Below are 70,981 nucleotides of genomic sequence, written 5' to 3' on the forward strand. Positions count from 1 at the left end.
GCAATCAGCTGTAATACTGATCCTTCTCCATTGATGCAGACATAGACATGACTCTTCCATCTCTCCATGGCCTTGCTACACTGAGGTAGAAACATAAAGAACCTTGACAATGTAAAAGCTGTAAATTAAATTTGGCAGGCCTTAAACACCTCTTTTGCCACCTTCACTATGCTGCAGTCATAAGGTAGCCTTGTCAATGAGGGTTGGTTACTATGCAACTTCTGTGCTTGTGGGTAAGATATAAATAATGAGAGTTGATAAAATTTGTCCACAGAGACAAGCCAATTTCCAGAACACAAGGCTAATCATGCCGTTTTGTTGAAATGTATTATAAATATGAACATTATTAGATCAAGAGTTACTGCAGGAACTTAAATCTATGTGGAAAAAGAACAGTACAAAATCTCCCAGAGAATCTGGGGCATTGTGCTGGCACTGCCATGTATATAATTTCATTATTTTTTCTGAGTTTCTATGCAGACCTATGACCCACTTCTGTTCCCACTGAAATCCATGGCAGATTTAATAGGTGCTCTATTTTTTTCATTTTAATAGGCACTCTATTTATAGAAAAATGTGTAACTTAAAACTATGTGAATTTTAGTCTTGCCTCATCTCCTGCTCCTCGAGGGACACTTCTTACTGAAGAATTAAATGCTACTCCATAATAGTAATTGCAAAAGTGGCCATACAAGGTGCCTGATGTGCCTGTCATAGTATGTTTAGCAGATGATCCCACATAGAAGAATAGTCTTTTTTTAACCTAGCTACAAATATACAATAACCACATTTCATCACTAAGGCGTTTCCTGGTTTTGACAAACCATCCCTCATAAATAAAATAAATAATTTTATACTTCCTCATCTTTGACTTCTTATCATGCAGTATTTGTTGAAGTTTAAAGTTATCAGAAAAGACACCAATGAGGCATGAAAGATGGAAAATATGGAGTTACTTCCCGTTGGTCAGTCTTCCATCCTCTTCTACAATGTCATATGTCAAAGACAGATTCTTTGATACACTCCACTGTTTTATTTTCTCATAGCAAGGTGAGTGAAAACTCTTCCTGTTAACATGTCTAGGAAATATCAAGGTCTTTTCCATTTGAAAGATTTCATTCTGATATCACAATACTGAAGATGTAGTTTTGACCATGGAAAAGTAAAATGAAGCAACATACATATACCTCTAGTTCACAAAAGTAAGTTATAAAATATATATATATATTAAGAAAAAAGGAAAAAAAATATTTTGTCAAGACAAATTGTTGTGATACTTCAGGTTAGATTTAAGAAACTCTTATTTGTTGCAGACCAGTGCCTGAACCAGATGGGGACTCAAAAGCAGTGAGGTGAAGCACAACACCCAAGTTGTGATGTCCCTCAGGGAAGGCTTGGTGATTTCCTGCTGAGCCACAAAGATGTGCAGAGATGGTGGTAGAGGCAGCTCTGTGAGGATTGAGTGGTAAAACTGTCCTCCAGGTCAGGTGTGCCTGACTGCCCTACACTTTACATGGACATTTTAGCAGTAACTTAAGTATGCATTAACAAGCTTTTATGTATTTATAAGCCTTCAATCTTCATAACATTTAAAATTATTTCAATGACCCAGACCGCAAGTAATTTACAAGCTTACTCAACTAAAGCAATTCTGTTTAAAAGAACTTTAGAGTACCTGTACACTATTGCCAAGCAGCAGCTTACATGGTTGTCTATCCAGTCCTGGCATGCTGTTAATCTATGGTAGCAAGCTACAACTAGCAGATATGAGCTCCCTTTGCCAGCACACCAATCTAATGGGCCCCCAGCCAGCTCCAAACTGAAAACCCTTGTGACCTTGTTAGGGTGACACTGTGCCTGAGCTAATATGCTGTGCTGAGAGGCAGAGTGATCTGGGCTGGGCTTCACAAACATGCTTTTGAACTAGAGGTGGCTTGTGTCCAGGCAGCTGAGAGCACAAGCAAAGGGAATTTGTGTGCAACCAACAATGTAGACAGAGACACAGTAATCAAGCTGAAGGATACAGCTTCTCTCCACAAGACTTCCAATTCTACATTATAACATACATGCTCTGAATTTCACTTGAATTTCCCTTTTGAGACAAAGGAAACAATATCCTGACTGTAAAGTCATCTTCTGGCATTGTTTATTCCTAATAAATCTTAGGATCCATTTGAGTCTCTTGTTGCAGAAACCACACATTTCCATATGGTTTAAGGAATGTTCCTATAATTACCTTGGATTGTAAGGCATATGAAACACCATTATGTTTCTTCCATTTTAGTAACTGACGTCTCACAGACCGAAAGTTTGGCCGTGTTCCTTGTTCAAACTTGATATGAATATCAGTGCACTATGGCAGTCCTGCTCAGCAAAGTTTGTCTTTTTAAGACATTGGTAAATATGCATTTCAGATGTGTTGCTGCAATTATTTACCACAACATTGTTGACATGAAAGCAAGAATTTTTATTACTTGCACTATTGCATATATGCAATTGGAACTTTCCTCTTGCCCTCTCTTTCTCTCCCCTGTGTAAGATTATTGTCAAAGATGAATGCCTTGAAGCTCCATATCTCTTAAGACATTGAAGTTATTCAAATGGAAAGTAAAATAAGTGTAGAAAAACAAACGGAAAAGCAAAACCAAACTCAGTACAGAAGGAGTAAGACACTACACAAAATGCAGTGCAAAAATGACCACTGTTAGATGTTAGTGAGTAATTGGAGCAGGAAGGAGAAATCTAAAAATCAATGCAGAAGAAGAATTAGGCCCATTATTAAGTAAGCTGGGCAGAAAATTGAAACAGTGTTTCAAATGGGGTATATACACACCATGTACCTTAGGCAGGTATTCTGACAACTCACATCTGGCTGGCAAACCTCTGCGTGTCAGATTAATGTTGGATTTTCCTACAGGATTGAATGTATGCACCTAACACATCTAAAATCTCAACAACAAACTCAATGGCTTCTAACTAAGTTATGAAATAATTAAGTACCTTTACTGTGTAACATCTACCTAGAGCTAAGAGTGGCCTATTTATTTGGTCATGAGCAGCAGTTTTTTTGTTTGTTTGTTTGTTTGTTTTTGGAACCGTTGGTATTATTTGCCGTTATGTAACTTGTAACCATCTCTGTATTCTTAACAGCTTATTTAAAATTGAATTAGGAATTGTGACACTGGGCTTTGTGAAAGAAAAGCTCTTTTAAAAGGTATCATTATTTATGTGTCTTCAAACAGCTGGGAAAAAATTTTGCTTGCATACAAAAATAAATAAATAAATAAATGAATTTAAGCATATCAATCGGCATAATGAAATTAGAAACTTTCAAATGATTTAATTAAGCAACTGAACTTAATGGGTGAATGTGGTTTGCCTGCGGTAAGGAGACAGCTCAGCTACCCAGAATCCAATAACAGAAAAGAAACAATCAATATTTTCCCCTTCTGGGAATGGGAGTAAGTACCAGCTGCCATACTGCATACATAACAGAGATCTGTCTGAAAGACCAGCATCCAGATTTTCATTAGAATGGGCAGGGAGTGTTTTTAAACTGTCAATCTGACTTAGGAACCTATGTTGCTCATAGTGAGAGTTAAACATGCAACCTGAACTTGGTCTTTTATTTCCCATGCCCCCAGGTACCTTTACCCTAACTCACTAAGTACCTTAGTAAGTATGCCCACAGGAAATGTCTTCAGTGGGAATGGAGAGTAGTCTGTGAGAACAAAGAGCCACGATACAAATGGAGTGATCCACACCACCTCCAAGTAGGGTAAGAGCAGGACCTAAAGGGACACATAAGCTTCCTTTATGCAAGGAATACCTCATGGTCCTGTTTTTAACATGCAGTACAGATAATCTAGTCCAAATGGGAAAGTACACCAATTTTGTATGGGATTTTAATATGACTCAGAGACAGAGTATCTTAGCTTCAGCTACTCAAACTCTCTGCTCTGTCATAGAAGTCCTGCCATGACATGGGGAAAGTCGTTTAAGCTGTGCCTTGAGATCCCTCAGCCTGTAAAACAGAGGTAACAGAGCATCCCACCTCCCATTGCTGCCATGACAGGAAATACGTTAGAGACTATGAGCTGTTCAGCTTCTGATATAGCCTATAACTGATCACTGCAGTTACAATATTACCCTTAATCTAGGCCATTAGGAGTAAATTAAGACTATTCTAAGTCTGCAGTGCTTCAAGAAACAAGAGTGAGGAAGTATTCTTTAATTAAAAAGTTTTTTTTAACATTGTGTGCTTTTTAATCATGCTAACCTTAAACAAGAACAGCAATACAAAATCAAAATAAAGCAGAGCTTGTTTAGGCAGTACAAGTCAGAAACATTTATTCAACCAAAATATTGAAGTAATCAGAAATAGCAATTATAATAATACTGAAACAAAAATTCCTTCAAAAACTGTCACAGGTTCCTGTTTACCTATTATAAAAAATGCATTCAGCTATCCTACTCTACTGGATGTTAACATATAGGTCTTTTTTTTAAACTCAAATTAGATTACAATGTTAGTAGGTCATAATAGAACTATTGTTCTTCTGCCATGTACATTCTTGTGCAATTCTGCTGCTGATAACAATTTAACTCTAGGAATTTGGGCTGTAGGAGAATGCAGAATCTTTATGTCCAGTCATCTAATGTATGCAAGTATAAAGAAACAATATACACTAAAACAACGGGTGTTCAAGTAAGTATTTCTTTCCTACATTAACATTGAAGACAACGATCTCAAGCATCTTTCTGGTGAGGCAAACTCTATCAAACACTACCCAGCCTGGTCTTTCAAATTGAAGGTGTGAGGCTCACCACTGGAAGAGAGAATAGGAGAGATATTTTTGTGCAGATTTGAATTTGTCTGTGAATGTAGTGGTACCACACTGCACCTGCACACACCGCATGTGATGCTCAAGTTTCCATGAGGAAAGTCTTCCCACATGAACTTGCAGGAGCTGCCACCTGCAAAAGGTGGGAGTGAGAAGAGAGATGTCCATATACTCCGCAGAACAAAGATGTCTTGTAACCTGGTGTGGAGAGGACCTGCAGCACAGGATTGTATCTGTTACTAGATGAATTGGCCACTTGAAAATAATCATAGGGAGCCTGCAGAGGTCCCTAGTAAAGGAGTATTTGCTAATTGACCTTGTTATTTTTCTGCAACCTGTAAGTGCAAAAGTATGATTTCATGGAAAACTGCCTTGGAAGCAGATACAGGAGATGGGCAGAAGCCTGGGCAGGATCTGGCCCCTTCCCCTGAAGCAGGGCTGGAGTGACGACGGGCCCCACCGCCTAAGCACACAGGAAGGGAGAGAGCTGCTGGCTGCGATCCTGCCCTCTGGCTAGCAGAGAGTAGATTTCATCACCCAGCCACTCCGTGACTTGTACGTGCATGGAGCCCGGTCAGCACCTCATAGGCTTGAGCACTGCATTTACAGGGCTCAGATCCTTTGACTTTGGGTGTGATTTTTTTTTTGCCAAGTCACATTCAGATCAATTCACAAGGTGAATTTACTTGTAATCCCAGGGCTGCTCCTGCCCCACAGAGCAGCTGTAGCTGAAGTTGCCAGCTCTCTGTTAAGTGTCCTTGAAAATCACCGCATACATTAAGATAAGCATGCTTTAAGCAACATCTGGCTTGTTTAACCAAGAATAAAACTATGTAATTTAAAATTTGCATAAATGCACCCAAAGCCTCTCATTCTTGTCCACATATAATCAGCCAAATGTAGCATCCTCAGCATACAGTTAACTTTCTCCCAGTAAAGCTTAATGCATCTTAAATATGGGGAGGAAATCTGTGGGTAAACTGAAGTGTCAGCAATGTCTTGCTCTTGCAGAGAAAGGCCTTGAGTTTCCATTTTTGGAGGGCTTTAAAAACACATTAGACAAACATCTGTCAAAAGTGACATGGGAATATCTCAGCCCTCCCTAGAGAAAGGAAGAGGATCAGATGACTCTGGAGGGATCACCTAACCCAGTTTTTCATTAAGTCTGCCTTAAACTACTTACCTCCAGCTGTACTTAGCCAGATGCCAATTTATACAGGCAAAAGCTAGCACCAGTCTTTGTTCACCCCCAAGTCTGATAAGAGTCTCACTGGATCCGTTCAAAAAAATAGGTGAAGATTTAAGATTTTACTTACTACTATCATCAATATTAATTATCTTTTAAAATGGGTATAAAATAATAACAAATACTAAGAGCTAATTATGCCATAGGCATAAGACAGTTCTACACCCATTTACACCATTGTACTTTAGGTTTCTGACAGCAACTGCACTGTACCTTTACAAACATATATTTTGGAAGCAGTTCTTTTGATTGTGCTGACCCATCTCCATATTACAGAATACACAGTGTTACATATTTTCCCTATTTATGTTTCTACACAGATACTTACCAACACCTAGAGAGTGATTCCATGCATGGATATTAAACATTTTCTGTTAAAGTTGTAGGGTGAAATACCAGTAAACTCTTCAAAAATCAGAGCAAAACCATTAGCAAAGTGTCCATGTAAGTATCTCCCCAGCTGCTAAATCATATCTAAATAATATAATATCCTTGGACAAAACTGAAGCCTGGGAAGAAAGTCTGTTGCTTGAATTATATCCAAGAAAGCAGAACCACAGCAGCTAGCTATACACAGACAGCTGCCAGGCATGCCTTTGGCAAGCTGCTACTCAGCAATCAATTAGGAATTGTTACTCTCACAGTTACACCAGGACAGAAGAGCAAAAAAATCCCAGACACTTTTACTGAACCAGAGGCCTGGAGTTAGACACATAGAATTCCTTAATTTTCAAAGGGAGCAGCAAAATGTTTCTAATTTTAGGCCCAAATATAGAACTTAGACCCTAACATTAAGCATAGGTGTATAAATACTTTGACTTTATTAAATAACTGGTATTCAAATTGATCTCGTTCATAGAATCATAGAACAATATAGGTTGGAAGTGACCTTAAAGATCGTCTAGTTCCAACCCCCCTGCCATGGGCAGGGATGCTACCCACTACATCAAGTTGCACACAGCCTTTTCCAACCTGGTCTTGAACATCTCCAGAGACGGGTCATCATTTTCTCTGGGCAAACTGATCCAGTGTCTCACCACTTTCTGAATAGAGAATTCTCCTGATGTCTAACCTAAATCTCCCCTCTTTTAGGTTAAAACCATTCCCCATTACCCTACTGCTATCTGCCCATGTAAAAAGTCACTCTCCATCTCTTCTATAAGCCCCTTTTATGTATTGAAAAGCTGCAATGAGGTCTCCCCAGAACCTTCCCTTCTTTAAGCTGAACAGCCCCAGCTCTCTCAGCTTTTCTATGTAAGAGAGGTGCTCCAGCCCCTCGATAATCTTTGTGGCCCTCCTCTGGACCCACTCAAACAGCCCACATCCTTCTTGTGCTGGGGGCCCCAGACCTGGATGCAGCACTCCAGGTGGGGCCTCACAAGGGCAGAGCAGAGGGGCACAATCCCCTCCCTCTGCCTGCTGGCCAACCCTCTGCTCATGCAGCCCAGGATGCAGTTGGCCTTCTGCGCTGCAAGCACACACTGCTGGCTCGTGTCAAGCTTTTTGTCCACTAGAATCCCCAAGTCCCTCTCCGCAGGGTTGCTCTCAGTGAGTTTTTCACCCAGTCTGTACTCATGTTTGGGATTGCCCCAACCCATGTTCAGCACCTTGCACTTGGACTTGTTGAACCTTACGTCATCCCTTCCTTCTGGTGTGTCCACTAAACCACTCATCTTGGTGTTTTTCTGCAAACTTGCTGAGGGTGCACTCGATCCCACTGTGTATGTCATTGATAAAGATAATAAACAGTACCAGTCCCAAGATGGATCCCTGAGGGACACCACTCATCATTGACCTCCAACTGGACATAGAGCCATTGACCACAACTCTCAGACTATGGCCATCCAGCCAATTCCTTATTCATCAAATAGCCCACCCTTGAAATCCATCTCTCCAATTTTGAGATCAGGATGTCATGGGGCTCATGTCAAAAGCCCTATGGAAGTCCAGGTAGATGACATCAGTCGGTCTTCCCTTGTCAACTGAGGCTGTCACTCCATCATAGGAAGGCACCAGGTTAATCAAGCATGATTTGCCTTTGGTGAAGCTGTGATGGCTATCTCAAATCACCTTCCAGCTCAAAGGTACCTTCCAACTCAAAGCACTATAATTCCATAAAGATCTGGGTGCTTACACCAAAGCCTTTTTTTTAATTATTATTATTTTTTAGCCACCAAGATCCTCTTTGAGGTGCACAGTTCCTGTGGATGACTCGTCCAGAACAATCTCCGAGACAAAAAATGCATTCAGAAGTCAAAACAAATAAAACAGCACTGGGACTCCATCAAGAAGCGAGGCAGCAAGAAGTGAGTAAACAACCAGGACAGCTTACCATGGCAATTGCCTTCCTGCTGAACCAGTCCTGTGGGCCATCCCTGAGGCTAATCTGCACAAGCTCTTCCCCTGAACTGTCACAAAGCTTAAATTATTAATATTTGTGGATCACAGCATGTCAGCGAGTACCAAAGAGCTCTTTCCCTGTAATATAAATAAGAAACAGAGCAGATCTCACTGCCATTAAGAGTCTGCTGATAAAGGCCTGGATCTTGCGCTGACCTTAACCCATGCAGGTTGGCCTGTCAGCTCCCAGTGAGGAGCAGCATGCAGCACCAAAGCTGGTCACTTTGCTGTTGTTACACAGCCACATTCCCATATCATAGCTTCTCACTGGGGCCATTTTTTTGGAACTTTCCACCACCCCTGAATCAACTCTTGGGTTAATGGCAGGAAATTCCACTGCTGGTTAGTCATTCACAGCAGCACAATAACCACAAAGAACTACCTTGGTGACAGCCACAGATAACGTGGAGACCAATGCACAACATGTGAGAGCCTGGAACTCACAAATATCAAAACATACATCCCTTGGCTTTTACCCATCACAGGAATGACTACTTACCAAAAACACCACAGATAAAATAGGGGTAGTTATTCTCAGTTATTTACACTAATGAGTACCTATAAAGGGTGTTATGCTTTTCTAATTCTTAACATAAGAGGATAAAAGATAAAAGAATTTTCCCATAATTTGTGTGTGTACTTTTTTTTCTGGAACGTTATGACACCACAAAGGCTTCTGCCATATCCAAGCCAAAAGCAAGTGGACATTACATTTTTTCTCTACATAATGCAACTAAAGCCTAAAAAAAAAAAAAAAAAGAAAAGAAAAAAAAAAAAAGAGAGAGAGAGAGATTTTGTCACTACCAGCAAAAAACAGAGCAACACACATAAAAAGTGGAAACAGGATAGGATCACAGCTGACCTTTTTGGCATGCTAGCTTCAACCATCACCCACAGCTGAAATATCAGAACGAGACATACCTTATACTTCATGTCTTTCTTAACTAATGGGGGTTCCTTGGCAACTTGTCAAAGACATCAGTAATACTTACACATAAACAGTACACTTGAACTTGACAATAAGGATGATAATGAAAACCTGCTCACAATGGGCTGAGTAAACAGCAGCCAGAGAGAGTCAGGGCATGCTTGGAAAACCAAAGCAGAAAGCACAATTTCAATGGAAGATGTAACGGGTGTGTCCCTTTCCTCATTGAAGTCTCTGGGACTCATGATCCTGCCTGCAGGATGAATTCCAGCATGACATCCCATTGGAAGAACATGACTGGCAGCTGTAGAAGGATGTGGGATTTAATACAGATGATACAGAGAAACATACAGAGAAACATAACTTCTTTACTGAAAGGGTTGTTAGGCACTGGAACAGGCTGCCCAGGGAGGTGGTGGAGTCACCATCCCTGGAAGTCTTCAAAAGATGTTTAGATGTAGACCTTAGGGATATGGTTTAGTGGGGACTGTTAGCGTTAGGTTAGAGGTTGGACTCGATGATCTTGAGGTCTCTTCCAACCTAGAAATTCTGTGACTCTGTGGTAGTAGTTTTTGCAAATTTAAAATGACTATGGAAGCTGGAAAGTCTCATCTCTGTCACATAATCTGTCCAGCTCCACCTTGTAGAAATGCCCAAGTAGCCCATCTGCACTGAAACTGCACTACACACTGCTTCACCATCCAATTCCTCTCATTGTAAGAGACACTATCTTAATGACTTGAGATTTTCCTGTTTCAGCTTCAAGCCATTGCACCTTGTTCTTCCTTCTTCTGAGAATGTGGATAATTCCCTTTTTTCATCTATACTCTTATCTCTGCAATTATTTATAGTCAGTTATTGTAAATCTCTTGAGTCCTCCATTTATTACAGCTCTTTCAATGTCTTTTTCTACAGTATATCTTACTTTTCTATCATCTTCTGCTACTGGATTTGTAATTTCTCCCTTTTTAAAGCAATTTTCACAGTATGGGGATTAGATTACATTTACTATTCTAAATGTAGCAAGATTGCAACTATATGAACCTGGGAAAATGTGGGTGTGTCTAACAAGACAGTGAAAGACATATTCAAAAGACCCTGACAACCCTGTTTTCAAATAGCAAGTAACACAGCCTAAACTTGGAAGTTTATAGAGCAAAGCTCAATGTGTTCTCAGCATCTCCCAAATACTGTTTTCCTCTTCAGTCTTGTGCCATGAAACATGAGAGCAAGCCATCATTGCTGAAATTAATGAAAGGCAATAAAAATTTCAGCATTAAAACAGGATCTCATAACAGAAACTACTAACAGAAGCCTTATTCTATGTAGGTGAGAGTGATTCCCTTTTACATGGATCAAGATGAATTTAAAAATTTAAATCATGGACCATATTTCCCTAAGAAAGGCCAAAAACATCAACAATAATATATACATGTATGTATATATGTAAATATGTACATATGTACATATATATATGCATATGTGCATATATGTGTATATGTAATACATGTGTGGCTTTACTAAGCAAAAGCATCAGTAACAGCACTGTTAGAATTGGCTAAATAATGTACAAAGACTTTTGCATTTATCTTTGGGAACAATCTTACTGTATTTTCTCACTTTTTATTTGTGAAATCAGGTTATTTTTTAATGCTTGCTGGCTTAATGATAAAATTGTTGGTGTATTTCAAGTTTTCCTAAATTTTCGTTAAGAAAAAAAAAAATCTGTCAAGTTACTCCTTACTAAAAATCTCTTAACTACTGTCCTCCGTATTCAGCCATATATACAGTAAGGATATATTGCAGGCTGTAGACTGCCTCTTTTATGCCCCTAGTATTTACCAAACTACCTGAGCACATGCTAATAATTAATAAGTATATTTCCTGGAAATGCATTCTGACACAAGGAAGCACTTTTATCTCCATTTTACTGGGCAGAGGCACAGCAAAACCGAGCAGTCCAAGAACACCTGGATTTTTTTTTTTTTTTACAGAGGCAACCAATACATTTAACCTGATGTTTGGCACCCTCACAGGTATATTAAGAAACACACACACACCAAACACAAAACAAAACAAAACAAACAAACAAAACACAAATAGACAATGCAGCTGCAAAAACCTAAGGAATGATTCATTATATGCCAATAAGATTTATAATCTTGTATCAGGAGAGAGCATACTTAATTGGTGCTGTAATGAGTAATACTAACTACAGAGATCATAATAAACTGGGGAAAAAAAAAAAAAAAAGGAAAACAGAGACATGGTGGAATAGCAATCATGACAAAAGCACAGCTTTGAAAGGGTACATGTCTACATTTCAAAGACCGATACCTACAGATAAAGAGAAGTATTTGCTATGACAGTGTATGTTAATAACCTGCTAGACTTCAGTAAAAGAGATGGAAAAAACAAACAAACAAACAAACAAATACACTTTGAGTCAAAATCAGCCTGGAAAAGGAGGGCTCTGCTGGAGCTGCATTGGAGTCTGCCAGGCCACTCCAGTTTATGGCAATGATTAGACAGGTCTATGGTATTACTAGGGAGAAATGTGTTAGGACAGGGTGTTAGTAGAAAAGACTTAAATTTCCACATAATGGACAAATACTATTGATAGCCATCAGTCCTGAATACTTCTGGATATAATTGATTGTAAAGGTCATTGCCTAGTAGCCAATAAACCCATATTGTGGTTCACTTTTGTGTCTGCTTTTCATCAATTTTCCACCAGATCTGAGGATAACATTTGACCTGAATGACCATGGCTGACTAACTTTATCTCAAATAAAATGATATATAGAATTATTTTTTCCATTAAAAAAAAAAAAAAAAAAAAAAAAGCTAACAGAACTGAATGGTTTTTGAGAGTTTGGAATTCCTTCAAAGGCTCATCAAATGCAGTAATAAATAAAAAAACAAAGTGCATTATGTATGTGCTGCATAAGATATAACGATTAAATATCTTCTAAGTGTAACTCTGTAACTGCATTAATACTTGATTCACTTTTGAACAGAAATAATGATGATACAGTGAAGGGTAGGACAGCTAATGTAAATGAGGATGTGGAACAAGAATCACCAAAATGAAATGGAACTGAAACTCCAGAGATCTTGCAGTGGAGTAGACAGTCCTTCTCCTAGGACACATGCTTTAAGAGAACAGAAGGGACATTGTTTATATTTAAGGAAGAAAAGGGAAGCTTGAACTGCTTGGTCAATCAGACCTCCAGTCTTACCTCAATAGTATACAAGGTTTTAAGGCAAATATGGAAGACATGTTAAATTTGAATGTGCTTGGAAAACAGGAGAAAGCACAATGTGGACTTACCAGAATTAGATAGTGCCCATCTAACTTGAGTCCATTTCTTCATAAGTCATCTGAATTTTGAACAAAATATCTAGATCTAGTCTACATGCGACTCAGCAAAGCATCTGACAGTACTATACAGGAAAATATTGGTTAACCAGAAAATCCTGGCTGCTTTTGTACAAGAGTTGCCAGATGGGTAACAGATGCCTTGAAGAGAACATGATGAGTAATATTGGAAAGAAAACATCAGGTTAAAAGAGGTTACTAACAGAGTTCATCTGTGCTCAGCCATGGGACCAATTTATTTAAAATCACCACCAACAATCTAGCCACAGAAATTTGGAAGTGGATAATAAAATTAAGGACAAAAATTTGGACAGCACATTTAATAGACAACTGACATATTAAACTGAACAGCAGAAATTGCCTAAATGTCTGTTAATTGTCATACAGAAGTGCTTATCTCTCCCCTTTGATTACAGAGGTAATGGGTATGTTCCCATTTCTTGAACTTCAAGTTAAATACTTAGGGTAGGTGGTTACCAACAACAGAGACCATGGAGCTATCTGATGTAGCTGGAAAAAAGGGCACAGAGTTAAGGTATTTCTAGCAAAGAGAGTATTAATGGCAGCATAGGGGGGCTGGGATGAGACTCACTCCAGAATTCTGTACATCCTGGAGGACCACCCATCTTTCTATAAGCTTGGGAAAGGTGTATTTAAGCTGGGGCTGATGATTCAAGAGGGGATGATGGTCTGAGCTGAATTGTTAGAGGCACTGTCTATCACCAGTAGAGTGCCTGATAGAATTTTCCTAGTTCAGCTTAGAAAATAGAGGGCTGAGAGAGGGCATGGTAGAATGGCACAGACACTGAAGGCGAAGATCAAACCCAAAAGAATTAGAAACAAAATGAACAGAAACAAATTTTATGTGGAAAGCAAAAGATTGTCCCAGGAATGAGATATCAGTGTACTCTTGACAAGGTTTACAGTAAACATCATTGGGGAAAGAAGCAGAAAAAAAGTTCAGGAGCCCCCATCACCAAACAACCCTCAAAAGGATTGCAACATGATGCATAATCAATTTATTGTTTCCTTATGACTTAAATTTACACAGCATGACACTAGAGTAGACTTAACCTTCCCTTCAGCCCTTCTGTTTATTATTATAAACATATATTTCTCCTTTTGAAAACATTTGCAACAAGGAAATAATTGACCTTACAAAATAAAACGTATTTATATCTATCCTGCCTAGGCATGTCCTAAAATAGCCCAGGCCAAAGAAATCTGATTTTTAATCAGCAGAATGAAAGTCAGAGTCTTGTATTCCTATAAATGGACTCATTTATATCACATTATTTAAAAAGATAGAGAAACTGAATTTCATAGCATCATTTCATTCCACGGAAGCAATTCCCTTGTAAGCATGATCTAACAATATTTCAGCATGCAGAAAAATGTTATCTTGCATATAAAGACATCAGTAATAATCTACTTCAGTGTAATTCAAAATTTAAAAGAAGTGTCATTATTGCACATTGCTTCAGTTTGTAAGTCTGTCTACCACTTCTTGTAAAACACCACCTGCATCAGAGAACTTGACCATTTACCTGTCAAAACTTTTACTACTACTCAGATGATGGTAACCAAACATAAATAAATAAATAAATAATGTTAAACTCAAACATATGGAGAGTAGAAAGGCTAGTTGATGAAAATAGTAAAAGTTTGCAACACCCTGAGGGACGAAAAATTAAATTTGCATTTAAAATATAAGTAGGCAACACAGTGTGTCAACAGATCAGTTTTGCAACAAATATGGGACAGGGAAAACCCAATCCACTGTCACTTTGAAGAACTAATGAGCCCAGTGTAGCTCACTAGCCATGTCCTTAGTTTACTCTTTTTCTGCTGCCAAGTGCCACAGTCTCTCCACCCAATTCACAAGAAAACTCCCCCGGTACATTTCTCCACTGCATACCCTTCTACAGAGAAACATATTTCTTCTGCATTTGTTGACCTTTTATGCAGATCAAGAACCCATTCAGAATTTTCCATATTTAGCCTAATAAACTGTAATCTGTTTCCATATTATCATCAAATCTGAACATCTCCAAAACATTACAGATGATCTGGCCACAAGTTACTGTTAAGGGAGAGTAATATTTATTTTCATGTCTGCAATTACACCCTCATCATTTCATTATCCAATTTAAAACCTCCCCACTAGCATGAAAGAACACTATGGCCCATTGAAAACTTTTCAGTAACATTTCTTTCTATATCCCTTCTAATTTGCTACACTATATAGGCACAACACAATCTGAAGTTTTAACCTGTTTAATTAATCAATTAATCATATTTGTTATTTTTAACATACACCACCATTTTCCATCCTTTGGAAAGAACAAAAATGTTAATATCATGCCACACCAAATATACAGTCTTGGAACACATATATTAGATGCTTCTGAACTTCCACAAAGTCACTATTACTCATGAGTATACAATAAGAAAATGCAAACAAACTTCAAATTCATCTTTTTTTCCACTGGAAGTTTATAGACATACTTTTGGAGGAATTTGGATGAATCTTTTTATTAACAGGACTAGATCTCACAGGAAAAAAATAGTATATAAAATATATAATAAAACAAAATATATCAAAATATAGTTCAGCCTAACTATACTGAAAATAAATCTTGAGGTATTAGCAATTTATATTTAGTTTACTACTAAGCATATGGAATTCCCGTTACATATATGTCACACGAGGGAATGATGCTTTTAAAGAATATCTAATTTGCAAAGATAAACATAAGAAAGCAGAGGTACCCACACAGCTGCAAAATTGACACAGGTATTTTGAGACCCATATTCTCCCTACAAAGTATGTGCAGCACAGTACTGCCAATGAAACATGGATATTAGTCTAGAAAACAAAGTAAGTACTTCCAGGTTCTGATCCTACCATGTCTTTAACTGCTGTGAGGTCCTCCAATACTGTGTCCTTGCTCATATCACACATGCTAGAGCCTCACAGACAGGGGAAACCCATTAGTGACTATAAAGAGAAAAATGATAATTTACATCGCAGTGTGCTGTGCTCTTGTCCTCAGAGAAATCAGCAGCAAAATCCAATCCATGTTGGCTGGCCAAGAATTTATCCAATGTGTTTTCCATTGCAAAGAATACAACCAAAAGAGACGTTTTCTAATATCTTTCAGAGATGAACTAGCCATGTGTCTTGTACCATTAATGATAAAAAAAAATAAAAATCATAAAAAGTTGTATTAAAGTAAAGAGCAACACATCAGTTCATTCTGCCTCATTTTTATAACTCAGATGGTGATAATTGGAAGGGCAGGGGGAAATGTTCGTGAATCTTAAATTTGCCCCCTTTAAATATAGCCATGAAATGATGTGGATCAGAGGGATTCATGCACATACCTATTTTAAATTATGCCCAAAGGATGCTCTCTTATGCTGTGTACATCTCCACTGAAGTCAGTTATGCAGATCCTGGCTCTGCACTTCCAAAATACAGCCACAAACACAGCTCCTTCGATTACTGCCAGGTCAGGTATGCAGCCATCTTACAAAAAAAAGAAAAAATGTCTTTGATAGCAGCACACATTGAAGAAAATATTTTTGCTAGTGATCCTAAGGCAGGATGCTATCCCATGATATGCAGCTGTTGCTTGTTCTACCCTTGTGCCTTTCCTTTTCTTTGTTAGATTAAGTTGCTGCTGTGGACATATTCTCACTTCACATCCTTCACCAAAGGAACCGGAGGCAAAAGTTTCATTGATTTAAGACCTGAGGGTGAGTTAGTAGTCCCAGTGCTTCAGAAACGCATTTGGAAATGGAAGTTATAGGGTCTTTAAGACAAAAAGAGAAAGAAACACCAAACACGCTTAGTTCACGTATTTTACGTGTACTCCAGAAGGTCCTTTCTGTTCTTTATTTTCTTTTTCAACTTGACTTTACACTTCATAACCAAAGGGTAAATTATCCCAAAGAATCCAGGTCTGTTATAAGTCCAAGGGCATTATCAGGTGAATTGATGTTGCAAAGTCTCTTGGGCCCAATATCCACCACAATTCTCAAAAGGACAGGTAATGTGATGCCATCTCTTGTTACTTGGGTCACTTTTCAAGGCAAAGACAATACCTGACTGGTTCATTGAGCTTCATGGCAATCTTTTCCAGCTTTTTTCAAGGGGATATCACAAGATATTCAAGAATACTTACCAGTTACAGGGCTGAAAACAAAACACAGATTTGGAGGCTTCTCTATAGCAAGCAATAAGAAGCAATAATAAAACCACTACGCATAATATTTAATATCAATTTTCGCTTGACTTTTTACAGTTCCAAGTGCCACAAAGATGGGGCATCCTCTTATCACAGATGAGAAGTCTATGACAAAACTTCACAACTGGTGAAACTCCATTGAATCTCTCTGCTCAGTACAGTAGAAGCCACTGTTAGAAACATGTTTTAGGAATACTTTTCTTTGATCTCTCATCATTTTGATCTTAGAAACTAGCTTTGGATAATGCCTAACTATTTTTGGAAATATTAGCCTATTACTCTGAACACCATGTGTATTTATAGCGCACATTTAATAACATTATTGCAAATATGTATTAATGCAAGCTCCAGATGATGGATCTATACCATTTCTGACAGCAAGCAGAGCACTTGAGGTTGTTGTTGACTACAGGAACTTGCTTAACTGCAGTGACAATGCCAGCTTTCCCTTCAGACATCGTCTCTGCACTCCCTGAGGTAGCCCACTTTCTCACCCACCTTCCGTTTGCAGCTTCCTGACATACTGACAGCTGAAGATGTACAACACGAGCAGACATAGCAAAAACTGAAAGAGGCTCAGGGTCACACACGGAAACAGAGCAATGGTAATGCACTTCCCAGACTGATGATGAAATGACTTACAGTTGCAAAAGCCATCTTTTGTTCTCTACAAACTTCGTCACTCTCCCTAAATCTTAGGGTCTCCTGGTTGCTTTGCCCCTGTTTTATAACTAGCAAGGCTGGACTGGTGTTCTCCCAGATGTGCGTATTCTCAACAGAAATCCAGTTGTACTCTGCTGTTCTTGTATACATCTATTCTGACTTGAGTCATTGTGTGTATGAAAAGAGACATGACACATTGCACATACTGCAGGTCCCCCCAGACACCTTCCCGTTCCCACATGAGATTTTCACAAGACTACAGCTGTGCAAAGGCACAAAACCTCAACACAGACAGCTCCCAGCTCCAAGAGATCTCACAGACCTCTGCGTAAGGCAGGCTATGTGTCCTTTTCTTACACAGGCAGAGCTCCTGTAAAGACTGAAAAAGGGAAGAGATCCTTTCCATCTGAGGTCCTCTTCTGGAGATTCCACGACAGCTGGGGGTGATCGGACTCATGCACTTACCGCTGCATCTGAACTTAGTTGAAACATAAAAAAATATTTTCAACAAGTTCTGCTTTGGAGTCCAAACCTACAGGTGTGCAAAGGTCTAGGTACATGCAAGATAGTAAGTGGCTTCCCCATCACACAGCCAGGTGAAGGCACTAATGTAGCACGGGTAATGCAGGGGACACAGACCACTTTTCTCCCCTCCAGTAAATCTGTACCTCCCATAGACAAACCAACTCCCATCAGCTACTAGCATATACTAAGCTATGTCCAGCCATGTACTTCTGCATGACTGGGGTCTTGCCGCGTGCTGCTGAAAATGAAATATTTCTGTAATGATAACAGGGCATTTGTGAAAATGATGTTCAGTCCAAAGCACAGCAGACCATGCAACAGTGAGCACCCGACCGAAGGCAATGTGTCAGGTGGAAGATTTGCAAGAACCACATTTTCAGTGTACTGCTTACACAAAGGCATGTTCCTGAGGACCCCAGCCAACCCCTTTGTACACAACAGATTTTTCTTGTTTGAAGCAGCGTATGTTTGCAAGGTCATGGCTGTAATAGCCAATGCTACATCCAAGGCAGAACAGGAAAGCAGAGCCTTTTTTGCCCTGCTCATGACGCCATGAGGAAAGAGGGCTGCAGGGAGACAAGCGCAAGGAGTTGCTCTCTTCACATTTATACACATATCAGAAATACCAATCCCAGATGTACTTCATTTACATGAAATTAAATCCTGCCTTTTTTAGCAAGTCTCTGCTACATCAACCATTTGCCCACTTGGACGATCATTCATTATGTGACTGCAAGAAATAATCCACTCCGACGTTATTCATGCAGTGGTGTGATTTGGCTTTAGTGGAATCATGATACAACTGGACGTGATTCAAGAAGGGCTTCACTCTGCAGATAACACATACAGAAATATGTTAAGACATACAGGAAATATGCAGTCTCAAAGAGGCTTGCTACATTAGAGGAATCATCCTCATAACTGAAAATGACTTAAAATACCAAGCTAATATTGATTTAATTCAAGACTTCACTTTCAAGGAAATAAATTGGAACCAGATCTTTAATCAATTACAGACAGGGAAGAAAGCTTTCTGAGGTTTATGTCACCGCCAAAATATTAATAGCACAGAACACAGTAATAACAATAAATAAATAAAGAACAGAGGGCCACTAAACCTCAGTTGTAAACTTTGAGAGTGCCGTGAACAAAACCACATTTGCTTTTTAAGGATCTGCCTTTTCTTTCTGCATTTCACCAAGACATAATTGGATGCTTGAAAGGCTACAGATGCAGAATAAAACTACCAATTCTCCACCTTAAAATAAAAGGTTAAGCTTGTAATTACACGACTTTGGCATATCATTTTGTGCAATTACTAATTAACTACAATCCCCCATCGCAGAATGCAGAAGTAGTGATTTTCATCCCCAACAGCAGCGCCTGCTTCGTTTAAGTCAACTTCTGCTCCAGAGGCGGGGGGAGCTGGGGGGGGTGGGGGGGGGAAGAGCAGAAGCACGCAACCATGGGGGGGTGTCCAAATGGAAGAAACGCTTTTTTGGGCGAAAACCATCCCTCGGCGCGATGCCGGCACGCCTCGCAGCGCTGCCCGGACCGTGGGGCCCCGGCGACACCCCCTCCCCGTGGCGGGGCGCGGCATCGGCGCTGCGGGGGAGCAAAGGAGGAAAACAAAGCCGCCAACACCCGCACCTCCCGGCAAACCCCCGCAACCCCCGGTACCCCCGGGCAAAACCCCGGTATCCCCGGACAGAGCCCCCCCACCTCGCTCCCACCGGGGGCAGGGTCCGGCAGCGGGGAAGCCCGGGGGAGGGGAGGGGTGGTGACCACTCACCTTGGGGCCACTCGCCGTGCCGAGCCGAGCCGTGCCGGTGTCTGCAGGTGCCGCGGAGGAGGAAGCCGGGGGCGGGCGGCGCTGGCGAGCCAACCGGGGCCCGGCGCGGCGCCGTGAGTCACCAGCGGCCGCGCAGGGCGGCCGGGCGGCTGCTATAAGAGCGCCGCGGGGACACCCTCCCCCCCGTGCGTGTCTTGGGCTCCCTCCGCTCCTCCTCGCCTCTCCGACCGCGGCGGCGGCTGCTGCCTGCCCACCCACCCCCCCAGCCTCCCTCCCCGCCTCTCCTCCCGCCCTCTCCCCCCGTCCTGTCCCCCCGGCGCGGCGCGGCGATGCGGTCGGGCCGGCAGCGCGAGGAGCGGGGCGCCGCGGCGCCCGGTGGCGGCCGTGCCGGAGGAGGCGACGGCGGCGGCGGCCCCGGTGGCCCCGGTGACGGTGCGGGGCGGCGGCGGGCGCTGCCGCGCTGCGGGGCGCTCTGCCTGCTGCTCGCCCTCGCCTGCCTGTGCTCTGCTGCCGACGGTGAGTGAGGGGCCTGGGGTTTGTTTTTTTTTTTTTTTTTTGGGGGGGGGTGGGAGGGGGGAAGGGAGGGCTGGGGCGCGCACCCCCGGGCTGCTCCCACCTCCCGCGATGCCCCTTTCCCCTGCACCCGCTTCTTTATTATTATTTTTTGTTCTGCTCATGGGCTGTGCTCGAGGGGATTCGCGGGGGAGGGGGTGATAGAGATGAGGGGGGAGCTGCTGGGGTCTGCCCCGCCGCCCCCATCCGCCGCGGGGGGTGCCGCCGCTCCCCCGGGGCCGCGCAGGGATGGCGCGGGTGGGCCCGATCCCGCGGCCGGCCGTGCCCGCCCCGCCCCGAGCAACTCTCCCGGGGGAGCCCCCCGGGGGCTTGCTGCCGCGGCGGGGAGTGGGGGGGGTTCTAGCGCGATGCCTCTGGGTGAGGGAGGGTACGCCGGCCCGGAGCTGTCAGGGTGGCTGGGGAGGGAGAGGACCCCTCGGAAAGCCGGCGGTGTTGGAGGTGTTGTCAAAGTACTCTGCGAGCAACTTTGGCTTTGTGGCATCCAGCAGCATTGGCATGGCTTTAGTTCAGGGCCAGTTGCAACCACCGTACGATCCCTTAGGATCTCCACCTGGTGGCAAGGTTGAGTCTTGCCAGCGCCGAAGCCCTTCTTGCAAACCTAGTAGCCCTTAGTCGTGGTCGTCTCCAGCATAGTCGCAATCGTCCCGAAGGCGGTGTAACTTGTGCGTTAAGCAAAATGCATGGTCAACTAAAAATATTTCCCTCTTGGTAGTAATCAACTGGCCGGCTCCTTTCTTCCTCCAGAAACTGAGGTCCAGATTCCCGGTCTAGCTGGGAGCTGGGCAATTAGTGCCTGTGTTGTATCTTGTTTGAGTTGAGGGTTTGGGGACAGTGTGCTGTTAATCTCCTGACTAGCACCCAAAAGTATACTTAAGTGCTTTATCTTGGTTGTATTGGCTTAATTCTACCCTGTAGTATTGAATATAGAGTTAAGTATGCTCAATTCTACCCTGTAGTCCCGACAGTGCACTGTGTTCCTACACTGGGCTTGCAGGGTAGAATCCAGCAAGGAGAAGATTGCATCGGGTCCTCACTGAAGAAGGAAAAGGAGAAATCACCCTTAAGTTTCTAATCACGTAGACTGCTCCTTGCCTAGTCTACAACAGACATGGACCCCCTTGTTTAAACAGCTGTAAAATGAAGGCTGAAACTGGCTGATTCTGAAGCTGCTGGTTCACTGTAGTTAGAAATCATACTCAGATATAAAATGGGGGCAGCTTTAGTCTTCCAAATTGGTCCAGTTCATCCTTCAATGTGAGGTAGTGGCCCACCAGCTCTTATACTAATAGTTGTAATTGCCAGGGTCTGGAGGCAGTCTACTTCATTAGTTCCTGTGTGAGGGTTTCCCAATCACTACTGCAAGCTTTTCTGGGACTTGGTGTCAGATGACAGCACACAAGTGTCACATGTCTGAGGCTGCCTAGACAAGTAATCTGATGACTTGCTTAAGGGCCTGAGACAAACAGTGACTGCAGAGTTAAGAAGGTAAAGCAATTGTCAGGTTAACTTACGTAGTGATTGTAACTGCTTCTTCACCCTGCACACATCACTGCTTACAAGCCACTTTCTAGTGAGTGGATAACCTGGGAAACAGTGGAGTAATTCTTGTTAGCAATCAGAGGCTGTGCAGCTACAGGTCCTCAACATCTTTTGCCCAAGACTTATGTCAAAGAAGAGAAGGTGTGAAGGTACTTGACTAGCACATGCAGAGAAGCTTTTGAATTAGTAATGAACTGATACTGATCTAAAAATTAAATGTCTAGTGACTGCAACTGGCTGTATCAAAAAGCAGTGGATCAGATGGGTAGCATTTACCTAATATTGCAGAACTGTGCTTACTGTAAGGAGTACATAGTAACATAGTTACGGACTGGAGCTATCCTTCACCTTAACTGGAGCTCACTCCATGTAACCTTTAGAGTTTGACAGCCGTCTTCAGGAGCATCAACAGATGATGACCTTTACCTTCATGCGCCTGGGTGAGTGTTAGGTGCTGTCAGTTCTCTACTTGTTCATGGGCTAATAGAAGTAGTTGCTTTGACACTTCGTTTGGTATCAACTGCAGAAGAGATGACACCTTCTTGGAATGGCTCACAATTGTGAAGCTATAGTTGTAATTCCAAGTTCCTGTTTCGTTTAGCCTGGTTTGTAGCTTCCCTGTTGTAACATCACTTTGACCAAATGCATTTGTAAGTCACAATGTGATGTGTAATCTTAGCAAGCCTTTTCTGAGTTATTCTAGCTTGAAATAGAGTAACTGTAGACTGTGGGAGTTATTTTGAGATCTCCTGAGTGGCAGGCTTAGTCTAATATCTCTAGCATGCTATTTTTGGAAAGGTAGTCTGTTCCCACTCTGAAAGCCTGGATGAGAATGTCTCAAAACTAGCAGCAGTCATTTAATGTTTTAGTTAGTTGTACAGTAATAATTGCAATAATGTGTGATCAAGCTTTGCAAGCAGAAGTCTATTTCTGCTAGAAGTTACTAGATAACAGGGTGATGCTAGGCTAAGAGCAAGCTGGTACTTGTGGCTTCTGTACCATGTATTCTGCCTGAGGCCTGCCTTCTGGCACTGCTAGGCAAGCTGCTTTTTTGACCACTCCTGACCAAGTAGTGGTAGCTTTGCAAAGCCATTCTATTGGGAAGTGCTTGCTGATATAACACTCCCTCTGAAAAGTAGAGGAGGCATGGAAGTAGAGAGCATATGTGCTGATGTTCAATTGCTTTGGCAACTTTTAAACAATTCACAGGAAACAAGTTGTTATGGCTTGACTCTGATACGTGAGTTAGTGTTTTACTTGACCGGTAAGACTGCTGAAACATCAGCACAGCTCAATAACCTGCTGTTTCAAATACTTTATTTCAAGTGTGAATTTACATAAGACACTCAGCAGGTAAAACTGTCCTTGTTTTCCTTGCTTATAGTCTGTCCAGGGTTTGCCATTACATTACTAGCTCTCAGGTATGGGGTAATGTGAAATGCATCAGTTTCAGAAGGCTGAATATCTTCCTTCCTCTTGGAAACTGTTGCATTTTGCATGTCATACACAGAAGATATAAAATAACAAGTAATGTTTCTCTAAAATTAGATGCCCTTCCAGACCCTTGGAATGCCAACACAAAGTACCTCCATTAAATGATGCAATAAATCAAGAAGGAGCAGGAGTTCTGCATCATGCCATGGGCATGTGCAGCCAAAACTAATGCATAAAATCATACACTTGCCTGTAAGCATTATATGGAACAGCTCTGCCTTAGCTGCTGAAGAAGCAGGCTGCTGCTTTTAGCAGCAGTTATAGCAGGGCTTCAAGACAAATAACATTCCCTTGAGGGACAGGGCCATACAGTTTCAGAACTGAAGGTATTCTGGAAAAAGGCACTTTAAGCATCATGCACCTAACTTGAGTGTACTAAGAGCTAAGACTTACCAGTCTGGAGAAAACAGACTTGATTCCAGAAGGAAATGATAATTTATCTTGCTCTCTTAGTATTACACTTGACCTACCTTTAATGAGCAAGATCTAGATATGTCATCACACTTCCTTTGGGGTATACTAAGGAATATCTCTGCCCTCATTTGTGGGGACAACCAGATGGTAGCAGCTAACTTTGTCCATTGTTATAACTGTCCAAGCTTCAGGAGTACTACTGCTGGAGTAACTTATCATGAAAAAATGGTGTATATTAAAAAAATAAATAGAACAGCTATCTTTAGAGACATCTTAGGATTGTAATGTATGAGCAGGGGAGTACTGAATTCAGGTCAACATTAGTCAAGTTTAAACTGTTTGCCAAAAGTCTAAGGATTTTTTAGAATGCAATGTCAGGTTGTTGACAGCAGGAGCCTGTGCACAAGCATCCTTTTCCCTTGCAAACTAGACCCTACCTTAAAAAGAAAAGCTCAGTAATAGGAACACTGAGGCTGGTTTACTACTGTCTGACGAGTATACTGTCATACTGCTTAATCTTGGCACTTGTACTGTAATGGAAAGCTTCTGGTTCTGCTGTCATGGTTGAATAAGGTAACTACAAACAAAAGATTCAGAGCTCAGATATAGTTTCCTGCTGATGATATGCTGTCCATTAAGCTGGGTATCTCCTTGATCAGCAGTGGGTGAAAGTGAAGGAAAATACTGCTGAACAGGACTGAGACTCAGATTCTTTTTTTCATTGAAGGTGCTAGAGCAAAATGTGAAGAATCCCAGTTCCCATGTAGTAATGGACGCTGTATTCCTTTACTCTGGAAATGTGATGGTGATGAAGACTGCTCAGATGGCAGTGATGAGAGTGCTTGTGGTGAGTATTCAGCCAAAAGAAGTAATCCCTCTGTAGCTATACTCCCTAGTTGGCAGTAGGGGGTTAATGGTGGAAAGTAGATTGCTGGAGAGATACTTACACTGTCCATCACTTCTTGCATTTGGAATACAGAATAGAGGACAAATTCCCTAGAAATGCTAGGGGACTACCTAGATACCCTGTATCAAGCTGATACAGTTGATTTTTTTCTTAGGTTTCTGAAAGTTTCCTGGATCTGGTGAATAAGAGAAAAACTAATGAAAAAAAAGGCTGAACGCAAGCCTCTTTTTGTTTGTTGCATGAAAACATAGTAGAAACTGATTGCTATTATTATGCAGCTGTTAGCTATTCCATGGTTAAATGTCCCCTTCTATGTGTGAAAGTGATTCTGTTGCATCTCCTATAAACACTAATTCTAGCTCTGTCTGCCAACTCATGTTTTATGCAGACATGGAGGCCAAGATGGATGACTCTAAATACTTAGAGACAATGCAAAGCAGAATCCATACCCAGCACTGGTGTAGCTGAACTGTCAGTCTGCTCAAGCAGACCTAAACTCTTGTTGTTGCATTACATATACTACACTTATGTAATGACACTGCAAATCCAATGCTGTGGTAATAAGCATGAAGTTCAAAATATGAGTATAACTATTATTATTAATAGTCCTTTAACTCAGATGTGATTGAAGTAGCAGCTCTTCTAGCTGCATAGTCTCCCTTTGCACTAGCAGTCATTCAGTGCCTGATTACAGGAAGATAAATGTTTCTGTGCTGGGTAGCTCTCTAGGAAGTGTTAGACTTGTGGAAGAAGACACCAGACATCCAAAAACTATGGATGTTGCATCACTTTGCTAGGGCAAGGCAGCAAATCTGTAGCTGAAACAGAACAGCTAACCTCTGGTATTTAAACCAGTGTCTGTCTTGTCTCTTGCAGTGAAGAAGACGTGTGCTGAATCTGACTTTGTGTGCAACAGTGGTCAGTGTGTGCCAAACAGATGGCAGTGTGATGGGGATCCGGACTGTGAAGATGGGTCTGATGAGAGTGCTGAGCTGTGTCGTAAGTGAGCTTTGCATGTCAGTGCAGGCAAGCCTGCAGGTTGTAGCATCTTGACTTCTTGCCTGCTTGCAGCCTGGCTCTCATCCTAAAAAGATTTCACCTGTCTTGGACATGTACCTTCGTAACTGCTAGCTTGGCTTTGGCCACATCAGAGTCTTGTCAAGACTTATGTATTAAAAGGTTACAGAACTGTGTGGGGAATCTGCACTTCTACTTGGTAACAGTTGGCGAGTGTCAGATTTCTTACCTTTACTGTCACTAAGCACAATACTGCAGGCTATGTCTTGTTCAGAGTGATCACTGTCCTCCAAGACAACTACACTGCAAGATAACCAAAGCTAGTGTAGAAACTGAGTGAATGACTTTGTGCTGGGAGGAGGGAAGCAAAAACACTGATACCTGACTATGACGTCTTGCAATTAGTGAGTACTAACTGTAGTAGTTAAAGGAATATAGATCTATGGGATCTGCAAAGCTTCATCTCTCTGTATTAGTGGGATCTACACTGAGGAGCAGTCACTGTATTTCAGCCCCAGGTTCAACTGCACTTTAGTATTATTCCTACCTGCTATTATGTATTATAGCTCAAGCTTCTACAGTGTAATTGGTGTGCAATCACAAAGCTACCACTACAAAGATACTCTTAGAAGATGCTTCCAGTTCCTAACAGATTTACCAAATACTACTAACTAGTGTAACTTCTTCCATGATAGAGCCATTAATTTAGATGGATACTGGCATCTAACTGCAGCTGTGTCCAGAGCTGAAGCCTTTCAGACTCAACTTTCAGGACAACTGCTAAAACCCAAGATCAGTAGCTCTTAAATTTCAGACCTCTTCAATTGAACTTGAACTCTTTCCAATAGATATGAGAACATGCCGGGTAAATGAAATCAGCTGTGGTCCTCAGTCAACCCAGTGTATCCCAGTGTCCTGGAAATGTGATGGTGAAAAAGACTGTGACAGTGGAGAAGATGAAGAGAATTGTGGTAAGGGACAAAATGGTGGCTGCATAACTCTATTTGAAATTGAGTTGTCTGGAAAGGAGCTAGCTGGACAGTATACCTGGGAAGATAAATTTCTCATACCAATATTTCCATAAACCTGTATTTGTATTGCAGCCTGTTTAACAAAACAGACTTGTTCTAACACTCCATAACCCTGTTACGTCAAGATGTACAGTAGTATAAACTATTCAATGTCTGTCTTGCTCTCTGAATAGTTTTGGCAATAGCCATAGGCATAGTTATATGTCAAGCAAACCATCAGAACTTGTTCTCCACAGTATTTCTCAACAGGTAACTCTAGCTGCTGCTTATACTAATAATTTGTCTCCTATACTAATAATCTGTCTCCTTGTCCTGGTTTTGGCTAGGATTGTTAGTGTAAGCATTCTTAGGTGTAGCAGGGACTTATGGCCAAGGGGGAAGCTGATGCGCTTCATAGCCCTGACCTACAGTATTTTGCACACTTGTCTGGAAATGCAGACTAGGGAAGCTAGGTTTCAAGTGTTGAGGGGCAACTTCAGGCCAGTGCACAAGTGAAACTGCAGCAGTCAGCATTAGAGTGCAATGTTTCCGGCTTATTCTAATGAACTTGATACATATGACTTGCCTGAGGTGTCCCGAGACAAAATTACTGTAAGCAAAGCCACAGGGTTGGCTTCTACCAGAGCTACCTTGTGCCTGGATGGACTAATGAGATTCAGATCTCTGGATGTGTACTCTGCATCTGTGGGGTAGCTGCCTTACTCAGCAAGCAAGTGCTTTAATCTGACAGATTCACAGACTTCATTTCTAATGAAGCTGATAAAACTATCAGCCTAGGCATACTGAGCTGCTAGCTACGCTGCTAATAAACCAGCATAATTTGTACTGGCATAAGTTGTGTGGATGTGCTTAATGCCACAGTATTAACTGGTGCAAGATCTTGTTCTGTTTATCCCCAGTGGCCCAGGTAAATGGGCCACTGCTGTCCTGGGGACCAGCACAAAACACTTCAATTTCAAACTACAGTGCATGCTGACCATCTGGCTACCTAAACCTTAGACTGTACTCCAGAGTTAGCAATTCTCTTACCTTCTGTCTCTGGTTCACAGGGTCTGAGCCTGTTTTCCCAAAGGCTAGCACTCTGAAGCAGAACAGCCTGTCTGCTTCAGGAGGAGATAATTTTCACTGAGGCACTCCCTCTCACTCAGGCACTTAAAACAAGGAAGATAATCTGTATGTATCACAAGCGTCCTGCAGGTGGTCAGTTGGGTTCTTCTAGAGGAATCAATATGATGTTGACCTACTGTCAGATCACTGCTGATGGAGCAAAGAGCCTGCAAAGCAAAACACCTTCATTCAAAAGTTGTCTTTTGTGATAATCTGCTAATATTTTTCACTCCTGTTACTCCAGGCAATGTGACTTGTAGTGCAGCAGAGTTCACATGCAGTAGTGGGCAATGTATTTCCAAAAGCTTTGTCTGCAATGGTCAAGATGACTGCAGTGATGGTAGCGATGAGCTGGAGTGTGCACCTCCCACCTGTGGTGTTCATGAGTTTCAGTGCAAGAGTTCTACCTGCATCCCTATCAGCTGGGTGTGTGATGATGATGCTGACTGCTCTGACCACTCGGATGAATCTTTGGAGCAGTGTGGCCGCCAGCCTGCACCTCCGGTGAAGTGTTCTGCAAGTGAGGTGCAGTGCGGCTCAGGTGAATGTATCCACAAGAAGTGGCGATGTGATGGAGATCCTGATTGCAAGGATGGAAGTGATGAAATTAACTGCCGTAAGTTAGCTTAGTTGCTCTTCTTTAGGAGGTGTTCCTTGGCCTTTGTTTGTTCTCCAGCAGGATTTGGGAGTCTAACTCTGTAATGGTTATGTCCTTAGCTTCTCGGACCTGCAGGCCAGACCAATTCAGATGTGAAGATGGGAACTGTGTCCATGGGAGTAGGCAGTGCAATGGTGTGAGAGACTGTCTGGATGGCACTGATGAGGCAAACTGTAACAATGGTAAGTTGGACCTAAACAAGAATAAAGACTTCATGGAATTTCTGAAGCCAGTAGTTTTCCTCATTGTCTTCATTATCAGTTATTCAGTGCTCTGGACCTGGCAAATTCAAGTGCAGAAGTGGAGAATGCATAGATATCAATAAAGTGTGTAACCAGCAAAGAGACTGCAAGGACTGGAGTGATGAGCCCCTGAAGGAATGCAGTAAGTGGACAAGCTCATTACACAGTGCTGACCACTAGACATGTTTGGCTACAGCTTCTGAGCTGTCAGATGTTGGACTGGAATGCCCATCTGCATTTCCTTAGTAGCGAGCAACCCAGTTAATAGGCTAGCTCTATCCTAGCCATACTGACTCAAGGGATGACAAGTCCATAACCAGAAGGTACCTGAGGCCACTAAACTCTGAAATGGTAGCAGCAGACCAAGACTGAGGCTCCTAGACCACTTGTAATGCAAGCAAAATGTTGATAGCTGAGCAAATACTGTCTTGAGTAGATAGTCTTGCAAATGACTTGAAGCACCTGTGTGGTTTAGCAGATGTGGCAGATATCCTGAGAAAATGGATGGGTATCTGCTAAAGCACTCCATGACTGAGACTTCAAGACTACATATGTATGCCATCTAAGAATTGGCCACTTCTCTTCTAGACATAAATGAATGTTTGGTGAACAACGGTGGATGCTCCCACATCTGCAGAGATTTCATTATTGGCTATGAATGTGACTGTCCAGCTGGGTTTGAGCTTGTAGACAAGAGAACCTGCGGAGGCAAGTATCTTGTGGGTAATATGGAACCTACCAATGTTACTGGGGATGAGAACAAATGAAATTATTGTCTTCACAGATATTGATGAATGCCAAAACCCTGGTATCTGTAGTCAAATCTGTATCAACCTGAAAGGTGGCTACAAATGTGAATGTAGCCGTGGCTATCAGATGGATCTTGCTACAGGAGTGTGCAAAGCTGTGGGTAAGTATAAGATTTCTGTATCCCTAAGCCTGAAAGCCATTTTAAGATGAGGTACCAAGTGGCATGTATTTTATGCCACTGTGGTTATGTCAATAGTTCTGCTGATCCCAATATAAATTGTACAGACCTGAACACTCTTAACATCTCATGGTCTGACACAGCATTTAAGGCTACCATATCTACCTGACAAACTGTTTCCATCTGCTCCCTGGTCAGGAAGACCCTTCCCATGAAGTTGTGGAGGGAGAAAAGGATGAGGTAGGGTACAGTTAAGATATCTGTCCACATCTATTAGCAAGTGTGGAATGGAAAATACTAAATATGGTGACATTTAAATCCTTTTGTAAAAGAACAGTCTGAGGCTATATGTCTAGAGATATAGATAAATCTTTTAACTCTTTCACAGGAAAAGAGCCATGTCTAATTTTCACCAACCGCCGGGATATCAGGAAGATCGGTCTTGAGAGGAAAGAGTACATTCAGCTAGTAGAGCAGCTAAGAAACACTGTAGCTCTAGATGCTGATATTGCTGAGCAAAAGCTTTATTGGGCTGACTTTAGCCAAAAAGCGATCTTCAGGTAAGTGGACTCAGCCCCTAAATCTAGAATTAGAATGCTTCCCTAATCATCCTGCATTTTGTTCAGGATGCTCTTGTAGAGAATTAGATTCCTGATGTATCATCTGCACTCAAGTCTTCAGGACAAGTTCATGTAACTACTGTGTTGTGTGCTTATTGCACTTCATTGTAACTGCTGCTACAACTGAACCAAAGGTACTTTATGGAAAGTTTCAAGTACATCTCTGTAAACAGCCTGCCCAAGAGCTATATGCAGTATTTGAGGTGTGTCAAATAGTGTCTGGAGGAAGGGGTGAAAGCAAGTAACTTTTGTCTTCCAGTGCTTCCATCGATACCCGTGATAAAGTTGGAACACACATCAGAATCCTGGACAACATACACAGCCCTGCAGGAATTGCTGTTGACTGGGTTTATAAGAACATCTACTGGACTGACTCAGCTGCAAAGACCATTTCAGTGGCTAGTCTAGATGGCAGAAAAAGAAAAGTTTTGTTTCTCTCTGAGCTGAGAGAGCCAGCTTCTATTGCTGTAGATCCTCTTTCTGGGTAAGTCTTTGCTCTAGTTCTTTAGAGAGAACAGACCTACTGGTACTCTGTTCTAATAACTGACTTAGGCAGCCTTTGTCTAACTACTAGTTAGCAAATGGTCATAATTAAGAGTAATACTACATGATACTACAGTGTATTATACAACATAAATTTTGCTTCACAGCTTTATGTACTGGTCAGACTGGGGTGAGCCAGCAAAAATTGAAAAAGCAGGAATGAATGGATTTGACAGACAGCAGCTTGTGACAACAGAAATCCAATGGCCTAATGGAATTGCTCTAGGTATGTTGAACTTGTCACTGTGCCAGAGGTATTCTGGAGCTTTAGAAGTCTGTTTGCTACAAAAGCCAAGGTCATCCTTCAGGGAACTATTTTCAGCTTTTGAGATTGGGAAGCTCCTACATGCCTGGAGACACTGCAACAGGCACAGCACCCTTCAGATGCTGAAATAGTAGCCTTCCTTGTACTGTTCTGTATTCTGGTCAAGTTACAAGTCACTTAAACAGCACTACAGCAGTCTAATGTGTATATCTATACATTAAGAAACTGTGGCAAAACAGCAACTATTCTTGTACCTGCAGGTGTTTCAGCCTTTGCAGGGGACTTTGGATATCCTGTCTGTGTAGCCAGTAAACGTGTCTTTTTTCCTCCTAGATCTTGTAAAAAGCAGACTGTACTGGCTTGATTCTAAACTACATATGTTGTCAAGTATAGACCTGAATGGCCAGGATCGTAGACTTGTACTAAAGTCTCATATGTTCCTTCCTCATCCTCTTGCTCTAACAATATTTGAGGTAAGAATGACTTGCTGTAGTACTTGTCAGCTCCTCTTCTTGCTAGTGTGTAGCTAGCAGTTATGGTGGTAATAGTAACACAGAGTGAATGAGATATAATGACTGTCTTCTAGGACCGTGTGTACTGGATTGATGGAGAGAATGAAGCAGTCTACGGTGCCAACAAATTTACTGGATCTGAATTGGTTACCCTAGTAAACAACCTCAATGATGCACAGGACATCATAATCTATCACGAACTTGTTCAGCCTTCAGGTAGCTATGAGTTTGTTCTGTCACTCTATTTTTTTATAAAGCCTGCTCTGCCTGGGTGCTGGTAAATGGTATCCTTTCCCTGTATTGCTGTCTGCTTCCAACCTAGGCACCTCTACTTGATCTTCTACCTCTCACAGTTTGAGAGAAGGCTTAGTTGCAATTAATTTTTGTTTGGGCAGAGCTGGCACAAACATAACTTGCAGAGGCAAACAATTTTAGTGTGATTCCTGAGGAAAAAAAAAAATCTGTACCTCTGGAGCATGAAGGCTCACTCCTGTCAATTGCTTAAAATTGATTTGTGCCAACAGGTAAAAATTGGTGTGAAGAGAACATGGCAAATGGAGGCTGTAGCTACCTGTGCCTGCCTGCTCCTCAGATAAATGAACACTCTCCAAAGTATACCTGTGCATGTCCTGCTGGATACTTCTTGCAGGAAGATGGTCTGAGATGTGCAGGTATAGTAACAAACTTTTTTCTAGGGTGGTTGGTGGGGAAGAAGGAGGGGTACTGAATCTGTAAGAAACAAATGTGACAGTACAAACTGACAGCTTTGCATGAGTTAATCTGATGTAATTCATCTTGGAGATCTTTTGGCATGCCTTAAGCTGGCTCTTCAAATCTGCAGGTGCTGTTCAAAGTCTATGCTTGGCTTCTGCATCATCACCATCACCCAATGGCTTCCGCAGACAGCAAGCATGCACACAAAACATGCCTAGCCCCTTTCTTATAAAATAAGGGGTATAAACTAACACTGCTCAGCAATGTATAAATAACCATGTTGAAAAGCTGGTAGGCTACTCTTGCTGACCAGGGAACGATATGTACATCACTTCCATGTTGAAAGAAACATACTGCTCCTACTATCCTGAGCACTGGCTATCTGGCAGGCTTGTTTGTCCAGTCTAGTGTAACTAGGAGCTTCAAGGTGTCACTTACTATATTGCATGTTGACTCTGACTGCCACAGTCAGAGCAGTGAATATGAGGATGTGATCCTCTGGTGTCTGAGGATAGTAGCTTCTCTAAAGTGTTGTTATAGATAAAGTACTTGATTAGCAAGTCTGTGGAACTAATTCTTATACAGAGAAACTGAAGTGAGGGGTTGGGGTGGCTTTTGGTTTTAATGATTTTACATATGTAGAGCTTATACCTGAAATAACTGTCTACCCTGGTTCTTGGGATTTTTCGATCAACACCTTCAGCAGAACATGTACATCGTGAAATAACTATTGTGTTAACAGTGTTTCTGATAAAGCTAACAAGCTGCATGACCATTCTGCCATCTGCTAAACATTCACTGCCATGGCTGTCATAACTAAGCCATTGCAGAACTTCAGGATTAACTGGGTTCTTGATCTATAATTAGTTTCAGGTACTGGAACAACTGTGGCTTACACTGAGGCTAAAGATACCAGCAGAACAGAAAAATCTCCAACTGTTGGACTAGTTCCTGGAGGTACTGGTCCCAATAACTCAGACTGCTAAACATTAGAGAGGTGAAATGCAAACTGACCCACTAGCTTACTTGAAAGTTTCTCATTTGCATGCAAGTAGAGAATACAGGACAGTTCATGTATATAGTAGAACTACAACAGCTGAAGAGTGATAAACAGAATTAGCTCATAGCTTTATGGAACCTATGGGTTCCATGAAATCCCAGGAGTGCTCAAAGAAGGCAAGTAATAAAAGCTTTCTGCTAAGATAAGATGAAACCTCTTAGCAGTTTCCTGTAGACATGTTATTGTTAGCCCAACTTTTGGGCTTAGTGTCTTAGATTTTGTCAGATGGCTTACTGCCAGTAAGCAACCTCACTACTCTACAAATCTTCACACAGGTTTCAACATCAGTGGTACAGTGTCTGAAGTAGCTGCAGCCAGAGGAACATCAGGAGCTTGGGCTGTTCTTCCCATTTGTGAGTACAGCATGTGCTGACTACTGGGGACTCTTGTGATGGGATAAGCCACTCTTGTTCAGGTGTTTGACTTGACGCTGTTCTGTATTTGTTTCTCTCCTTAAAGTATTGCTGGTGATGGCTGTGGTGGCTGGCTACTTCATGTGGCGTAACTGGCAGCACAAGAACATGAAAAGCATGAATTTTGATAATCCTGTCTATCTGAAAACTACAGAAGAGGACCTCACTATTGATATTGGAAGACACAGTGGTTCAGTAGGACACACCTACCCTGCGGTAAGCAAGCTTGTTGATGTGCCTGAGCTCCAGGCTAGTCCTCAGAGTAGACACATGTTGTGGTTTAACCCGGCCGGCAGCTAAACACCACACAGCTGTTCGCTCACACTCCCCCTCCCTCTCTGGGACGGGGGAGAGAAATGGAAAGTGAAGCCCATGAGTTGAGATAAAGACAGTTTAATAAGACAGGAAAATAATAATACAATGGTGATAATAGTACTACTAATAATAATACTAAAAATATGTACAAACAAGTGATGCACAATGCAATTGCTCACCACCCGCTGACTGATGCCCAGCCTAACCCTGAGCAGTCCGGCCCCCTCCCCCGGCTAGCCACCCCTATATATTGTTTAGCATGACCCCATACGGTACGGGATGCCCCTTTGGCTGGTTTGTGTCACCTGTCCTGGGTCTGTCCCCTCCCAGCTCTTACTGCACCCCCAGCCTGCCTGTTGGCAGGACAGAGCAAAAGGCTGAGATGTCCTTGGCTTGGTATAAGCACTGCTCTGCAACAATTAAAACATCGGGGTGTTATCAGCACTCTTCTCATCCCAGGCCAAAACACAGCATTCCACCACCTACTAGGAAGAAAATTCTGTTCTAACTGAAACCAGGACAACACAGCAAAGACTTGCCAGGTTATATCTGACTAGAATTTGGGAGAGGTCTCTGCTACTGGCTAGAGCCAAACTACTGGGCTCAATCAGCTAAGAACACATCACTTTAATCAGGATTAAAATTGTAGTAGGCAATTGCTGCCCTATAACTGGGATGGAGTAAACCAGAACTGAATATGATCACTAACCTGAAGAACTAGATCCTAGCATTGTTTTGTATTCTTTATTGGTAAAACTGTAGCTAACTTGTCATTATCTTTTTACAGATATCTGTTGTAAGCACAGATGACGATATGGTTTGAGCACTGGATCAGCAATCACTTTTAGTTTACTTGTTTTACACTTATGGGGATGATAAACAGGTTTGTGGCTGAAAGACTTCCTCCATTCTTGGAAGAATGAAGATACTTTCTCTATGTATGGAACACTTATGTAAATAGCTGTTTGATACAGCTTAACAACCAACTCTGTAAATACCTGTCCACAACAATTCAGCTTTTAGTGGCTACTGTTTTATCAGTACCCTTGAATTGGTCAGTCAGTAACACCACTGGCCAAATACAAAGCACTTTCCATAGAAAGCCATATTGCAGCCACAACTTGTGCTATAACAGCTGTACATATGTGTATATGCCACTTGTAAATATTATTCCTAGAAAATCACTATCAAGCACTTTGAAATACTTCAAATGTAAATTATTGTACACTGTCTTTTTCAATAGTGGGGGCAATGGCAATAGGAAAAAACGGGTTACTATGATTGCCAAAAATTTGTAAGCATAAGTAATTTTGTATGTATGACTGAAACAATCCTGTATGTCTCTCACAGAGCTCAACAGGTATGAATGCTCTTTGAGAAATCACTGTAAATCCTAAATGCAAAGGAGGGGGGAAAGTAAGAGTAAAAGAAAATAAAGCAGTTAAAGTATTATAGTCTCCATTATTCTTCTTTCCCTGAAGTGAAATGAGTATCTCCTAAGTTGGAAGTTTTAGTGGGCTACCCTGCTGCCAGCCAGAGCATAAAATACTGTCTGAAGTTAACTTTAAGTAGTACCCCAGACTGTTAAGGTAATGCTGACCTGCTAGGTAACTGAGGTTTGTACTCAAGACTAATAGTCTGCAGAGTTCTGGACTGAATGCATCTTGCTTCATAGCTGGACTCCTGAGGTAGTATTTTTAGTCAGTGTCAATCCTGAACTACACTTGCATGTTGGTAATATTGATAGCAATGACACATTGTGAAGACAGGTGTCAATGTTGCTGGCCAGGTAAGTGTAAGGTACTTGTAACAACTCAGCACTACTGCTAGCTCGTACTTCACATTTTATTCTTGATGGCAACCCCAGTGCAAGTGGAGTCTTAGTACCTGCTACGCTTGCATAAAGGAATAGAAGTGTGACTTGGTTTTCATCACAGCAGCCTCCTCCTGGAGTCCCAGGGCTAAAAAGCACCTGTTGCTGCATATGTAATGCCAGAAGTCCTCTGTAATGTGCATCATTGTGAAATACTGTCCTCTTCTCTAGGGGAGCAAAGGCACTGTTTGATTTTTGTATGGGATGGAAGGTACTGAGCCAGATGTGTAAGTAAGGCTAACCTTTGTGCTTCATTGCTTTTGATGCTCTGCCTTTAACAGATGAAGTACATGGATATGCCAATCTCTTCTCAGCATGCTATCTTGTACCTTGAGTGATTAAAATTTACAATGCAAGCAGAAGTTAAAGTTCTCTGTTAGAGAACCTTGTTAGTAACCCATCTTGGATGGTCAATTCATCTTAGTGGCTCTAAGATACAGATCATGTCCATGTCCCATGCTGGAGCCTTTTTCTTCGTTGACAGCAGGAGAGGAAAAATAAACTACAACTGTTCTGACTGAGATGGTAGCAGTTATTTTGGTGGTAACAGTTTAGTACCATACTGCTTGAATGCTCAATTTAGTAGCACCTAGTCTATTTCTTATTCTCTGCACAAGTATAGTTCACTGGTGCAATAGAGAATGATTGCAAATAATTACCTTGAAAGTCTTATGGTTCAAGTATTTTGCTCTGCAATTAGGTTTGGAGTCAAAAATAAGAAGCTTTTGTGGTAAAACTGTTTAGTCTCTAATGGCTAGGCAAAACACCTTCTCAGACCACCTTCTTCTCAATAGTGTACTTAATGCCAAATTTATTTCCTGGATCTTGGCTTCCTAAATCTTGGGCTTGAGGACCTTGGCCTTGAATTGCCACCCCCCATGAGCTGTAACTGGGGGTGCTATGGTGCTATACTTCACTGTGGCTAATCTTAATGCAGGTCTGGTAAAATGGTTAATTTCTCCCTCAGGATGAAGAAATTACTCACTGTCGTAGACTCAAACCTTCCACTATGGTTTGGTGGAAGAAGCTAAAATCTTCTGGTCATGCTTTCGTGATGACTTGTTAAATCATTCTTTATCATTCACACTAAAATAGAAACAATAAAAATCAAGACAGGACTTGGATCAGTTCCTGGACTTGGTTCTAATGTCTGTTCTCATTGCAGTTACATCTGGGATCTGCTCTCTTAATGCTCTTCTGTGTATTTCTTGACAGATGAGGATAGCTGCCAACTCTGCAGATTTAGCAAGCAAACTACTCTTGGGGGAGTTGGAGCTTCAGCCAGCATCTCTGGCAACTCTTGTCTGTGTCTAGATGTTTGCTATCTCTGGAATGCACGTGAACTAAAATGAGTTGTGAAGATCAGAGTGTAAGGAGAGCTCTTAAGTTTCTGGTTAAGAATACTCTATTTTGCTAATATTTTCTGTGATATTTTATTTCACTCTGATATGTAAGGGTTATTAGTTACTAGTTATTAGTTCAACTATATTTTTTTTCTCTTAGCTGTCTAACCTGGGATAATCTGAAGTACTTGTGTTGAAATGTGACAAAGCCTAAAACAGAATTCTCAGCCAGCTTGTTAATTATGAACTTTCATGGTAGCTAAATGCAGGCAAGAGGCTTTGCCTTTTTATTCTTTTCACAGAAGATGTACAGCTCCTTTTTTTTGCTAAAGTTCATTGCTGTCACTGGTACCATACCAAAAGGCAGACAGAATAATCAATAAAAGCACTTCTTCCTGATATTAACATTCAGTGGAGGCTGAAACTGAAGTCTGTAAGTTGATAAACTAATTCTGTTTACCATTCTTCAGCTTTTTGTACCAGCTTAGCTGTGGAGGGGTGGGAGATATCAAGCAGTAGCAGGGGCTTATATAAAATGGCCTTCTCTTAGTTATAGACAATGTTTGGCTTTTAATCTCACTTATGTTTTTCTGCCCCACCTCTCTTCATTTCGCTGTTATGAAGTTGTTTATTTCCACAGCAGGCTTGGAGAGTAGTCAGGGATTCTTTCTGTTGAGAGGAAAAAAAAAAAAAAATCCAACTTGCATAGACAAATGCCTTACTATCTTTGAACAATTTTTTTTTCTCCTGCCATCTGCAAGTCTCTGTCTCTGTTTTATTGCTGTCATGTGACTTTTTTTGGCACCTAATGAAGGTGGTGTAGCTGCACAAAGCACTGCCTCTGCAGCAGCCTGTGGCTGTGCTGATGGCTGCTAAATGGATTCTAGGAGTTCATCCTTGCCTGGGCTCCTCAGCTGCAATCTCACAGGCTCCCAGAGCAATGTGACGTTAATAACCCCTTTGGTGAAGTTTCATGGGTAACTTGGCTTTATTTGTTTCTTGAAGAACATGCTGCCAATAGATGCATAAACATGGCTTCAGTTGGTTATTGAGGTGTTCGAGGTTATAACATAATTCTTTTTATCCTGGCTGAATTCAAAGCCCTCTGGTTTTGGCTACTACTTATTTCTGTTGTGTCTGCTAGCCAATGTGAGTGCAGAGCTAGCTTTAAAACTGTGGTTTTTTTCCTTCCCTTACAAATACTCAAATTTCTTTTAATAGCATCCCTCTGCTCCCACATTCTTTCCTCCCTACTATTTGATCTGCCTTTGAGCAATATAATGTAAAATATCTACAATACCAGCAAAAGCAGAGGAAGATACATACACGGGGAATTGAAATTGCTCAGTGCTTCACTTCTTCCCTTTCTCCACCCCATTCCTCTACAAGGTAGCTGCAGTGTGGGCTTTTTCCCAAGCTAACTTTTATTTGCCTACATTTTTAATGAGAATACTTAACTTTTTTTTTTCCCATAAGAGCTTTGCTGAAATACAGTGAAGACACATCTATCTATTTTTGTGTGAGTGCTGAATCTACATAGATTAGGGAAAATGGTCAGAAACAAGTACTTAAGCTGGAAGAATTTGTGTGGGAAACCTCTGATAAGGTGGGGGAGGGGGGGAAGTTTACAGCTCTGGAAGTACTCTCAGTAGCCTTGGGTGCAAGTGAATGCCTGCCACTGCTTGCTGTAGACCTGCCGCAGTATGTCTGTAAAGAACCACACTTCTCTTACTGTTGACCTGACTCACACCAATGGTTTGTGTTGCCAGAAGAAGATGCTTGAAGAGTTCTGCTCTGCTGAAGTGCAAAAGCCAACTCAATACATTCCTGGCTTCCTGTTTTTTTTCCCCTCTCTTGAAAAGGTTTTGCAGATTTCCCCTTCTCCATGAAGAAGCCTTAAGAGCAGGACAGAAAGACTCTGTGAAATCATACAGTTGGACTGTTCAAAATCTAAAATAAAGACTGCTTGTTGAATGATACCGGACTTAATTCTCCCTTCCATGGCCCTGGTCAGGAGCTGTACACAGCTTTTGCCAAGTAATAGAAAATGTTCAATATCAGACCTATTCTATGGAAAAAAATGCATTCCACAAGCTTTACAGATTACAGAAGCCAAAAGTAACAAAGCTACTCTTTTGTGCATAATAAATTGCTTGAACATAGAAAACACTGAGCATTAATTCAAGATAAATGACTAAAATACAAAGACTTAAAAGAAACCTTCTACATTCTACTATTTTTTTATTTTTCTTCTGTGGACATGCCCTCTCTAGAAAAATGAGGTGGTTTTCAGGTCCTTTTTCCCCACCTTCCACAGACATGCTTTCTGGAATTTGAACTTCAAATTATTTGGAAATGAAAATGTTTTACTGTACTGTTAGTGTATAGGCTTAAACCTCAAATAGTTGGATAGCAACTTGAGAGGATTACCTTAAATATTGTGAGCAGCTTTTTGCCTCTAGTGGAAAGTATTTATTGTTGAAAGGTCCCTTGAAAGGGCTGATGCTTTACAGAGAATGTCATAACCATACAGGAACGGTGCTGCCAGCTCTACGGTCCCTTTTGAAGCTTCATACAAGTGCAGCAAAAACATTGCTTATTGCTTTCTTCAGTCCTTAAATATATTTTAAAAATGAAAAACAAAAAAAAAACAAACAAAAAAAAAAACACATAAAATCTGTCCATTACATCTATCACTTATCCTTTTGAATTGAGGAAAGTTAGTCTGTGATTTTGTACCTGCATAACAGATTGTGTCTGAGGTTTTTTAACTCATGAAATCTGCTATTAAGTATGTGCTCTGAGAAGCTGTTGAATCCTCTGAGGCCTTGACTGGACATGTAGTTAGAAGCCTGCATTTTATGGGGACATAGAAGTCTAAGTAACGTGGTTGGGGAAGGTCAAGGAAAAGCTTTTAATCTGTGCTTGTTCTATCCCCCCTGCCTACATACTGTTATCAATCTGTATGACACAATTTGAGAGATGTATTCAATCATACGATACAGCACATGCTGGTGGGCACGTGAAGGGGAAGGTCTCTGGCAGGAGTCTGCATGGAGTTACCAAGGGTTGCTCACACCTTAATGACCTGTCTTCCTTCAGGTTTTCTACACTGTCTTCCACAATATTCTTGTGTACAAACTGATACATTGCAGCCCGAATGTACCCTGAGCTGGTGGAAGGGGATGGGGAACAGGATGTGGCCCTCACTATCCACGAAGTCACACAACCACGTATGGTTAGTGACCTGGTATGGCACTTGGATGTACACAAGTCGATGGGGCTGGATGGGATCCACCCAAGGGTACTGAGAGAACTGGCAGAGGAGTTGGCCAAGCCACTTTCCATCATTTATCAGCAGTCCTGGCTATCGGGGGAGGTCCCAGCTGACTGGCGGCTAGCAAACGTGATGCCCTTCTACAAGAAGGCAGGCAGACCCGGGAAACTACAGGCCTGTCAGTTTGACCTCAGTGCCAGGGAAGCTCATGGAGCAGATCCTCTTGAGAGTCATCATGCGGCACTTGCAGGGCAAGCAGGCGATCACACCCAGTCAGCATGGGTTTATGAAAGGCAGGTCCTGCTTGACGAACCTGATCTCCTTCTATGACCAAGTGACGCGCTGGGTGGACGAGGGAAAGGCTGTGGATGTGGTCTACCTTGACTTCAGCAAGGCATTTGACACCGTCTCCCACAGCATTCTCCTCAGGAAACTGGCTGCTCTTGGCTTGGAGTGGTGCACGCTTCGTTGGCTTAGAAACTGGCTGGATAGCCGGGCCCAAAGAGTTGTGGTAAATGGAGTCAAGTCCAGTTGGAGGCCAGTCACTAGTGGTGTTCCCCAGGGCTTGGTGCTGGGGCCGGTCCTCTGTAATATCTTCATCAATGATCTGGATGAGGGCGTTGAGTGCACCCTCAGTAAGTTTGCAGATGACACCAAGCTAGGTGCATGTCGATCCTGCTCTGCAGGAGGATCTGGATAGGCTGCACCGATGGGCTGAGGTCAACTGCATGAAGTTCAACAAGGCCAAGTGCCGGGTCCTGCACCTGGGGCGCAATAACCCCAAGCAGAGCTACAGGCTGGGAGATGAGTGGTTGGAGAGCTGCCAGGCAGAGAAGGACCTGGGAGTGATGGTGGACAGTCGGCTGAATATGAGCCAGCAGTCTGCTCAGGTGGCCAAGAAGGCCAACAGCATCCTGCCTTGTATAAGAAACAGTGTGACCAGCAGGGCTAGGGAGGTGATCGTCCCCCTGTACTCGGCTCTGGTGAGGCCGCACCTCGAGTACTGTGTTCAGTTTTGGGCCCCTCACTACAAGAAGGACATCGAGGTGCTTGAAGCGGGTCCAGAGAAGGGCGACGAAGCTGGTGAGGGGCCTGGAGAACAAGTCCTACGAGGAGCGGCTGAGGGAGCTGGGCTTGTTCAGCCTGGAGAAAAGGAGGCTCAGGGGTGACCTTATTGCTCTCTACAGATACCTTAAAGGAGGCTGTAGAGAGGTGGGGCTTGGCCTGTTCTCCCATGTGCCTGGTGACAGGATGAGGGGGAATGGGCTTAAGTTGCGCCAGGGGAGTTTTAGGTTGAATGTTAGGAAGAATTTCTTTATCGAAAGGGTTGTTGGACACTGGAACAGGCTGCCCAGGGAAGTGGTGGAGTCACCATCCCTGGAAGTCTTTAAAAGACGTTTAGATGTAGAGCTTAGGGATATGGTTTAGTGGGGACTGTTAGCGTTAGGTCAGAGGTTGGACTCGATGATCTTGAGGTCTCTTCCAACCTAGAAATTCTGTGATTCTGTGATTCTGTGAATGGAAGGACAAAGAGAAGGGGGAAAAAAATGTTTAGATGTTCGGATTCTGAGAGATGTGGTTAATGGGTTGTGCCCTACATGGGGGTGGGTAACAAGTGGGCTGCTACTTGATCTATCCTGGAATGAATTCAACATGCTTATCAGGCACGGAGGAAGTGATCATCAGGTTTGCCGAAGACAACAAATTGACAGGGGGCACAACCACTGGGTGCAATCAAGGACAGAATTGCAGTCTGGGAGGACTGCAGAATTGCAGGTGGGAGGAGTGGGCAGACAGGGGCCCCATGAAATTCAGCAAGGGCAAAGGCTAAGCCCTGCACTGGGAAGGCAGACCCCTGCAGCAACACTATCTGGGGACAGGCAACAGGGGACAGCAGTGACAGGAGCAGTGTGAGTGGGGCATAGACCAAAGAGGCAGAAGAAGGCAGAGACAGCCCCCTCTGCTCAGTGGTCATCAGACCTTAGCTGGGTACAGCATTTGGGTTTCAGCCTCCAACTGAAGGAAGGACATTGATAAATCTGGTCAGGTTTGGCAAACAGCAAGATGCTTCTGGTCTGAAAGGCTGCAGCGCAGGGCTGGCTCAGCCAGGAAAAGGGGCATCATTTTATTCTACAATTTCATCTGAAATGAATAGCTTAAGAACTTTATACTTTGACACATATTACTACTTCAAGCTCTTGTAGTCTGCAGGCCACAAGAATGAAGCTTGAACCTTTTTTATTTATTTCCTTTAGAGAATATTTTCTAGGAAAAACAGTGGGTTTCTAAATTTCAGTCTGTGTTATGAGAAGTTCACCATAACAAACATTTTTCAAATAATGACATTTACTAAAACCTCAGTACAAAAATTCAAATTACAGGTGCAGTTATTGATGCAGGAACAACGTGGTCATTCTGGTTTTCCAGGAAGAAGAGAATGTTACTTTTTTTCACTGAGCTGCAACAAGAAAAGCACCCACTTTTTTGTTGGTGAGTTTGTGTTTTTTAATTGAAGAATAGGACAAAGTAATTATGGTGTGTGTGTATCCCCACTGACTTTATATCTGAGCTATTGGTTGTGATCCTACCAGGTAAAGCATCTATTATCTTGATTTAGTAATAAAAATTGCACAATTGCTTGGAACTGAATAGCTGATAGATTATAAAATGACCTGCCCATAGACAAACAGCTAGCTCTTCATAATCCTTTTTATTCTTTGGCAGTCTCCATTGCTGGTGTAATTTATGTTAAATGAGCACTGAGAAAGAAAAGCTGTAAAGCCACTTATTTAGAGACAGCTTAATTTAAATGGTGTTATGAGAACTGTGTTTCAATATTTGATGCACTGCATCCGCTTGAGAGGGACCAAAAAAAAAAAAAAAAAGACTTTTTTTTCACCAGTTTAGGTACCAGCTACATATAGTCACCAAGAGATTAACACTAACATTTTACTAGCTTTTTTGGTAATTCAAAGATCAATTGCAAGCAACAGGTATTCACAGCTTTATTAAACCACCCAAAGGTCCCCTGTTGACCAAGAAGATTCCCTAGTGGGAAGCTGTTTAGCACCTTTACTACCCTGATATGACTTTCACTAGGAACTATCCCAACACTTCCATCTAGAGTTCAGCATTTACAGGGGTCCACTCCATAGTGGGGCATCTGCAAGCCACTGAGAAAGAAGTCAGCACTAATAATTAGACCCAATATTTATTTTGTTCTTCTCATCGTCTGACACTTCAACAGCAGTTAGTTAATTTAGCAAACGCTATGTGTCACTTTTCTACATAGCACCATAGGGACAACTGAGAAAATGAATGTGCCTTTAAATTGTTTTGGAATGGGAGGAAGTCAAGCATCCAGCCCAGTCATGTAGAGCTTAACAATCATGTTAATGGATCTGCAAAGAATTGAATCACAGTATGACTGTGTATGTCAGTTTGGAACTTGCAGACTTCACTGTAACTGGCCTTTTTCTTTTTGCAAACCACAGCTGCACACATTCAAAAATAAAAGAGGGAAACCCTGATACTTGGTAAGTCCAGTGTTGTTCACCACCACTGTGGGATATGGGACTCACGTTTAGCTATTCTAACTCTTGGGTTAATCCAGATCTCACTTCCTGAGGTTTTAAAACAGTGTCAAACTGCTGTTCTGTTCTCTCTGTAGGGAGGAAGGGAAGCTTCACACTCTGCCTCAGGTGGTGGGGCTGAGCCATGGGCCTGGTATGGGGAAGCAAACTATCAGTAGAGAATATTCCAGTGCCTCTGCTGCACCTGGATGTCTGACATCTTCCTCTTTGCCTGTACTCCTCCTCTCCCCCCCCCCCCTTTTTTTGGAAGACTCTTGATACTCTGAAATAAGGTCTTGTAGGACAGAGATGTGCAAGATGGGTAAACAAAGAGGGTGAACAAAACTGAGTTCACTGGTGTTGAAGAGCATGTCGTGTTTGCTAACCACAAGGTAGTGAATGCACTTTGAGGTGGTGGTCTGGATTATCTCCTTGTTGTGTTTTTGTCACTCCACAGAGTTAAGTAAACTTTCCTTTTTTTTTTTTTTTTGTCCTGACCATAGGTCTCAGGAAGGAACGTGACCCACATACATAGCAATCAGAAACTATTGCACGGGTAAGCCCAAAAACACAAGCAAGGCATGCAAAAACCCCGCTGCTCATGCTGCAAAAGGTCGGGCAGCCAAAAAAAAAAGCACAGTCTGGAAGGCCTCAATTTTGCGTGCAGTGACAGCCTTTTTGCTCTTTGAAGGATGAGGCTCTGACCCACACACACAGACTATGGTAAATCCCAGTAGTCTGGGGCATACAGAAAGGCTCCAGCTCTGTCCAAGCTCAGCGTACCATGACTCATCTATCTCTTGAGACAAAGGAACAAGAATAAGCAAGTAGAAGGACATCCTGTATTATTTAAGACTTTCAGAAATGAATAGAAATACTGGAGCAATTGATTACAAAGAAGAACATAAAATCAGTAAAAGTCAGAGGTGAAGCAGCCACATTAACTTGTCTCGCAGAGGATGCCTCTTGGTACAGATTTTACTTTATGAGCTGCAATAAGTACAGAGAGGAGAGGTGAGAAGTATTCCCAGTCCCAGTCATTTGAATATGAATGAAAGTCCAGAAGACCAGTTTGGCACAGCTCAGCTACTGAAATGATAAGGATTAAGAAGGCCATAATAAGTCAGTAGCAGGGAGTATACACTATCAGTGCTTTAATTCATTTTAGTGTTTTTTATATGCTGTAAATTGGAAGGAAACTAAATCAATGTCTGTTCAGCTTGAAAAATTTATGGCCTGACTTCCTTGGATGTTACAGTTTGCTTTTAAAAGAAATACACAGACAAGTGTACCAACAAACAGTCCAATTTACTCTGTACGATGTTCTTGAAAGGGGAAACAAATGTGCAAAATTCACAGAAATCCTCAGCCTGGAACAGAAGAAAATGCCTCACTCAGCAATTTGTCTTCTTAAGCATACGAGCTGACACAGTTAGCTACAAAGAGGTATTGTCACAGGATCCCCTGGCACGTTAGAGTTTCTGTGCTCAAGTCCATCATGTTCGATTGTTTATGGTTCATGGACCTTAGAGGTATGGCTAGACAATACTGCCCTGTGCTGCGTAAGGAGTTACAGCTGCTTTTGGATTAGGTACGTATGAAAGGCCATTAAATAGCTCTCGTGGTAAGCAAATGGAAAGTATATTCCATTCATTCTGCTATTTGTCTCCCATTTCATTTAGGGCAAATCTCTATTCTATGCATCACTTTTTCCACCTGTAACAAGTCACAAGAGCTTGGTGAATATTAACTAGATCCTGTAAGGCTCTAGTGGAGTATGGGGGTACACATGTGCATGTATGCACACTCATACATATAAGTACATGTGTACAGTCAGATTTTGTATAAGTATGGCCAATATCACCTCTCAGACATATTTTAGCAAAAGCTTGAGATGGTTTCTAGTGCTCTGCTACTGTGGTTTTCCCAGTAGGTAGAGTATCTGATGTGCATCATAAAAACTTCACTGTTGTAATATTTTGCGTTAAGCATGCTGTGCTTAAGGAGATATAGAACCAAAATTGCATGAATAATTTTTATGCAACCACATAAATGAAATGTTTTTATTCTGCAAATTGTACTGCACTAGTCTGAGATGCAAACAGCAAGTTTGAAAGTTACAAGGCATGTAAACAGAAAATAATGTGTCACTGACTGGATTTTAAATACAGAACCATAGAAAGCTCACTGGAGGTCATCTACTACACCCCCAAAGCAGGGCTAGTTTCAAAGTTAAATCAGGCTGCTCAGGGCCTTGTCTGGAAAAGTTTTGATCATCCATGGGATGGAGCTGCCACAAACTTGGGTTAGCCTAGTGCAGGGCTACAGCTCTCACATCCTGAAGAATTTAGAGTAATTTTTTTTTTTCTATGATGTGTTAAATCCATACTTTTCCTTTTGCACCTGGAGAAGGCTTTCTCTTGTCCTTTTGTCCTGAGAAAAGTCCTTCTGTTTTTACTCTTTGCCCACTCTTGTACCCAGGGGCCAGTACAGGAGGGGCACACAATGGCATCAGGTGACATCCTGGCTGTATTCAGGTTCAGCAGCCCTTCACAGCCCATGTGCACACTGCTGACTCGAGTTCTGTCAGTCCACCAGGACATCCAAGTCCTTTTGTGCCCTGCTTCTTTATGGAAATAACTAAATATCTCACAATTCTCAAACTAGGTCAGCCTTTATTGCTCAGTTGCTCACCAATATATCATTACGATGTTCGTTTCTTTTAGAGTGCAGTCAGCAAGACTTTCTGGTACTGTGCCACAATACATGGTGATATTCTTTGAAAACACTAAGGGACTGAATACAGATGTCAACCATTAAAGAAAGTGTTCTTCTTTGGCACAATTAACATAATGCTCTTAATGAAAGTAAATGTACTTCAGGATTAGGTAAGGCTTTTGAGCATAAAGACATGCTTAATTTTTCTGTCAAATAAGAGCCACAGTCAGTAGGTCTGAAGCTGCTCAGGTTACATGGGAAGTTCAGGAATAATTTGGACTGGCTTTATGGTGCTCAGAAGTCTCATACATGCTTACCACAGTCATGTATTAACATACTCAGCACAAGTGCACTTTCAGAAACTGCAAGCTAATAATAGGAGCAAAGGCCTTAAGCAGATAGCATGGATGGCCTTCAGCTGCTTCTGCTTACTTTTATAAGACTCTGCCACTAAGAACATTAAAAAGGAAGATTCCTCTTAAATTTAACAGAATCATAACACATTTCTGTGACTGTGACCCTTATTACTGTACTAAAATATCTTTGTCCTATATAAGTGCAGAGTTTATCAAACAAGTAAGGTGAAAGTGAGAAAAATAAAGTGAATGGAGCTGATGAGCACATTCATCCCAAAGACATCAAATAAAAATCAAATTAATGCAACTTGCATCACTATACTATTTATTTTGTCTTGACAGCAAAGGACACTGGCATAACATTTGGATGCACTCTACCAGCCTGCTCAGCTGTTGCTGTTTTAAAAATGAATAATTGAATAAAACCTGTTGTTAAAAACAGGTCAAAAAAAAAAAAAAAAAAGAAAAAAAAAAAGAAAAGTCTGATGACATTAAAAAATAAAAATAAATCAGCAATTTGTTCCATGTTTGCTAAAGCTATACAACTGAATATATGAATGGCCTCCCTTATTTGGGAAGATAATACTTTTCATTCTGCTTATCTTAAATCAGATTCTGCACTGTCTACTCCCTGAAAATGGGCACATTTGCACCATAATTGGTCACGTTAAAAACAGTCACAATTAAGTGTTTTGCTTCTATGCTAACACTGGGCTCATAACTCTTTTATTTTTAATTTCTGCAACTCTGCCTTCTCAACAGGCTCCTTAGGTCATTAGCAAACATGAGCAGTATGGATAATCAGTAATGCAGGAAGCAAGAGACAGCTTTCTGCTGCAGGATAGGTCACCCCTGTATTGTTAAAGATGTCAGCAAAGCAGTGAAAAGATTTTTTTTTTTAATCTTTTGAAAACACTGCTAAGCATTCAAGTTGTTTTGGTGAAGAAATCAAATTTTGTGGAAATCTAGGAAAGACAAGCTCACAGCCCCGTCCTTGCTCAGCCTTTACCCCTTTGCTCTGCTTCAGCAGCACAGAAGGGCCACAGACCCGTCTGGAGGTGAATTTCACAAATCTGGGGGTTGAGTGGTGTTTCCGTGGGACAGATCCAGTTTGTGCTGGGGGATCAAGCCGGCCCTTAGGAAGTATTGAGCACAAAGGTTGCACGGTCGCTCAGTTCCTTTCCTCGCGTCTGGGACCTGAGCCAAGCACAGGCGAGCCCTGAGGATGCGTGCCGCCTCCCTCCCTCCTCCCTACAGCAGCTGTGTGCTCCAGCACCCAAATAAATCTTAATCACTCCATGGTGGCTTTTTTGTTCAACTGTTTTTAAATGTGGAGACCCAGTTGTGCAATCAAGTTAACACGGGACCCGGAGCTTGAATCTGCATTGTTGTTGACTTTGTGCAGTAATTAAATGGGCATGCCAAACGGCAGTCAAACAGCACTAAAGCCTGACCGACGTTTTGTCTGGCTTTTGTGTATGGCCAAGTGATTCTACAAGAGGCAAAACAGAATATAATCCAGCCTCTGAAGAGGGCAGTCATTTTGCAGCAAGAATAGATTATTTGCTACAGCACAAGCTGCAGGTTTTGTCGTATTGTTGTCATTTCCATCCTAGCTACAATTAATTAAAATTCACTTCATGCACCTAAAAAGTAGAGGCACACACCCAGACATGTGCATGATTGTACCCAGCCATAACAAACAACATTATGTGTAGCATTGTGATGAGTGGAAAATGGTATTTTAAACAATCCTTTCAGTAAAACAGCAACAACAAAAAAATTGCAAAAATATTCACAACATTTTGCCCTGTTTTCAACAAATTCACAATAAAGTTATTTGTTCTGGATAAAGGAGGAAATGGAACATCACAGATCAATAATAAAAACAAAACAAAACAAAACAAAACATTATTATGAATATTTGTTTTGCATGGATCCTGCTTCAAAGTTGGATGCCGTTTTCAATATATTGATGGAACAGCACAAGAATAAAATTTTCCATATCAGAGATTCTATACATCTGATGGGTTTGCCCGGAGTCTGGAGTACAGCCATTCCTAAAAGTCTGCTGAAAATACCGAATCCTGGGACTGGAACCTGTTTTCCTTGAAGAAGCAGCTTCACAGCCATGGTAATAGTCTGAAAGTAACAGTCTACTAAATTCAGCAGGACACAATTTGAAGAATAGTAATCTCCAGTACCAGGATAGCCTGAATGGTAATGGAAACAAAGAGATTATCAAGATGTATCAATTACGTTTTACAGTGAAATGTTCCAGTTTCACTTAAATAACCAGGTGGCTTGTTGAGTGCTCTGTACAGGATACAAGAAACTTCTATCATACAGTGAAGGCCTATTGCATAACAATTTAATCTTGATTTGATGGGCTTTGCCACAATTACATGAGCTTAAGAAACCTGTGAAGCTTTAAGGTCACAATCCGAGACTGGAATATGCCTCAGCCAAGGGAGAAATTTCTATCTAACTTTAAGAAAACAGAAGTTTCCCTTTGTTTTTTACAGACTGAGCAACTCATTGCTAGCATACAGTGTCTCACTGACATTCTACAGCATAAGGGATTCTGTTACTTGAAGTTATGCAAAGAAAATGTACATATATATAAAGTGTTTAAATAGTGACATTCTAAAACTGAGTGGAAGTGGTCATGCACAGTTTCAAATACTCGAGCAGAATTATCCATGTTACTTTAAATAAATAAACAAACAAAGGATGACAAAAGTAATTGGAAGCAACAATTTATCTTCTGGCTTAATTCAGAAGCACTGCTTTCTATCTAGTAGTTTTAGGATATGTTGGCTAAATAAGCAGAAAGAGCCATGTTAGTGTCACTGTTTCCAAAAAAAAAAAAAAAAAAAAGAAAAGAAAAATAAAACAAAACCCCCAAACAAACGAACAGAACATCATCATCAACAACAACAAACATGAATGTCAAGATGTCTGAAACAGAAGAACATGCAATTGGTTTAAAGAAATAATATAATTTATTTTTTGTTATTTAGCAGACTACGAACATTTAATAGAAGAAAAATAATAAATATGACATGGTAAGCCATGAAATTTTCAGTGATAAATATCAATTTTACAGCTTTTGTCTTCTTTGTCATATGTACACCAGAGGCTGAAACTATGACATCATGAATGCTTTGCTTATGACATGTTGTTGTGTCCACCCACGAGAGGGCAACATGATAAAGCTCAATCAGGCAGTCTGTCACTCAACTGGCAGAAGACACTGAAATATGATATTGTCAAAGGGCAAGCCAATAAAGATATAAAGAAAGAAGCAATTATTTATTTATTTATTTTTTCTGGCCTATGACCACCTCTTAGCATATATTAATCCAAGAAATTAAATGAAAAAAAAAACCTACTACACACACATACACACTGGTTACATCATACTCAAAATTGATCCTAAGTTCTCCATTTATTGGGAGACAACTATGCAAGCATGTAAATTAGATTTGTTAGATCAGCTGTAACTAGGTTTTCCTCAGTGTGATTCTTTCAATTTGTTTCTTATATTGTATTAATGTCCTTTCTTTCTTAAGAAAGATGGGAAAGAAAATCACTAGATAATATTTTCCCAGTTTAACATTTCCATTGTCTTTCATGTTAATGACTTTTCCCAGGCTCAGAGCTGCACCTTATACTACAAGGCAGCCTATAATAATTTCACTCTACAACTAACTCTTACACTTGAGTATTAAGCTGTAGGTTTAATTGTGCTTCAGAGGAGAGATCCTTATTAGACTACATTCAATTTCTTCTCCACCACAGACCAAAAATATTTTATCTATATAGAAATTAATAAATAGGAATTATTTTCCATGACTGAAATAAACATTTGTTTATTTCAAATAAACAAATTCAAAGGAATTTCCAATTGCAGGAAGGAAGCAATCTTATTTCATTTTCGACTATTTTAATTGTACAATATGTTTTAAAGGCATTAAATGATAGTTTTAACTAATTAGAATAGCACCATTGTTCTTCCACTTGTAGGTTTTTATCTAAGTGCTTGTTCTGCACCAGCCCAACTCTCTTGTGATTATGTGCCTTTGTCAAACAAGCTGGAAGGGGGTCGTGTCTCTGAACTGAGATTTTACTGAGTTAAGAGAAAGATTTGATTCCTATAACTGGTAATGACTGAGGCCAAGTGCTGTGCCACACAGCTGAATAAAAAACAAACAAACAAACAAAGAAAAAAAACAGCCTCTCCAGCCAGCTTCCTGCCCAAATACTTCAGAGATGTGGAATACAACACTAAAGCAGAAATTCCATGAACTGTTACACTCGTGGAAAGCTGAATGCCCCAGGTAGGTGGGGGTTGTGCTCTTCTCCCCACAGGGCAGGGTGGGTGTACCCTATAGGGTGGGAGAGTAGTTACAGGGGAATTCTACATACATAAATGTGCCAATTTAGCTCAATCAGTGCAAACCTCTTTGTGGTCCATGGTGTTGCTATTTATTTTGGTTGTGTATAAAACTGCCCCAAGCTGACAGTACAAGTTAGTATGTTCAGCCAATAAGCCTGGTTTAAACCTGAAATACATGTGTCCATACTCCTTTATCCACCTAACTATTTACGTGCAGATATTTTCTGCAGGTTATAATTTTTCATCTATGAAAACATTTTCCTTAGAAAAGAATTTAAATTTGATAAAATAAAAATCAAGTGGTAACTAAAAAATGAAATGACTCACTTTGACACAAACTTTACTGCTTCGCTCCCATTACGTGATTTGCTATTATAATAACAACAGACTGTGGCAGACAGACCACTGGGATCTCTGCTGTGAGTGCTCATAACTGCACCTTATGATGAATGTTGACGTGTTGAAGCACATTGACAAATAAAGATTACTAACTTATTTTCACAATGCCGAACAACTATTGTAGAATCATAATCTTTTTTGCTCCACTGTAGACCATTGTGAATACTGGAACAGAGAAATGGAACAGAGATTCCCACACCTTATAGGTAGTCCTCTAAACTGCTCCTTCTCCTCTGCAGATCATTATTTTACAGCTATTTACATATAAATTGAAATGTGTTGATATCTCCCTAGTTAAAGGTTTATCAATGTCACAAAAGCACAGTAAGTTCCAGACCCTTAGCTGAGTTTCTCCTTGGTGCTACCATAGTGCAAAGGCTGACTAATAAAAATGCTTCTGACATTGCATCACAGCTTTTTGGATGCATCACCTGCAAGACCATCTGGGGTCCAAATGAATGTTATGGTTATTATGAGGTCCCAGGTTGTGCCTGTTGGAGAAAGCAAAGGAATACTATAAAGCATTTGTATAAATCTATTTCTAAGGTTATTGGGTAGTTTAACCTGCCACATATTTATATAGCTATTGAAGTCAGTACCTAATCTTTCCTGCCAAAATCAATCAGACAAACAGTCCACCTTATCTATACATCTGTCGAACTTTTCATGTTCCATTACGAGTTCAGCTTTTTGCTGCTCTGTAAAAGTAATAACAAATAATGGTTGTAAAGCTGTGCAAGAGAAACCCAGCTTACATGGGCTTGGAGAGGTCCAGTGCCTTCCTGCACTGCTGGCTGCCTGCTAAAGTGGTGGATCTGGGGACTGGGCACAGCACACTGTGGTGCAAGCAGGTGGAAACGGTGAGAGCCTTAGCATCAGCAGTCATGAAAAACCCTAGGTGCTAATGTCATGTATTGGGTTACACCCACTTTTGTAACAGCCTAAAACAGGGCTGTGAGCTATAAAAATTATTCGTTTGATGTACCGGCTAATCACTGAGCAGCTGGTGGCTTTTTCCATTCCTGCAAGCAGCTAACAGAGAACAGAAAAACACAGGATGTATTTTTTCCTCTTTCATTTCCCTATCTTGCCAGTCCTTTTATGCTTTAATTAGGCATAATAACATGTCTGAACAGTTACTGGTTGGGAGATCTCACTGCAAAAATTCACATTTTAGACAGGCATAGAGAAGGCAAGACAGCAGCAAAGTCCCACCCCAACACTGAAAGTCAGAAGTAAGCTCCTACACCTGCAGCAAGTAGAGGAAGTAGCAGTCCAACCTGGGAAATCACAGTGGAGTTTCTTTGAATACAAAAGGTATCTATATCCTTGGGTTCTCTGAAGCAGAGCACAGATGCTTTTCCTATCCAATTCAGCATTAATCACTACAGTCGTCTCAATGAAAGTGATTGGCATTTAATCGGTTATAGTCACACCCTGTCATCTGAACATTCCTGACTCCTATGTGGCCTCTGTATGAATTTACGTAAGACGTGTTTGAAGTCTATAAGTATGAAGTGCTGCTCTCTAAGGCAGTAAACAGTGAAATGATAAGGTAGTTAAGACAGGCTGACAACACAGTAACTATCACATATTAATGGGGAAGTTAAATACTTTTATTTTATTTTTTTGTTTGTTTGTTTGTTTTGTTTTGGAGGGAGGTTGTGTTACTGACATTTTAGTTTAGCCCAAAACTTCTATAAAGCTAATTTATAAATTATAAAGGTAATTATAAAGGTGGCATTACCTATAAAGGTAATTATAAAGGTGGCGTTGTACTAACCAATGAATAGGAACAGGAAACATTCGTCTACTGTAAAGAACTGTTTGGTCAAAAGGTAACGGCAGAAACAGGAACAAAACAGCCATCAGATGGGAGCAAGCATCAGAAACAAAATTTGGAAAAACATTTTTCAACTCCAGGAGAAAAAGTTTGAGTATGACAGTAACAAAGCAAAATCATGTAACTGATTTGCCATATTTGTGTACATACAGGATGTAGTTGTATTTTAATAAGCTGAACTGTTAGTAAGCTAACAGCTGGGTATTTGTTTGAGGAATTGTCTTACAGTCATCTCCTGTTAAAGCTGAGGCTCCTACCTGCAGGTGCAGCAAAGAGCATATTGCTCCTCTCTTCCCTTTTCTGATGAACTCTCTGAAGCTTAGATTAGATTTGTCCCTTGAGAACTGTACACCTACTGGTGTTACTTAGACTTAAGACCATAAGATTTGTTGTTAAGCTCTCTGGGGATATAGTAAGGTCACAGACACTTCACGCCATGTATAATTTTCTTAATGGATTATTTTTATTGCATTATTCCTTATACATTTTCTTTCTTCCTTGCTACGATTGCCTTAAAGTTCTTTTAGATTCTCCTTGGAAGAGCTTGGTTTTGTAGGTGCCAACTGCTCCATCTCTGCTCCTCAAACCAAGAACTGACGAATAGAAAACTCCACAATGTCTTATGCCCACCACACCCCTTTCTTGGCACTGCATTTTTCCTTTTGCTTTAAAATGTAAGTCTTCAAAACTCTTCCAATATTAGAAACCCTTAAAAATAAATAAATAAAAGTGCAGAGCTGTGAGAAATAAACAAATAGTGCTCTCCTCCCCACAGCCTGAACCTTCCCCCGCCCTCTTTAATTCCCCAGTGGTTAGCTCATACATACTCTATGAAAGAAATGCTAGGAACACAGGTGAGGAGGCCTAGTTTGTCTGTTTCTGCCCACTTAGGACACATACAATCCAGGCAGTAACTTCCTGTTAATGCAGATGTGCAAAGCTGCAGATACCAGCTGTTCTGGGAAGGTGGAAATGTGTACAAAACTGTCAGCAGCTCTATCAGGATCTGGTTTCTGGACCACATGCAGAATGGAAATTCTCGATAGAAAGAGGAAAAGGCACAAAACAAGAGCATTTTCAGATTGCCAATATTAATATATGAATTTTTCTACTGGTCTTTATAGGGTCTATTCAAAGGCCTCTGACACCCTTAAGGGTTTTTCCTTCTAGATAGCATTGCAGGAATCCAGCTATAGGGCTAGAAGCAGAAACATTTGCTATCTAGGGTAGAAATGTCATAATTCAGTAGAAATGCTTGCTAGTTATGTCAGTTTTGCATTACCCCTTGGTTCTCATCTGGTGAGTATGAGCATTACTGAATTACAATCATAAGTAACAAAGCCATGAAAAAACTACAAGAACAAAAAGTCCAATGAAAAATGACTGTCTCATTCAGCTGGAACATTAAAATTATCCTTCATTTGAGGTTTATAACTGGCAGAATAATTTCAATAATGTATTTTAAAAATATCTTATATTTTATTCTAAAAATATTCTTATGTTCTATGCTAAATTTCTGACAGATTTCAAAGACCATGCACAAATGAACTAACCCAGTACCTATGTTGCCTTATGTTGCATTAATATATCAAGATCCATTGCACAATATATCAAGATTCTACAAAGACTTACTTAAACTTCATCAAAATCAGTGGCTGAATCGCAGAGCATCCTGGCCAAACTCCATGAAATGTTCAGAAAACGTATTTGCACCGTAAAGCCCCATGAGGGTCTTATGTTCCTTTTCATTTCCTGCTTTACTTTGCTTTATTGCGCAGCGTCAAGGAGCTGAATAGGTGCACTCGGCCAGCTGGAGACAGCTGTGATTCTGCAATGAACAATGTAGCTCATACACTGTGGGAGCCTGTGTTTCCAGGATCATATCCTCAGTTGGTGTAAATTAGCCTGAGTCTATTAAAGTTAATGGAGTAACACTGATATACTCCCTGGAAAAACAGAGATGTTGGCTACTACAAAGTGTGGTTCTCAACAGTTCATTAATGAGATCTAATGTCCTCATATTTTTATACTTCACAGAAACCAGATTTGAAAAACTCACAGTCATTTAGCTGCCCTGAAAGAAAAAGGATTGTAAAGTGTGCCATAATTCCTGTACAAACTTCTTGTCTGTGGAACTGTTGATTCAAACTTGGATTCTGCAAATGAAGAAAGACTGGTAATACGAAATACAGGACATTCATCCAGTTCTCGAGGGAGCTAAATAAATATACACACATTCAAAGACTTTCCGCCACACTATTTGCAACCAAAAATTCTTTTCTCCACGGACATGAGAGCTGAGGCAAATATGTCAGCTGAGCTCCTACAGCTGATACATCAGCATTTACTGGAAAACTTACTCTCTTCAATCAGCTTATTATTCATTTTTCTCCATTTATCCAGAGATTGCTCAGGTTATCTTATGTCCTACATGTTCTATCAGTATTCACTCACCTATTTCTAAATTGCAGTTGAAGAAATTCATACTTTGGCCCAAGGAGCCACGACTTATGATTGACTGGAAAATGTTTTACTTCAAGAGTTACTGCCTTTGCAATTCTGTGCCAAGCAGATAATTGCAGCAGGATATTGTGAGTAGACAGCAGGATATTGTGAGTAGACTGCAGGTGTGAGTATTGCATTGTTCTCATCTCCATACCCTTCATGAATGCAAAAGTAAAATCAGACATACATCCACAGTCACATTTTGAGTCCCTGAGCAGATTGCTACTCTCAGAAGTGAAATCAAATGCAGTGAATTGAAAGGACTTCTGATTCCCTCTTACCCTCAAGCATGCAAATGGCAAGTTTACACCTGCAATGGGAGGTACTGATCACCATTTTTTCAGTTATGCTTTTTGAACTGTCTTGTGCCTTTACTACAATATCTCATCAGTCAAAAAATTGGAATCTCATTTTTCACCGTAAGCCATATTTTAAACAGAGTTAGGTGGATAAAGGCAATTTCATGCCAGGAGTGCAGGCTGATGAACAGGATTTTTGCTCAGGAGTAAATTTCATTCCCAGACAATGGCTTCAGTTATTTTTCAGATAGAGAGCAATGAAGGAACATCCTAATGTACGTATTATATACCATGATTCATGATGAAATAAAATACTCTTTTTTTTTTCCTGTTGTTCTTAAGCCTGAAATTCAGTTGTGAACATTATGCTGAAGTCCCCAAACTGTCTTTTGTTTCTTCAGCTGTTCATTTTGTAGTGTCATTCTAGTAACAGATCCTCAGTATGATGGTGAATGAGTTGTTACATATTTAGGTTATGCGCTGCAAGAAGGAGGAAGGGCCATCTGGAGTCTCATGGTAGCCAGCTCCTATGAGAGTACTTCATCTTGGCTGTTGAATCCACAGTTCACGTAGTAATTGACAAGATGGCACACTTGGATATTGCAACACATTGTGCTTCACTTTTCTGGACTGCCTCATGGCTTAGGTTTTACAAACGTGCAGATGTTTTACCTCATGTAAGTGTTTTAAAGCCATTTGGGAGAGCTCTGTGTTCTCAGTGCAACAAGTTAAAAATGCTGTAACAAGGACAAGTTCCCTTCTCACAATTACATTCTGCAGTTCTTATTCCAGGTGCACCTATAAAACACCCCCTCTCAACCAGCAAGCGATCCCCAAATGTCAATAAGCTTTACCAGGCAAAGGCAAAGGCAAAAGCAAAGACAAAGGCAAAGGGGTTTCCTTATCTCCCACTTCACAACCAGTAGCAGCTGCCAGCTATCAGCCTTAGGAAAATTTTAATTTGGGTAGGATATAGAATCGTTCTTCAACAGATTAATATGACCCACTTTCTTTTTAAACTAAGTCTTTATAGATCTTCACACAACACTGTTGCTGAGTAAGGGATTGTGACATATTATCCACTCAAATGTCATTAGGGCAGAAATGGAGCTGGCACCACTGCACCTTTAGCAGCTTCAGGAGGACACATGCACTGCAACACTTAGTTCTCAACAATGCTCTCAGCATTGTTACTTTATCATGCCATACCTAGGAACCCTAAATATTTATTCAAATCTCCATGGTTTTATAAATACAGAAGAACTAAACTGTTTCTGCCCTCAGAAGTGCCTGTCTCTATGCAGATTAGAGACAACAGATATAGCAGATGGACAAGGTTACAACACAAGAAGAAACTGTCTGTTGTGCCAGGGCACGTCAGAGCTCCATCTAACCCATTGCCTGGTCCCTCGAAGTGGCCATCTGCAGTTGTCTAGGAAGAATTTAAGGACAGGAAGCAGTGATACTTTGCCAGAACACTCAGCCAGTCTCCACCAAGTGGCAGGTCAAGGGCTTCCCCATACAAAGGCGATGTCTAATTTTAAAACAGCCCTTCATGTGTTTTTCTAAGAATTGACCTTGTCTCCTTCATGAGCCATTACAATTTTAGCATTCACATAGTCTTTGGACAAGGGGCCAATGCCTTACAAGCTGTTGTGAAAAGAAGAACATTTCCAGTTTCCATTGGTGTCTTTAACTCAAGAAAAAATCCCTAAGCATCCCATACTCACCATCACAGCACCATGCACAATTTTGTCATTACTCCACTACACAAGTCAGCTCCTCTCCAGGCTGAGAGCCACTGCCTATGCAGCCAATCCCCTGGAAGAAGAAATTCAGGATTCCTTCATGCAAACCATATGGTCCACTTGATGGCACATCAGCTACCTAGCCCCAAATGTAGACTGCTCGATGAATGCCAGGCTGATTTGCCTAGGGCCTGCATAGACCATCAGTCAGGGCATGCATGAAGCCTCAGCCCTGCCTGTCTCCATCCATCACACACACACGCACATACGTAGGGCAGGATGGAGCTGCTCTACAACAAAGGCAGCAGGGTGGACTGCAACCTCAGGGGGGATTATTCCCAGGGAAAACACACATGGGAAATGACAGAAGCCATGGACAGCAGCAAGACCATCCCCATCAAACACAGCAGCAAGGAGCAACAGCCCAGCACCGTACCACCTTGGCTACAGCAGTTTGGGGTCAGCAGTGAGCAGGGCTTTTAGTAGGGTCCAGCACAGAAGCGAATTTCTCTGTGGAAGCTGATAGGAAAGGATTAGCAAGAGAGCAAGATGAACTTCTCAGTTTGATGTGCCAGCACACCCTCACACAGAGCAACCTGGCCCAGCCTTTGCTCAGCCATACCACTGAGCTGCCCGCAGCCTGGCTATGCCAAGTCGTGCCCAGAGCTGCCTGCCTCTGGCCCATCCACATCTACCTCTGTGTTCTCATGTGCTGCTCATTGCCAGGGAAACTGTAAGGTCTTGCTTTTTATCCATCACACTGGATTTACTGAGGCAGGGAGGGAGACTGTGTCTGGACTCATCAACATACTAAATATTGCGTTTATCGCATGGAAAGCAGCAGTAACTCCAGGGTGATTAATTACCTAAGGTACTCCAGTTCTCAGAAACACAGTAAACAATTAATATAATTTAACTTTACAGCTAACACAACAAATTAAAATATAGAAACAAATCCATTTTTTCAGTTCATTAGGCAGGACATAAACTCTCCTGTGAACAGGCCTGATAAATGGAATTTCCCTTTAGGGTATTACTTATAAAAAATGACAAATGTACTATTTCTATCCAGCATTTTGCTGAGATTCAGTCAGCAAATCCCCAAACCTTGCAGTTCCAGACTACTCTGAGGGAGATTTTCTCTTTCATGGTTCTTATTAGGAGCTCTTTCCCATCTAAAATGTATTGGGGTTTTGACATTATGGGGAATACTCTGGAAATACTCTGACAACCACAAGGGATGGCTCTTCCTCGAGAGACCAAATCCAGTTCATTAAAAACAAAATTTTGATCTCATGGGTGGATAAATATGCTGTGCAAGCACTGTGCTGAAGAACATAAAATTACTCATCTGAACTGACACTTTATGCCATGAAAAGGAAATGTTTCCACCCATCTAATCTGCCTACCTATTTATACTTCATTCACCATGGCATCCAGTCACAACAACAGGGAAAAGCAACAACAAAAAAAAACACTTGGTTTGTCAGTCATCATTATCAGCATGTATGAGCCATCAGATTCTATTCATGCTGTTTATGCCTCTGTAACTCCCAGGGAGCTGCATCCGCAGCCTGAATGTATAGTACTGGCTTCAAATGACAGACAGCATGCAACGCTGAATCCTGAAATCCTTCCTCCACTGCATGTTTCTGTTATCATGGGTCGTTAAGGTGGAGTTCTCTTGGGAGCTTGCATGGGTAAAAGACTAAAAAGAGTTTTGTCTGCCAGTGACATATTAACATCTACTAATGTGTATCTTATACTCTCTGAGTTTTGTGGCATCATTTCAGCTTAAATAAATTAAAAATCTGTCATCCCAGATTCTCCATCAGTATGGGCTGTTAAAACTGCAGCAAACGCTGTGTTGCCTTCAAGCGTACACAACATCAGACTGATTTACACTGATTTATTTGGACCAAGGACTGAGGTTGCCAAAGATTTGTTCCTGCTACCACAGGTGAATAGGTGCAGTATTTAATTTACCTAAATCCAATCAAGGCTGGACTGAATGTACTTAAAATTCAGCAGAGTCTAAGGGAGCAGTCTAACCCTTCTGCTTTTCCTTGTTACCTAACACAACCTTTAAATCCATTAGCTCTTTGCTCCCAAGCTAACCTCCCCTAGGAAGCAGTGCTTTATGACTTGGATACTTGTATTACTTATGTCAGTGGACTGATTTATACTATCTGTTGCTAAACATACTACGTGTGTGTGCTTGTGTGTGTTTCTACAATTTATGCTGCAGTCAAGTAAATGGTGATCCTTGTATGCTGCTTCATGTGGCTATAATGTCTCTTCTGCAATCCTTACAGTTTAGTCCCTCTGGACTTATGCAAGCCTAGGGTGGGTATTCAACTGCTCATACCTGAAGAGAAAAAAGTCAGAAAAAGGAATAAAAATAGAAAGTGAAAATTGTCCCCAAGCGAAAGCATTACTGCAGGGTTAATTTAAGTTCAAGATTCAACATTAGGTATAGCCTATAGCAAAACAAAACATACTGCAGCCCACAGCTCTGTAAACACAAGGGAAATGGCAAGCCAGGACACTCTAAGTTGTGCCCAGGTCAGATAACCTCCCATTCTCCAGTGTAACCAAGGGGTAATGTATGTTGTCCCCTCTCCCTCCCCCTCAGTATATGCTAGATTGCTGTTTGTAGGTGGACATCACAGGCGTCAGTAGAGGACAGTCAGGTGACACACAGGAGCAAGAAGTTCAGCATGTGGCAAAGTAAAAGGAACATCTGAACTGCCAGAGCCCCACTGGGCAGTGCCAAATGATGATCTAATTCTAAGAAAAATACTTTATTTTAATTCAAACGTGTCCCTCCAGTGTGTGCACGGAAAGTTTAGAGCTGCCCTGTGATACTTCATGAGTACCATGTGTTGCCCGGCCTCCAGCAGACTCTGTGTGAGCTCAATGGTTCAGCGCAGTGGGGAGATGTGGAGGAAGTGCCAGGACAGAGAATAATAGCTCTGGAAGCCAGCTCTGAGTAGGTGTTCACAAAACAGATAAAAAATAAGAATTCAGAGAGCTACCATCTCCTGAAACATTTCCCCTCCTTTAAAATTAAATTTTCTTCCTGAGCCTATGAAGTCCATCAGTTGCAGCAAATGTGAGGCAACTGTTGAGCTCTGGGTACTGCTTATCACAGGGATCATAACTGCTTCACCATAATCTTTCTCCCATGTTTGCATCACTTACCTCTAGCTGTAATCTGCAACCTTAATTCACTTTGCATGAACCATGTTGCTTTTTCTTTTGCCTGAAGTGAGGATGGTTTTTGGTGCTTCCTCATCACCTTCCCTTATTACTCCACTCCCAGTCCATCAGTATACCTTGGCTGTAACCTTATTACCCCTTTGCTGCCTGTGGCCTTCCAATGCTGTGCCCCTGATGCACAACATCTGAGTAGCTTCTTGCCACCACGTCTAGGCTTCCCTACTGCTTTCAACCAAGAAAGAGGGAAATCGAGGAAGGTTTAATCCTTTGTTTTGGTCTCTATTTCAAACATATTAGAGCTGCCATCTGTGGTGATACATTTGTGTTCATGGTGATATACTTGCTTACACTATACACAGGAGGAGCTAAAATCTAGCATGCAATGACTTGTCTTTGCACCATGGAGTAGTAGAGAATCACAAAATGGATCATTTCTTCTTTCAGTAAGCGGGGGTATTTCTTAATGTAAGGAAAAGTGTGCTGTGCTTACATACCTTCTTTATCATTCACCCGAGTCTTAGAGCAATTCAGTATCACAGAATCACACAGAATGAATCTTACAGAATGCTTGAGGTTGGAAGGGACCTCTGGAGATCATCTGGTCCAACCGCCAAGCCAAGCAGCACATTGTGCAGGATGTGCAGGCAGGTTCTAAATATCTCCAGAGGAGGAGACTCCACAACCTCTCTGGGCAACCTGTGCCAGTGCTCTGTCATCCTCGCAGTACAGAAATGCCCTCTCATATTCAGCCAGAATCTCCCACGTTTCAGTCTGTGCCCATTGCCTCTCCTCCTGTTGCTGGGCACAACTGAAATGAAACTGGCTCTATCCTCTTCACACTCCCCCTTCAGATATTTTTATACATTGATGAGATCCTCTCTCCGTCTCCTCTTCTCCAAGCTAAACAAGACCCAGCCCTCAGTCTGTCCTCATATGACAGATGCTCCCTTGCCCTAATCATCCCTGTAGCCCTCCTCTGGACTCTCTCTAGTAGCTCCATGTCCCTCTTGCACTGGGGAGCCCAGAACTGGACACAATATTGCAGGTGAGGCCTCATCAGGGCAGACCAGAGGAAGAGGATCACTGCACCTGACCTACTGGCAACACTCTTCCTAATGCATCACCTTTCCAGGGATGGAGGTGAGGCCAACTGGCCTGTAGTTTCCTGCATCCTCCTTCTTGCCCTTTTTGAAGACTGGAGCGACACTGGCTTTCTTCCAGTCCTCAGCCTCCTCTCCTGTTCTCCATGACCTTTCAAAAATTATTGAAAGTGGGCTAGCAATAAGATCGGCCAGCTCCCTCAGCACTCCTGCATGTATCCCATCTGTGCCCATGGATTTGTGAATGTCAAGTTTGCCTAAGAGATCTTTGACCCGACCCTCTTTGACCAAGGGAAATTCCTCCTTTGTCAGGACTTCCTCCCTTGTATATATGGTCAGAGATTCCTGAGGGCTGGTCTCAGCGGTGAAGACTGAAACAAAGGCATTCAGTACCACTGCCTTCTCTGCATCATTTATCAGCAGGGTAAGCACCTCATTAAGCAGTGGGCCCACATTTTCCTTAGCCTTCCTTCTGCTAATGATATATTTGAAAAAGATCCTCTTGTTGTAGGGTCAGATTTAACTCCAGATGAGCCTTGTCTTTCCTTGCCACATAACTGCATCCTCTGAAAATGTCCCTATGTTCTTCCCAAGTGGCCTGTTCCCTGTTCCACATTCTGTATACTTCCTTCTTCCATTTGGGTCCTTCCAGGAGATCCTTGCTCATCCAAGCAGGTCTCCTGTCCTGTGGATCATGATCCACATTATCGGTGTGATCTCTCCCTGTTCCCGTCTGCTTGTTTTCCCACAAAGCAATTAAAATCTAATGCACTTTCCTATTAGTGTGTGTTGCCTTACCTCATGTGTCCTTCTTTCCTTGCTACCTCCATCCCTTCTGATGTGCAGCCACTGCTCCCTATCGCTTCTCCTTCATGTTTATTTCCCACTAGAATTACCTAGAGCATGGCGTCCCACACCTTTCACAACTAAATTATGCCTGAATAATTAGGGCTGAATGCCCTGACCCTGCAGTGCCAACTTTTGCGGTGATGAGCCATGTATTCACATAGGAACTACAGTGATGAGCTAGTGGAAAATTCATGGTAACAAAATGTAATGTGGTACAGAGGACAGTTAATAAAGTAAGACAGCGTAATACTGTTAGTGAAGCAGAATGGTGACAGCGGATTGTCCTTCAGGACCCACTTTTCCTAGTGGAAGATTTTAGTGAGTTACTTGGAAAGCTGTTTTGCACATATTATGGAAATCACTAAGAGATGGGACATAAAAATATGTATTGGACCATATGGTCTTTGAGGCAGAAAAATGTCACACACACATGTTCTGGAAAGCTCTTGCCTACTTACAAAAGACTGAATAATCATTAGTTAAGTATAGTACTGGAAGGGACTTCCTGGCCATTATCTCCAGGCCCTTGGTCCTGTTTGCATCACTGAAACCCACATCAAAGAATTCCACATACAGCATAATTACACTTTTTGTTTGCTTTTCAGCTCCTCACGTAGATTTCAAACAGAGGTGCTGACAACTTAGGCAAATCACTCTGCTACACTGCCAAGATTAGCTATTATCAGTTAGTCATGTTTGGCTTGTTTCTCCCAGATTTCTCCTGTTGGTGAATAAGCTGTATACTTCCCCAGCTGCATTTGTCATCCTCCTGTTTGCTGCCACAGGCCACCCTGTGCCAGCTTGTTCTGGGAAGCTTTTCCCTTCTTTCCTTCCTTCATCCCAGCTTAGTGCTAAGCCACCCTCACTCAGCTTTTCCATTTTGAACCCCCCTGCAGCAACCCCCCTTGAGCTGGAATGCAGCCCATCTAATGCAGGCAACCGTGTCTCACCACTCATGCCGCTCATTTGCACAGACAGCAGGTAAAAGCTCACCATCTCACTCTTCTGTCCTCCTGAAGCCGCTCCTGATCACATTGGTGTTGCAGTGAATCGCCCTTCATTACTACTTTTTGTTCTTCTAAGGCTACCGACTGAGGTAAACTGTAAGGAAGCTGATAGTGCTTTTAATGTTGTCTGAGTTCCTTGTTTTTGCAATCCCTTTTCACTGTGCAGCAGTATATACCAGGCTAACAGGTTACCTCTGATTTCACAGGTAGCAGCTGTAGTTGTAGGCTATTAGTCAGTCCTAGTGTCAATATAAGCTGCTTCTTTGTAAAAACAAAACAGAAGCAAAATCACAGTGAAAAATAAAAGGTCCCAAGGATCTCCTCTCTTTCCTCTGAACATTTTAATGAATTTTTATGCTAACAACATGAATGAAATACTACACTGCCTTGTAGGAATGAGAAAAAGACATCAGTGCTTCAAGGGCATTAAGCATGGTTACTGTAAACTGCTGCAGTGCCATTGCAATACCAATCAATATCTTACTCAACACAAAAGAGAACCTACGGGTATGTAGAATACCAAGCAGACACAAGTGGAAGAGGAGCAGACTGAGACATTTTCATTCAGCAGAAGTCAGGAGCCTGATTTTACTACACGGAGAATCTGCGTGGGCTTTTGCGTGAAGTTGTAGAGGAAGTCCTCTGGGGATGCTACCCATGAGGAAGGTGGCAGGGAACACTTAGCACAGCTCCTATGGAGGGTTCTGCTTCTAAACAGATGCAAAGAACAAGGAAGACAAACATCAGTCTTTGACGAAAAAAGATAGGAGTACTCATCTCACGTAACTACACCTGACACATGACATTGTGTTCCTGCAGAATATTTGCTAAATACAGTCTTCTGGACAAATCTGACAATAATCACATGATGTGCAGAGGTTTCAGTTCTCATGGCAAACCCCATTTCACATACAGCATCATGCATTTAACTTCTCAGTATATCTTTATCCAAGAAGTCATTAAATGGGGATTCATGACTAGTTTTTTAATTCATGTCCAGTTTTTAAAACAGCAGAGTATAGTGTATACTCTGAAAGAACTAATTTCAGGATGGTATTCTAAATAGTGTTTGACAAAGGCAGTGATTAGATTAAACAGGAACTGGTACTCTGTCACCTTCAAAAATCTTCTGTAGCCAGGCTGCTCTACCTGTTTCTTTCTCTTGCTGGCCTTTGAGGTGAGAAAAGCAGAAGGGAAGCAGTGCTTTTCTGCCAAAAGTCAAAACCAAAGGAAGATTTTCAAAGGTGCATTAATTATTTCTTTAGAGACAGTATCAGTAAAAGATCTTTTCTCTGTCTCCTTTAGCTCTCTATACAGAGAAGGGAACGACAATTTCTGAGAACACTATAGAAAAAGAAAAAGGAGTTTTGGTCATTGCATTGCAAGCACAGGGGGATACAGGGTTGGAAACTGAAATCCTCTCCTACAGAAAGTTTAGCCTGTAAATCAAACCTGTGCTATGCAGACTGGGACAACAGAAGATAAAAGCAAATAACCTGTTTAAACCACTCAACCCTATATTCATGAAATGCCTGACAAGCTCACTCTACTAAAGTGATTTACAAATGGCACATGGTTGTGATAAGGACAGCAATCTTGTTGACAGATTTTCACACATATGCATAAATATGTGTGTGTACAAACACAAAAAATCTGGCTAAAATCCAGGCTGCAAAAAGCTTTGTCTGTCCCTGAGCCATTTTGTTCTTTGCTGTGCAACATTGTAGATAAGTAGAGGGCTTTATTACAAAACTCTTGTGTTATGAAAATATCTCTTGGAATTTGAAGTCACAAGTTAGCACTGACTGAAGCATTTTAGCAATATCTTCTCCTCCGTTGCAAAGTTATCTAATTTCCTCAAAAATTCCCAGAAGTAGTCTGCTTATTTTAAACCAATCTTTCCTGTGCATTAAAATAATAAAAATATAATTTTGCAGCTAAACATTTCAATTTGTATGCTAAACACAGAGCACAGTGAACTACACACTGACAGAACATATTAAACTCTCATAACGAATCTGAAAGGTGAGCCCTCAAGCACTCTGTGAATAGGAAAGTCTCTGTGAGGTAAACATTCATCTGAGTCAAGGCTGAAGAGTGATGGTTTTATTGCAAGGACTGCTGCTGTGGAGCAGTGACAGACAGGGTCAAGGGAGTACAATACAGGTACATCATGAGCAGAGAAGGAAGCAAGGACCAGCTCCAGAAATAAATGGTAGAAAAGCAGAGGCAGAGCAGCTGTAGTCCCAGACTGGCAGGGAGAAGTGTGATGTGCATACACATGAAGCAAACAAAATTTAACACCACCACAAATCTACTATGGATTATGGACTTAAAAATGTGGTTCAGAAAATTCACCCCAAGGAGACTGGCACCTCCTTCTCCTCTCCTCAAAGATATTGCTCCATCTCCACTGTGAATTGTGGAGATGCTTGTGATTATACTGAGGAGGAGAAGGTACATCTTTGTCTCCTACCAACCTGGCAGATCCCAGGATCTTCTTTCAGATTTGGGTTGCAGCACAGCATGAAACTTGCACGTGATGGAAATGCAGGTGCAAAGCAGTGAGCAGAGAAGACAGGTGAGCTGTGTTAATTTACCATCACTTGGAGTGCTGTGAGTGAAAAGGCTCAGGAAGGGCAGTCTCACCCAAGGAAAGGAGAAGGAACTACGAAAGAAATTTACATGGGTGGGTGTGTTTATCAAAGGAAGGAACTTGGAGAAAACTACTAAGGGTCCTGAAAAATATTCACAGATCCAAAGCTTCCACTGAGCCCTTTCCAAGTTTGTGTGGTCCTTCTGCATGTAAAGTGCATGATTCAGTTGTCTTTTTTCCTGTTGTTAGCTGGTTTCAATGAAGTCTATATAAAAGATCAGTAGTTCTCAGTACACTGTGAGAGTACACATAAATCAGGAGGAATGGTTATCCAGAGGCCGTGGCACACGGCACATTAAATCATCCTGTAAATGAGTCCAGCACAACTCACCGTTAGCACACCACCAGGAATCCAAGGTTGAATGCAGCCACGTACTTCATTGTTGTTGTTTTTTTTAAGATCCTGACTTCATGGACCATCATAAACTCTGACTGCCATTTTGTGACTACCACCTGGGCCAGTAGCGTTTGCTAGGGGAAGTGATGCAAACAGGGAAAATGAGGAAGTGTTGGCTGAGCTGGCACTGAGACAATACAGCTTAAATAAAGAGGCTCAGGAGACTGTTTCATGGAGCAGGTGGGTGTCCAGACCACTGATGGATACTGAAGTCTGGAAAGGGAATGCATAGCTGCCAGGAATGACTGTGTGGACTTCTGGGCTGTTGTTCCTCATTGCAGACTTTCACCTATGATTTCTACTTTGTGGCTTTAAAAAAAAAAAAGAAGTGAAAATGGATGCTGCCAGTCAAAAGTCCTTTTTGCATATTAAAAAAAAAAATAAATTAAAAAAAAAAAAAAAAAAAAAAAAAAACAACAACAGAAAAACAAGAATAAAAACAAATTCCTGGGAAAGGAAGTGCAAGTGCTTTGATGAGTGTGTCCATACTTTCTCCCTTTTGGTAATCTAAAACAAACTCTCAAAGTAAAACTGGCAGCTGAATTCTGTCAGCAGGAAAAGTGTTGTTTTTTTTTTTCCCCATAAAGATGTAGTGTTGAGAAAACACTGAGCCTGTCAATTGTACACTCCCCACCCCCCAACTACCCTCTTTCCTCCCACCCCCCAGACATTAAGAGGAGTGTGAGTGTCACAGTGTTGTTTCTGCTTCCAGCATATTTCCAGCTTCCCAACATACAGCTGACATTCATTCCCACCCATTAAGTAAAATTTGTTCTCTCTGCTGCTGTTTTGTGCTTTTTAATGTTTGCGTGCAGGGCTGGGACCAGCTGTCCATGTCTGAAGAGCCATTAATATTTATGAACAAGGCACTGCAAGCAACAGTGAGCAAGGCGCATGGAAAGCCTGGCAATATGCAATACAGAAAATACTGTTTGATCCCTCTACTGTTTGTATCCTGGTTTGTTACTCAGCATAGCACCTGTAAAAACTGGTTATGAACTCATTAAGCCGGAGGAATATGATCCTGTCAGCAGTATATTTTCATCCTACTGAATGTATGTGCTGTCCTGTTTTCCATATTAGCTCTGTTCTGCTCACTGTGGTCGTAGCTAGCTCTTGCAGAACTTGGGAGATGCTTGCTTTAGTGGTAATTCCTGCTTTCTATTCTTAACTGTAAGAGTGCTTTATGTCCATATGTCCTGTCTTTGGCAACCTTTGATTCACTGTGATATATCTCTGCTTGATACGTGTGTGAGGTGACCCATCACCTGCATGAATGACTAGCTCAGCTCTGTTATTGCTGTCCATGCCTTTGCAAAGGCTGTCTTGCCTCTTGCTGGAATTCCAGAGAAGCTAGGCTGCATTATCATATCATCTTCTGAAGACTTTACCATCATTTTCCATGTAGCTGGTGCTCTATGCAAATGACTGAAGTTGCTGTAGATCCAGATCAGGACAAAGCAATACAGGATGCTTCTTGATCTCTATTTGCTGCTCAGCAATGCATGGGCAAAGCTCCTGGGATTGAATGTAGAGCCAAAACCCAGGGAAAGCTGGGTTTTTATTTCTCTGTATGAGGCTCCACATGCCTCCCATGCCTCACTTCTTCTCTTTTTACATGTGGTTTCTTTGAAATAGCAAATGAAGTTTTGCTGGCTTTTCTCCTCACAGCTTACTGCAAAATTTTAGCCAAATTATACCTCTCAAACATGACATGGTTTGGCTCAAGATTTAATAGAACAAGCATCGATCTATTACAATATCATTTACTGTTTCTGTCCAGAGATTCAGGCTCTTCCTACCCAATGGTAGTTAAAATTCTTCATATTTACAAAAATAAATAAATAAATAAATTCTGTCATTTTTTAACACCATCTGCATAAAATACTCCATGAAATGTGATTAGGACCTAATAAGAGCTAGCACACAGATGTTAATGCATATGATCCAGGGTTATCAGTTGGTATGTTGCTGCTGACAAGCCATCCTTGTGTTCCTGTGGGTACTTCTGCTTGAGTATGCTAAGGGATATCACAGCAGAGATATTTCCCTGAGAAAACATCTACAGTAAAAATGTGTCTTTATTTGTTAAATAGAAAGAAAAAAAAAAAAAAAAAGAAAGAAAGAAAAAAAGAAAAAATCCACTGCAATAGGGAAAAGCTGTCATGGAGTTGTAGATATGTGAAAATGATATTGGCAAGGACTTAGGTGGATTGGTTAGACAGGAGAAGATGCTGGCAGAAAACAGAAAGAGTCAGTGGCAAAAAACATGAACCACTTTAAGTGGATGCAAGGAAGAGTCTCCAGGCTTGTGAGAAAGAAGGGCACCCCTTCCAGAATGCCTCTAGTTGAAACAAAATGGAGGGGATGAGGCAAGCTGTGGCACAAATACTCAGCAAAGTTGCTTATGTCAGGTGAAACGAGTAACTGGCTGCATCTCACTCATAGTCTGTGGCAAATATATTAATGTAAATACTAAGGAGAGATTTGCTTCACATTTTGCAGCTGTTTTGTTCCATACCTGTGAGCATATAAGCATTCAACTATGGTAGATCAGATAACCTGTCCTGTGTGGCACAGACTAACTGCTCAGGTACAAAACTGCCAGCTTAATCTTGGTCGTGTTTTGCCCTCTCTGCCTGGTGCCTACTCCTGGAGCTGGCTCACTGCAACAGCTTCCTCTGTCTCTGCCCTCTCTTTCTTTTCCCAGTGGTGCAGGCAGCACCAGTGGGTGGAGTTGGGGGATTGCATGGGCACATGCTTCCTGCAGTGTGTTAGCAGGAAGAGATGTGGGCAACTTGGTGGTGCTGACTACTCTAACCCACTCTTTCACCCTTCCCATTCATTTTGTGCTTTCTAAGCACCCTCTAGGAAACTGCAGCAACAGGGTTGCCAGGTAAGTGAAAAAAAAAAAAAAGAAATACAGTAAGAAACAGGGATTTTTTTTTTTTTCAGCAGACACATGGTGTTTTCAGGGCTGAGAAAGTCTGCAAGGGATGGTAAGATGCAAAGATACCTGAAATCACAGAA

The 70,981-nt window shown here is 41.5% G+C and overlaps 2 protein-coding genes and 1 long non-coding RNA gene across 4 annotated transcripts in view; 2 read left to right on the forward strand and 1 right to left on the reverse strand.

Moving 5' to 3' along the window:
* Positions 1-14,880: 14,880 nt before the first annotated feature.
* LOC137847740 (uncharacterized) lies at positions 14,881-20,174 on the reverse strand. The gene is made up of 2 exons (XR_011091054.1): positions 20,034-20,174; positions 14,881-19,071 (listed from the first exon to the last, which is right to left on the reverse strand). It is a non-coding gene; the product is annotated as an uncharacterized lncRNA (long non-coding RNA).
* A 49-nt stretch (positions 20,175-20,223) lies between these two features.
* On the forward strand, positions 20,224-35,835 carry VLDLR (very low density lipoprotein receptor). 2 transcript variants are annotated; one of them, XM_068666161.1, is made up of 19 exons: positions 20,224-20,549; positions 24,781-24,900; positions 25,837-25,959; positions 26,826-26,948; positions 28,360-28,731; positions 28,833-28,955; positions 29,035-29,157; positions 29,604-29,723; positions 29,800-29,925; positions 30,332-30,503; positions 30,823-31,047; positions 31,214-31,332; positions 31,705-31,844; positions 31,958-32,099; positions 32,408-32,554; positions 33,465-33,554; positions 33,933-34,010; positions 34,117-34,286; positions 35,173-35,835. In XM_068666161.1, exons 1-19 carry the CDS (start codon positions 20,363-20,365, stop codon positions 35,206-35,208), a joined length of 2,736 nt encoding a protein of 911 aa, XP_068522262.1. In that variant the 5' UTR covers positions 20,224-20,362; the 3' UTR covers positions 35,209-35,835. The 2 variants fall into 2 exon arrangements, with proteins under 2 accessions (XP_068522262.1, XP_068522263.1); XM_068666162.1 differs by lacking the exon at positions 33,465-33,554.
* A 34,797-nt stretch (positions 35,836-70,632) lies between these two features.
* Positions 70,633-70,981, forward strand: part of KCNV2 (potassium voltage-gated channel modifier subfamily V member 2) — a 15,571-nt gene continuing 15,222 nt past the window's right edge. Inside the window, exon 1 of the mRNA XM_068667397.1 lies at positions 70,633-70,847. The gene's annotated coding sequence lies outside the window, so the exon portion shown is untranslated. The remainder of the gene's footprint in view (positions 70,848-70,981) is intronic.

Source organism: Anas acuta, chromosome Z, assembly GCF_963932015.1.
Source record: "Anas acuta chromosome Z, bAnaAcu1.1, whole genome shotgun sequence".
Classification (NCBI taxonomy): domain Eukaryota; kingdom Metazoa; phylum Chordata; class Aves; order Anseriformes; family Anatidae; genus Anas; species Anas acuta.

Excerpts from the sequence above, each read along its gene's own strand:
- VLDLR (XM_068666161.1), top strand. The coding sequence starts at position 20,363 with ATGCGGTCGGGCCGGCAGCGCGAGGAGCGGGGCGCCGCGGCGCCCGGT. Across the intron at positions 28,956-29,034 it reads TGAGGCAAACTGTAACAATG|TTATTCAGTGCTCTGGACCT; the intron begins GTAAGTTGGACC and ends CTTCATTATCAG. Across the intron at positions 29,724-29,799 it reads AGACAAGAGAACCTGCGGAG|ATATTGATGAATGCCAAAAC; the intron begins GCAAGTATCTTG and ends TTGTCTTCACAG.